Raw genomic sequence first — 69,108 nt, forward strand, 5'->3', positions numbered from 1 at the left:
GCAACGTCACGGTGGCTCGAGAGGGTGCCCACGGGTCCAAATCTTCTGACATGTTTAAAGTGTGCGAGGTGTTTAAAGTGCTACAGCTGACTCAGGCAGCCCGAGAGGGGAAAAAAAATCTTTCAACGTGGGAACAGTATGAAACACTGCTACCCCCTTACAACCACCCACCAGCTAATTTACATTATTTTAAAAGAGGCTGAGTCACGAGTGCCAGTGTGTGAAGCGCACATGCTTACGGAGACATATGCCACTGCCGGAGTGTCATCCGATTCAAAAAGCCATCCTGCCCTGTTCATTGGTATGCGAGGGTTAAAACGTTAGTGATTCCCCTTTTTGATTACATGATAGCTGATTTAAACAGTCCATTGTAAAACCTTAAGTGCGGTGGTAATGTCCCTGCCTCTGGATAAGGAGACAAAGCTCCCTTCCCTGCGCCCCCCAGCCCCATTTCTGAGGAAGGGCGCCGACCCGAAACGTCAGCTTTCCTGCTCCTCTGATGCTGCCCGGCCTGCTGTGTTCCTCCAGCTCCACACTGTGTTATCTCTGACTCCGGCATTAGCAGTTCTCAACAATCTCTGAATAGGTTAAAAGTCTCATCTGCTCCAGAAAGTTGTCAAAAATAGTAAAATATAAAACCCTAAGCAGTGAGATATCATGTGTTTTTTCCCACTATTCACCACCTACAAGTTATAAAGAGCTGTGTAAATGAACGTATATGAATGTGTACTGATAATGAAGTATTATTTGTAATTGTGTTCCTGACAGCTCACCTTGATAAGCAGCTGATCCATACGTTCCTGCCTCACCACCTCCCCCCCCCCCCCCCCCCCAAGAATATTCTGTACCGGCTCTGTAATTTAGAGAAATACTGCATTGGCACCAGGAACAAGTGCATTTCTATTGTTTGCCATGAACTACATTCCTTCCAAATGTCACCTCTCCCAGCATGTAGCCCAATGCCTCCCACCTCTTCATAAAAGCCAAAAGAATATGGGTGCCTTAAATCATGAACAAAAAGAGAAGTTGCTGGAAAAGCTCAGCAGGTATGGGAGCCTGAGTGAAGAAAAAAAACATATAACGTTTCGGGTACGGTGACCCTTCCTCAGAACTGTTCCGAGAAACATAGCTCTGATTTTTCTTTTCTTCACAGATGCTACCAGATCTGCTGAACTTTTTCCAGCAACTTCTGTTATTGTTCCTCCGACCTCTTTGTGCATTTCTTGGGACCACCAAGCAAGGCATTGATGCAATATCTAGAAATGGCCCTGCTGCAAGAGAATACAAATACAAATATGAATCAGTTTGGCTGGAGAGGAGGAAATGTAGGGAAAAGAATTCATGACTGGGAGTGGTCTACAACTCCCTAGCAATAACGACACTGCAGTATGAAGTATACAAGAAATAATACTGGGTGCTTGTGATCAAAAGACAGCAATAACCACATGATCCACTCATAAACTGGAAAAATCTGACTGGTATGGATGAGATGTTCATGGAATGTTGGAGAGATTGTGCTGCTGTTACCAGAACCGGTTACATTAGACTTGATAACAAGGTGTAAAGCTGGATGAACACAGCAGGCCAAGCAGCATCAGAGGAGCAGGAAGGCTGACATTTCAGGCCTAGACACTTCTTCAGAAACGTCAGCCTTCCTGCTCTTCTGATGCTGCTTGGCCTGGTGTGTTCATCCATCTCTACACCTTGTCATCTCAGATTCTCCAGCATCTGCAGTTCCTACTATCTCTGAACCAACATTAGACTTGATGTTGTATAATGTAACAGGATTCATCAATGACTTCAAGGTAAATGCACCTCTGGGTAGCAGCAATCAGCATATGTTTGAATTTTAGTCCAGTTTCATTCAAAGTTAAACAAAAGGGAAAATATTTGGGCGTGAAAGCTAACTAAAGTGAACTAGGCAAAGAAACAGCTCAATAGAGAAGCAGAGCAGGGGGATATTTCAAACCACTGAGAATCAGCATATTCCTAACATAAAGAAAAATTCCAAGGGGAGGACCCACCACTCATGGTTATCTCAAAAAGGTAGAGAAAGTATCAAATTCAAAGAAAAAGCATAAGTTTGTGCAAAGATGAGTGGTAGGTTAGATACTGGTCAAAATATAAACAACAGCAGAGAATGATTATAAAGGTTAATGAAGATTAAGAAATTAAGAGCATGGGATGATGCTGGCTAGAAGTCTAAAACCAGATAGCAAAAGTTTATAAGTATTCTGAAAGGAAAGAAGTTTAAAAATGAGTATCTATTTCTTCGGGAAACAGAATAGGGACTTAATTATGACTACTAAAAAAATACAGATGAAAGGCTGTAAATCAGGTGGAAGAAAGTGTAATTTTATCAAATTCCTGTCACCAGGGAAGCTGGTGAACTGATAGAGATGTGGGCTGACAAGCTCCCTGATCTGGATCAATTTCATCCTAATCTTTTTTTAAAAAAATGGATATTGAGGTAGATAATGTATTTGTGTACATTTTACAAAATTCATTAGATTCTGGAAATTTTGTTTTAAGATTCCCTACAGTGTGGAAATAGGCCCTTTGGCCCAACAAGTCCACACTGCCCCTTGGGCCATCCCACCCAGACCCACCCCCTATAACCCACATACCCCTGAACACTACAGGCAATTTAGCATGGCCAATCCACCTAGCCTGCACATCTTTGAACTGTGGGAGGAAACCGGAGCACCAGAGCAATCCTAACCCAGCTTTTGAGGCTGCGGTGCTAACCACTGAGCCACCGTGCCACCCTCTTTTTTTCTTTCTTACAATGGCTTTGGCCCATTTGATAGTCCCACTTCCTTCCTGAAAAACCCCTGGGTATTTCAATAGGACTTTATTAGATATTAGATTCCCTACAGTGTGAAAACAGGCCCTTTGGCCCAACAACAAATGTTCTATCAGATCTGAAAATAGTATATTAACTATACTAGGGGATAGAGGCAGAAAGCAGGAAACTATAGGCTAGTTAGTTTGACGTCTGTCATAGAGGAGTTAGACTTGATCATCTAAGGGACACTTAGAAAACATAATCAGCAAGAGTCTGCGTGGTTTTGTGAAAGGGAAATCATATTGAACCAATTTATTGGAGCACTTTGAAGTAGTAGCATACACGGGAAAAGGGGAAGCCTAAGTTACAGAAACACAAGCAGGGAAAGCGAGTTTTGAGAAGAGTTGTAGCCCAGGTTGAGGTTCTGGATGTGAGATTGCTCGCTGAGCTGGAAGGTTCGTTTTCAGACATTTCGTCACCATTCTAGGTAACATCATCAGTGACCGTCCGACGAAGCGCTGGTGTTATGTCCCACTTTCTATTTATCTGTTTAGGTTTCCTTGGGTTGGTGATGTCATTTCCTGCATTGGTGATGTCATTTCTTGTTCTTTTCCTCAGAGGATGGTAGATTGGCTCCAAATCAATGTGTTTGTGGATGGAGTTCCGGTTGGAATGCCATGCTTCTAGGAATTCTCGTGCGTGTCTCTGTTTGGCTTGTCCTAGGATGGATGTGTTGTCCCAATCAAAGTGGTGTCCTTCCTCATCTGTATGTAAGGATACGAGTGATAGTGGGTCATGTCGTTTTGTGGCTAGTTGATGTTCATGTATCCTGGTGGCTAGCTTTCTGCCAGTTTGTCCAATGTAGTGTTTGTCACAGTTCTTGCAAGGTATTTTGTAGATGACGTTCGTTTTTCGTACAACAAGCAAAATGAACTATCACTACCCACTATCACTAGTATCCTTACATACAGATGAGGAAGGACACCACTTTGATTGGGACAACACATCCATCCTAGGACAAGCCAGACAGAGACATGCACGAGAATTCCTGGAAGCATGGCATTCCAACCGGAACTCCATCAACAAACACATTGATTTGGAGCCCATCTACCACCCTCTGAGGAAAAGAACAGGAAATGACATCACCAACCCAAGGAAACCTAACCAGATAAATAGAAAGCGGGACGTAACACCAGCGCTTCGTCGGAGGCTCACTGATGATGTTACCTAGAATGGTGACGGATTGTCTGGGAACGAATCTTCCAGCTCAGTGAGCCAGCTTACATCCGGATCAAAATAAAGACCCACTCTTTTGTGGACCGAGAAGAGGAGAGCACGACTGTGTTGGAGGTGGAAGGAAGACGCCAGGTTGGCTGTGCACCCTTGCGACCAGTGGATCTTAATGCTACCTTCGGCCTAACGCTGGTTCAGGGGAGCAGCCAACCTGCAACGATGGCTGCAGCGAGTGCTCATGCCCCAGGTCAGGGGTCCGGAACACCATCCGCGTTTCCGTGAAGAAGGTGGATGAAGGTGCACCTGTGGACCGCACCTTCTTCGTGAAGAGGGTCCTGTTGGACTGTTGTGGGTTCGCTGCTGCGGACATTTACTGTCTGCAGGATTTCCCTGGAGGAGGTTTTTACGATGTGACCTTCAGGAGCGCCAAGCTTTGCGAGCGCTTCCTGGAGGTTTTCAAGGAGAAAGGAGGTGAGGGCCCCCTCTCTGTATTGACCGCTGTCCCGCTGTTCATGATGCCAGCACAGAGGAGCCGTATGGTGACTGTACACATGTACAACTTGCATGTGCCAGCAGTTGATGTCCTGACCTTCCTTGGAAGGTACGTGAAGGTGGAAGGGGACCTAACCAACATCATGGACCCCTCTGGGATCTGGACCAGTAAGAGGCAGGTCAAGGTGACGCTGAGGACGGGCGCAGACGGGAACGTTGTACACCCACTGTCCAGCTTCGCGATCGGCAGGAGCAAGGGCTACCTGACCTATGCAGGGCACCCTAAAGTCTGCCATGCCTGTGGTAGGTCAGGTCACGTGGTGGCCGACTGCAAAGCCACCATCTGCAGGAAGGAGGGACACCTTGCAAAGGATTGCCCAAAAGAAAAAAGCTGCAACCTTTGTGGGGAAGCGGGCCACCTCTATAGGGCATGCCCGCGGCGGGGGACCACCTACACCCAGGTCGCTGGCAGGGGCAAGCCCCCTGGAGGAGAGGAAGGTACCAGGGCCCTGCAAGTACCCCCCTAATGTGCAGGAGGGCCAGGTCGTGCAGGAGGGCCAGCCCCGCAGTACGGACCTGAGGCCAGCAAAGCGCCCCTGCAGGGTCCGCTCCCCCCCGACAACCTGGAGTCGATGGAGGAGGTGACAGGTGACCCAGGGGAGTGGACGACGGTCTGGAAAGCGAGGAGGAAGGCGTGCCGGCGGGCCCAGTCACCGCAACCAGCAGGCGGGAAGAGACAGCTACAGGGGGGCTTTAAGAGCTCCTCTGATGAGGGAGATTCGGAGGAGGCCCGTCCAAAGCAGAAGCTAAAGATCTCAAGGGAGAAGGAAAGCAGCACCCCGCTTCCAGGTGACGGGAGGCATCCTGAGGCTCCATCTGACACCTAGCTACGCGCCGCTGGGGCCGGGCCCCCCAGAACTTTCAGGCGGGAAGGAGTAAACAACGTGTCCCCAGCCTGACCCAGAGCTGGACTCTCCTGCCTCCGTACCCCCGACGGGGGAATGCTACCCGGAAGGCAGCACAGATGGTTTACTCAGCCCGGAAAGTGTCCAGCAGTTAGCCTGGGCAATGGGCATGAAGGGACAGATGGAGGGGCTGGACCTTGGACTTGGGGAGGGTACTGCGGTCACTGACCACAATGGGGGTACGAATTGCGAGCATTAATGTGCGCAGGTCAAGTCCACCACAAGATGTTTATCCACTTTGGCCTACCTGACCACCGTCAAGGCGGACGTCCTGTTTCTGCAGGAGTGCGGGATACCGCACCTTGGCAGGTACGGGAAATGGTCTGGCGCCTGGACCTGTGGGCCTTCGATCTGGTCGGGGGGTAACGACTGTCGCTCCTCGGGCCTGGCTATTCTGCTGCGGGGGCGCAACTTCACCATCTCTCAAGTTCAGGAGGTGGTGGGGGGTGTGCCTCCTAGTGGCTGATGTCACCTACGGGAATGCTCCCCTGAGGCTGATCAACGTGTATGCCCCAGCGGTACGGAGTGAGCGGTTGGCCGTCCTGCAGCGGCTTCCACCCCTGCTGGCTACGTCCAGGCCGGTCATCCTAGGCGGAGACTTCAACTGCATCATTGATGCAGATGGAAGATCCGGCGTGGGGACAGCGGGTGGAGGGGGGAGTCAACTAGACCTCACGTCCAGATTCCTGATGGGCATGGTGAAGGACGCCAAGCTGCTCGACGTCTTCAGCACCCCTGCAGACGGAGCGCAGCGGAGATACACCTAGTCATGGCCAGACAGGTCTATCCGCTCAAGGATAGACTTCCTGTTTGTGTCATGGGCGTTCTTGGTCAGGTCCACCGGCGTCGTGTCAGTGTTCTTCTCTGACCACTGCCTCCTGTTGGCCGACTGTCACTTACAGGATGACCAGCAGGCCGGCAAGGGGACGTGGAAGCTCAACATGACTCTGTTGACCCCAGAGAACGTCGAGGAGCTTAAGAGGGAGTACGCTGGTTGGAGAACTGTGAAACCCCTCTTTGAGTCTCCGGGCGACTGGTGGGAGACGGTGAAGGAGAACATCAAGAGGTTCTTTGTCCTCAAGGGTGTTCGGAAGGCGAGAGAGAGGCGGGGAAAGCTGTCGCAACTCCAGAAAAGGCTGCAGAGCCTGCTCCTTCTGCAGTTGATGGGGGTCGATGTCACGGAGGACCTCTGCGAGGTGAGGGGCCAGCAAGCCTCGCTCTTCACCGCGGAGGCCTCCAGGATAATCTTCCGGTCCAGGGTCCGCTCCGTGGAGCAGGACAAGACGTGCTCGCGTTTCTTCTTTCAGAAGGCGCACAAAGAGAGCTCTGTGCTTAGCCGGCTGAAGGAGGACGATGGCTCGGTGACATTGTCTCGGCCCGACATTTTGAGGATCAGCAGATCCTTCTATGCCGGACTGTACGATGCAAAGCCCACGGACAGCACGGCCTCCAAGTCGTTCCTGTCGTCTATCACGGAGGTCTTAGACGACGGTACGAGGGAGTGACTGGACCGGCCGTTATCCCTGGACGGGCTGACCAGAGCCCTCAATTCCTTTGAGAGGAATAAGACTCCCGGGAGTGACGGCTTACCGGTTGAGCTGTATTCCGCTCTGTGGGACCTGGTCGGCCAGGATCTGCTGGAGGTGTACGATAGTGCGCTTCGGGCAGGGGAAATGTGCAAGTCCATGAGGAAGGGCATCATCACCCTCATTTACAAGAGGAAGGGGGAGAGGGAAGAAATTAAGAATTGGCGTCCCATTTCACTATTGAACGTGGACTACAAAATCCTGGCCAAGGTCATAGCCAACCGGGTCAGGTCCGTCCTGGAGTCAGTGATTCACCCTGACCAAACCTGTGCTGTGCCGGGCAGGAAGATCGCTGAGAGCCTCGCGCTCATCAGGGATACAAACGCCTACGTACAGGACAGGCGGGCGGACACCTGCCTCGTCAGCCTGGACCAGGAGAAGGCCTTCGACAGGGTCTCTCATGCTTACACGAGGGACGTCCTCTCCAAATTGGGGTTCGGGGAGGGCATCCGCAATTGGATCCGGCTGCTCTACATCAACATTGTTAGCGCAGTCTCGATCAATGGGTGGGATTCGGACAGTTTTCCCGTCAGATCTGGAGTCAGGCAGGGCTGCCGCTCTCTCCTGCCTTGTTCGTGTGCTGTGTGGAGCCCTTCGCCGCCTCCATCAGGAAGGACGTGAGCCTGAAGGGCGTGACTATCCCAGGCAGCGGAGGCCTTCAGGTCAAGACCTCCCTGTACGTGGACGATGTCGCCATCTTCTGGTCGGTCGGTGACTAGGCTGTTGCACATCTGTGGCCAGTTTGAACTGGCCTCGGGTGCCAAAGTCAATAGGGGTAAGAGCGAGGTCATGTTCTTCGGGAACTGGGAGGACCGCTCCTTCATCCCCTTCACCGTCAGGACAGACTACCTGAAGGTGCTGGGTGTTTGGTTCGGTGGAGCTGGGGCGTGCACTAAGACTTGGGAGGAGTGTATCACCAAATTGAAGCAGAAGCTGGGCAGGTGGACGCTCCGGTCCCTCTCTATCGCGGGTAAGAACCTGGTTGTCAGGTGCGAGGGGCTTTCGGTACTGTTGTATGTGGCGCAGGCCTGGCCTATTCCCTGGACCTGCGCCACTGTGGTCACCCGGGCCATCTTCCACTTCATTTGGGGGGTCGAGGATGGACTGGGTCCGCGGGGACACCATGTACAAAGACCTGGAAAATGGGGGAAAGGACGTACTGAACGCCACCCTCGCCCTGATGGCTACCTTTGTGTGCAGCTGCATCAAGCTGTGTAGATCCTCAGTACGCAAACACCAAGTGTCACTACTTACTGAGGTTCTACCTGTCCCCGGTGTTGCAAAGGATGGGCCTGGCCTCGTTGTCACGGAACACTCCGAGTAGTTGGACCGTCCCATACCACCTGTCCTTTGTGGAGAAATTTTTGAAAGGAAACACCTTTGACCTCAAGGCCATCAGGCAGTGGTCAGCACGTAGTATCCTCGAGACCCTTCGGGAATAGGAGAGGGTGGATCCCGTTGTGTGGTTCCCCACGCAGACTGCCAAAGTCGTTTGGCAGAATGCCTCATCGCCAGAACTTTCAAACAAGCACAAGGACATTGCTAGTGAGATCCTTTATGCACGCCCGGAATCTCTGCGCCACCACACAGTGCCCTCGAGGCGGCTGCGGGGTGGATGAGACTGTCTATCACCTCTGTCTGGAGCATGCGTATGCACAGGAGGTCTGGAGGGGGATGCAGTGGTATTTGTCGAGGTTCGTCCCGAGCAGCTCCGTGACACGGGACTCTGTGCTCTACGGGCTGTTTCCCGGGACACACACCGAGACCAACATCAACTGCACCTGGAGGACCATCAATGCGGTGAAAGATGCTCTTTGGTCTGCCCGCAACTTGCTGGTCTGCCAGCTGAAAGAACTGACTCTGACAGAGTGTTGCAGACTGGCACACTCCAAGGTCCAGGACTACGTGCTGAGACGCGCTAAAGCTTGGGGCAGCCGCCATCAAGACACGGTGGGGAAAGACCACCATATGAAACCCCTCGTCCAGAATAGAAACAAGGGCCCTATCTGGTAACTGGGCCCAGCTGGCGCCTTCCCCAGCTAGTCAGGGGGCCAACGGGGACTGTGTGGGGATATGACTGCCAGGGTATTTTCTTTGTTTTTTTTTTCTTTGTTTTATTTTTTCCTTTAGTTGGTGTAGGTACCCCCTGGGAAACCTGGAGCGGCTTGCATGACCTGGGTAGGTATATAAATGTTTTACTTTTTTGTACATTCTATGAATAAAGTATATTTTTTCATGTTAAAAAAAAGTGACGAAACATCTGAAAACGAACCTTCCAGCTCAGCGAGCAAACTTACATCCAGAACAAACATGGAAAGACACAGAAGTGTGTGCTGTTGATTCCCCAGCAAAAGCAGTCTGTTCTCTACACCAAATTGACTGTGTAAATTCAAGAAAACCAGTTATCTTTCCTGCAGCAGTTGCAGAGAGCTGTGACCTTTGAAGAATTTTGGAGTATTGCATACAATTCTGGTCTCCTGCCTATGGGAAGGATGTTGTGAAACTAGAAAGGGTTCAGAAAAGATGTTGTCAGCTTTAGAGGGTGTGAACTATAGGGAGAGGCTCAATAGACTGGGGCTATTTTCTCTGGTGCATTGTATGCTGAGGGGTGACCTTGAGTTTTATGAAATCATAGAACTTAGAACATTACAGCACAGTACAGGCCCTTCGGCCCTCGATGTTGTGCCGACCTGTCATACCGATCTCAAACCCATCTAACCTACAATATTCCATGTACGTCCATATGCTTATCCAATGACGATTTAAACGTACCTAAAGTCGGTGAATCTACTACCGTTGCAGGCAAAGCGTTCCACTCCCTTACTACTCTCTGAGTAAAGAAACTACCTCTGACATCTGTCCTATATCTTTCACCCCTCAATTTAAAGCTATGCCCCCTCGTGCTCGCTGTCACCATCCTAGGAAAAAGGGTCTCCCTATCCACCCTATCTAACCCTCTGATTATTTTATATGTTTCAATTAAGTCACCTCTCAACCTTCTTCTCTCTAATGAAAACAGCCTCAAGTCCCTCAGCCTTTCCTCGTAAGACCTTCCCTCCATACCAGGCAACATCCTAGTAAATCTCCTCTGCACCCTCTCCAAAGCTTCCACATCCTTCTTATAATGCGGTGACCAGAACTGTACACAATACTCCAAGTGCGGCCGCACCAGAGTTTTGTACAGCTTCACCATAACCTCTTGGTTCCGGAACTCAATCCCTCTATTAATAAAAGCTAAAACACTGTATGCCACCTTAACAGCCCTGTCAACCTGGGTGGCAACTTTCAAGGATCTGTGTGCATGGACACAGAGATCTCTCTGCTCATCTACACTACTAAGAATCTTACCATTAGCCATGTACTTTGCCTTCTGGTTACTCCTACCAAAGTGCATCACCTCACACTTGTCTGCATTAAACTCCATTTGCCACCTCTCAGCCCAGCTCTGCAGCTTATCTATGTCTCTCTGCAACCTACAGCATCCTTCGTCACTATCCACAACTCCACCGACCTTAGTGTCGTCTGCAAATTTACTAACCCATCCTTCTACGCCCTCATCCAGGTCATTTATAAAAATGACAAACAGCAGTGGACCCAACACCGACCCTTGCGGTACACCACTAGTAACTGGTCTCCAGGATGAACATTTCCTATCAACTACCACCCTCTGTCTTCTTTCAGCAAGCCAATTTCCGATCCAAACTGCTATATCTCCCACAATTCCATTCCTCCGTATTTTGTACAAAATCATGAGGGGCATGGATTGGGTAAATAGGCAAGGTGAGAGGGGGAAGATATAAAAGGGAACTGTAAGGCAACTTCTTCACACAGACGGTGGTAGATGTACAGAATTAGCTGCCGGTGGAAGTGGGTACGATTACAACATGTAAAAGTCATCTGGATGGGTACATGAATAGTAAGTGTTTAAGAGGGAAAGGGGCCAAAGGCTGGCAAATGGGACTGGATTTATATAGGATATCTGGTTGACATGGATGAGTTGGATAAAGGGTACTGGAAATCTCTCTAATTGATAATTCTAGACATTTTCTGAGTGAATCAGTCACACAGTGCTTCTTACACGCTGATGGAAAATTCCAGAGTAAGACAACTGAAGACCAAGAGGCTGGCTAGCAGAGGTTGGATCATCTCAAAACCGGAATCTTGAAGCAAAAACCACTAAATTCATTTTCCAGCTATTCTCCACCTCTGGCAATATTTATTTTCCCTATTTGTATCTGTGTCTATGAGTAAAGGGGCAATTTATAGATAGAGTTTTAGTTATAAATAAGAGATAACACAGTGTGGAGCTGGAGGAACACAGCAGGCCAGGCAGCATCAGAGGAGCAGGTAAGCTGACGTGTGGGGTCGAACCCCTTCAGAAATAGTAGCAGCAATATGTGCCATTGGTTTATATCTATTCACTTGTAGCTATAGTTTAATTTCATATAATACTGACTTGTTCAGTACAGAAACATGGTCTATACTTTGACAATCTTGGTGTGAAAGTCAGGTAAATTGGGGTACTGTGCACATCTTTATAGAGCACATATTTAATATTTGGTGTGATTTTGAAAAGATGGGCTCAACTTACATTACATCATCTCACTGGGTTGTAATGTAACAGTGAAAGAACTAGAAAATCTCAATATGTGAATCAAAGAGAAACAGGATGGGAAGTCCTGGAGGCATATATTGAATAAGAAATTAGATTATAGGGTAGATTACTGAATGATAATTTATTCAAAATGCTAAAGCAGTGAAGTGCGTAAGGAATGCTTGCAAAGATGGGAAAGATAGAAAAGATTTATAAACTCAGTAAGCAAGTAGACAGGACTTCTGCTTGCAGCATCAGTGGAAGATGAAGCAGACAGGAACATTCTTGGATTGCCATATAAAAATAAGGCTGCAAGGACAGTACACAGCCAAAGACAAATCCTATTTTGCACCAATTCGATTGCCTTAATGATTGTGAATACAAGAGGCAACAACCTATCCAAAAAAAGTTTTTGTGGCACACTGGTAGTGTTCCCCAGCTCTGTGCTACGAGAGTTGGGTTCGAGACACTAGGTTATGATGGACCTGGAAGTATGTATTAATACATCAGAACAGACTAGAAAACAAAAAGGAACACCATGAACTATTGAGGATGAGATAAAAAGTAGATGTACCAAGAGGCAAATAATTAATCAGGTAGCCTCTACAAAATTCTTGATTATAAATCAATTTTGGTGTTTCTTTTGCTGTTACTGCACTTCTGTCAATTTCTATGAAACTGACTTTTTATTTTCTATTCAGAACCCTGTAAGTTACTCCTTCTAAAGTACTCTTTTTTGAGTAGGGAAATCTTACTGCAGTTGTACAAGGTGCTGGTGCGACCACTTCTGGAGTAGTGGAGAGCAGTTCTGGTCTCTATTTATGATGTTACTTCATTGAACCAGTTCAGAAAAAGTTCATTAGGACGATCCCTAGTAAGGAAGGATTATCTTATGAGCAAAGGCTAAACAGATTGGCGCTCTACCCACTGATATTTTGAAGAATGAAAGGTGATTCATTGAAAGATACAGAATTCTTAAGGAACTTGACAGGCTAAATGCTAAGAGGACATTTCCCCTTCTTCAGAGTATCGAGGACAAGAAAACATAAGTCTCAGAATAAAGGGAGTTCAATTTAAGACTGAAGTGAGGAATTTCTTCTTCCAGAGGATTCTGAGTCTTTGAACCTGCTTGCCACAGAGAGCTGTGGGGTCAGAGTCCTTGTGTGTACATCAGGCTGAATTAGCTTCTTGTTCAGTCAGGGATTCAAGAATTAAAAGGGAAAGGGCAAGAAAGCAGCCATGAATAATGCTGTATTAGTCATGATTCTATGGGCCAAATGGCCTACTCCGGTTCTTATTTCTTATGACATTAAGAAATTGTCAAATCAAGTTTTTTTTTACTGGTACAAGAAATTTTATCTAATTCTCCATATCTAACTCTTCATACAACCATCAGCAAAATGTCAAGCCACAGCAATTTCAATTTCAATTTCCAAGACACGTGATTCAGAATTATTGATAATGGAAACGTACTTACCAAAGTTACTAAATTTATAAGGAAGCAAGAAACATTCCTGATATACAGCTTGCGTGTCATGTAGGTAAATGCTTACTTTCACAAGTCCCTTTCCCACATTACAATTCAGCAAGTTTCCATTAATGTAACCTTCTGAAAGCAATGTCCCAAAAGAATGCCTGCATGAACATGAATAATATCAACCTGATTTATTCGCTACTAAGAACAGCAGACCATACGGCCCTTAAGATCACGCTATACCATTCAATGCAGTTAGACCGGATCTGTCTCAGGTCCACTCTCCCCATGTGATAACCAAGAGCTCTTCTTTCTACTATCTTGGTGCCAGAGTTTAATTAAAGTCTTCACCTTAATCTGGTGCTCTTCGAGTGGCAGGATTCATTGCTGTTGTGGTGCAACAGGCTTGAGACGGCTTGCAACTCAGTGCAGGAGGGGTCCTTCATGGAACTTCTTGTGGGCCGCACTTCTTTTGTTGCTGCACAAACACATTAGACCTGCCTCTTTTGCGTTATGTGCAGGCATAAGGGGTGCTTGGAAAATAGATTAAGCAATGCTTCTGTTCGGCTACTAATCTGTCAGGAAGCAGAATTAAGATTTCAATGATATCCTTGAAGCTTTTAGCAATTCTCTCCTGCAACTGTTTACCAAACTTGCTGAAAGCAGAAGTCAACCCTTGTCAATCTGTTAAATTACACCTTTACAGACTGCAGTCCAAATATTCATTTGCTGAAGGTGGTTGGTATGAAAAGAACAAAAAAGGTAGGTGTAAGTGACATACATGATTTGTGTATTTTTAGATCATGCATTTGACTATTTGACTTATTTCACTCTGCTGCCTTGGTACGATTAGAATTTTCAAACAGAGCAGCCATACAAAAGAGAAATGGGTCATACTACTATTGTTCCACTTGACTAGAGCTTATCTCTGAAAGCCAGTGTCTGTGTTAGCTTGGTTATATCAGTTTTTACTTTCTGAGCTACGCAGATAAGACTGACAGGAAATATTGGCATTAAGTAACTGACCAAAGACCAATGCAGAAACCAGTGTGATTTACAACAGTCCAAAAATTTCAGCTCCCCCCTTGAGTATATGGACTCCCTGTAGCAGGCAAAGATAGTGATTACAACTTTAAGCAACTTTGCAGTTAAGATCTTGTTTTAAAACAACAAAGCAAAAACAAACACAATCACATAATTTGAAACAAATCAAGCTGAAATGAAACACTGAAAAATTACTTAAAAGCCATGAAAAAAAGTTTCTTCAGTAAGTGACAATTGACTAAACCCAAGGCACAACACGTGCACAGATCAAATGCAGAGTATCATAAAGGAAGAGTTGGGATATCAGAGAGGTTGCAACGTCTTTGGCTAAATGACTTTTTAAATTAATTGTAACCTTTCTCCTGAGTCATCATGGTGATCAAGTTTCATTTAAAAGGAGACTCAAGGACAGATTACATTATCAACCCTATAATCTTTGAACCATTCTCTAAACACACATCCCACGTACACACATACATTGTCAGAGATCTTAGTCACTGTTAGTCACAATGCATTTTACATATTTTTTGAAAGGACAAAGATTGACATCATAACTAAAGTACATTTAATAATTTGTAGTATGTTAGCTTTCTATTATTCAATTTTGTTCAATTCACTGACTTCCACATTGTCCTTCTCCAAGGATTAGTTTATGATAATACAGTGATGTGTTGCTTGGAACAGAGACAATCCTTAGGTGCACATGCATTATTTCAGTTTCAAACCAGATGTTTGAAATCTACTAAAAGATTAAAGCAACATTTCCCAACCCAAAAAAACCCCACTTTTATTTAATGAAAACATATCCTACTGCAAAGAAAGTCAAAGTGTGACTATTTTTATTCTATATTGTAACAAATACAGTTTGTAGAAATTTATTACAGAGATCAAAAGGATGTGTAAGTTTTAAAGCATAGTACCGAAAAGATTATAACACCAAGATAAGGCAATTTCCATAGGCATTAAATCATTCTTGGTAGAAATTTTGATATTGTTCTTTTCACATATTATGTATCCAAATAAAAGTATATTTGATACATGCACAAATGTCAATTAAGGTTATGTGCTTATAGGTAGGAATTTCAGTCAGTCTATGATCTTTGCAAGATTTGAAAGTTGCCATCAATTTTTATTTTTGGTATGAAAGCAACATACCCCTTTAAAAAATATGTACTTATTACAACTGATTAAAATAAATATACAAGGAATTCTGACATGGCCATGACTGGAGTCTTTGAGTTATCAGAAAAAAAATTGTTCCCGCTCCCTGCATGCATCAGACTCAAACTACATCCAAGCCCTTGCTCAATGCAAGTCTTGAGCTGCCTTCGACAGCAATTGTGGTGATTTTGCCCTCACGTTCTTTTCCACGATGAAATGCTCGACCTCTATTCAGCACATCCCCTCATTCCACTCTCACCATCTGGCAGTACGTAAAACTGATAATTGTACCATGATAAACTATGGTTGTGCACATTAAGATTTTAGGAGAAAACCATGTGTACATTCGAGATGACTCAATTTCACATTGCTTCTAGAAGTTGTTTTTTTAAATTGAACAGTTCATCATCACAAACAATTAGTTTCTAGAATAATATGACCAAATGAGAACCAATACAAGTGCAATTCAAGAAATATATTAACCTTGCAGAGCAAAGATATTCTGTTTAGTGGATAAGGAACCAAGCTGCAACAGAATACATTTATAACATGATTAAAAACAGAACAATGTAAGTTTAATTAGCAGCTCGAAAATCATTTTCGTCTTTAAATACAAAGTCCAAGACTTCCATTTCAAATTCACAATCACATAGCAAGAGTTTTACAAGTACTCAGTGGAATTCCACCGTAGTTCCAAACTTATTTTAAATAGATTTGATAACTATAGTGAAAACCTGATAAACTTACTAAGTCCCATTTTTGACACTGATATTTCAATTCCATCCATTTACAAGCTTAGCAATGATGCCCAGCCAGAGCACTGCATAGAGAATTCCAATGCACAGCGTCATAAGGAGTTCATTTGAATTCTTCCGTGGAGATTACAGATATAATAAACAATTCGTAATACTGCTCTTTTCTCCATAAATTAAAATTCTTCAGCAGGCTTCTTTTTAAATACAATTCAATTTTTAATGTTTCATGTCAGGGAATTTAATAAAAGAACAGAATGGATTTATAATAATTATCCCACCACAATGCCAAATGTGCTACTTCTCCAGGAATTATTACAAATTCTGGACACTTCATTCCTTTATGAATTACATTTTCTTGAATCCTGCGTAGGTTCTTATCAAAACATTCAAAGAAAATTTAATGGTTTACAGATAAAAATGTAATTTACCAAATTTATACACTACTGTATTACTAGGTCAGTGCAAGTTTATCTGGAAACCATTTCAAATTTTACAACTAAGCACAGATTGAAAATTTGTAAATTAGCTGGATTGTGAATGATTTTCAAGGGAATATCAATATCATTGGATTTAGAATTCTACAGCAATGCACTTTTGACTTTTTAAAAAGTGAAAAATACATTTAAAAAAAGTCAAGGCTGAAATTTCATTTTTACGAAGTAAACAATGCCAGGAAAGAGTAAAGATCCTCCTGAAGTGCATGTTTGAATTTCTCAACCCTCAGAAAGAGTGGTGAATCATGATCAACTCTACAAAACATACGGAAGGGAAATCACATGTGTCAGTGTCATCCAAAGTCCAAACTTCAGTTACGATGCTGCCACCATCTCTTGTTTTGGTGTGTTTTTAACTGGCTCTTTTCCTGTTGAAGAAAAAAAGTTAATGCCCCAATTGAATTTTCTTGAAAGAATATAACTTCTAAAATCCATAGGGGTACAAACTAAACTGTACCTCACTGTTAAAATCCAAAATCAACATCAACTGCTCCTAGTTCAGAACTACGGAACGGCTCTTTCCATTATGTCACAATTTGCCATGTTCCAAACCCACAGACATCTTTTTACTGCATAAGTGTACCATTTCCTGCCCTCAACATACCCATTCTACTCATTAAATCCCTGCATTCAAAATACTGCTTGGTGCAGCACAACCTGCAGCTTGTTGCACCACCATCTATCTGTACAGTGGAATCTAACTAGACAAAGTTTTTAAACATTCAATGACCCATACTTATTATTTGGCAAGAGATGTCTAAAATTACAAGCACTTGTGAACAAAAAGGGAACAAATTCAAACCTTAAAACACAACCTTGAACACAATATAAAGTCACAGGTTTCATCTCAAAAACTGTCTTTTCTGAATAATTTGCATTTAAACAAGAGACAAAGCAAAACATGAATGTTATTTCAAACCATTTGGGGCATTTATTGACAGACATGGTTGGAAATATCCCATTAACTAACATTTTTCAGGTAGTTACTTAAAGTGCTGATAAAAATATTCTTTGCTTCTTAAATCCAATCAAAAACAGGCAAACAGCAATAGGACTCGCAAACTGTAGACAGGAGACAGGTGGGCTTTAACTCCCAACTCTACAATAGAAGACATACGTATACATCATCCTTGCTCCTCAAATCTGAATCACTCACTGAAGTCACTTAGTGGAATCAAAGAATCCCTACAGTGTGGAAGCAGGCCATTCATCCATCAAGTCCACCCTGACCCTTTGTGCTATGCTTGTAACCCTGCATTTCCCACAACTAATCCACCTAGCTTACACATCCCTGGACACTATGTGCAATTTAGCATGGCCAATCCGCCTAACGTGCACATTGCTGGACTGTGGGACAACACTGCGGTGTACCCAGAGGAAATGCACACGACGTGGGGAGAATATGCAACTCCACATAGATAGATACCCAAAGGTGGATTTGAACCTGAGTCCCTGGTGCTGTGAGGCAGCAATGCTAAGCACTGAGCCACCATGCTTCCCCTTGATTCAAACAGTGGGATAATTTGCACTAGCATCCAGAAGCTGAGCTATCCGACAAAAAGTCACTCAGCTCCCCCAACAGCGACAGGCACTGTCTATATGGACTTTATCACATGATCACAGCCAACTGCATACAAAATTGGCTTGGTGATAGGAGCCAGCGTATGGTGGTGGAGGGTTGCTTTTCGGACTGGAGGCCTGCCTCCAGGAGTGTTCTGCTGGGATCGATGCTGGGTCCACTTCTGTTTGTCATTTATGGAAAAGATTTGAATGAGAATTTAGGATGAACAGTTGATAAGTTTGCGGATAACACCAAAATTGATGTTATAGACAACAGTGAAGAAGGTTATCTAAGATCACAAAGGGATCTTGATCAATTGGGCCAGTGAGGAGTGGCTGATAGAGTTTAGTTTGGATAAATGCAAGGTTTTGCATTTTGGTAAAACAAACAAAGGCAGGACTTATACACTTAATGGTAGAGCCCTGGGGACTGTTGTTGGACAGAGAGACCTAGGGGTTCAGATTCATAGTTCCTTGAAAGTGATGTCACAGATAGGATGGTGAAGGTGGTGTCTGGCAAGCTTGCTCTCATTGGTCTGAGCACAGGAGTTGGGATGTCACGTTGTGGCAGTTAATTGTAGGGACCTGGGTAGTGCTGTCAAACAGAAATGTAGGGGTTCAGGTACAGTTCTTTGAAAGGTGCATCACAGGTTGGCAAATAGAAGGGTGGGGCTGAGGAGAGGGAAGGGTAGGAGAGATGGTGATAGGTGGATACAGGTAGGGGGTTATTGTCATTGGTCTGTGGGAAGGGTGGAGCAGATAGGCGAGTAGGAAGATGGACAGGTTAGGTCAGGTCAGGTGGGGGGAGAGCTGGACACGGGATAAGGCTGGGTGTGGAGGGATTTTGAAGCTGGTGAAGTCAATGTTAAGGCCATTGGGCTGTAAGCTTCGACTGGACCCAACATGTTAACTCTGACTTCTCTTCACAGATGCTGCCAGATCTGCTGAGCTTTTCCAGCAACTCCTGTTTTTGATAGAAGTTGGAACGTCATGTTGAGGTTGTACAGGACATTCGTGAGGCCACTTCTGGAGTATGTGTACAATTCTGGTTACCCTGTTATAGAAAAGATATTCCTGGAAGATTTGAATTATAAGAATAAGCTGGGACTTTTTCACTGGAGTGCAGGGCATTGAGGCGTGACCTTATAGATGTTTTTAAAACAAAGTGTGTAGATGGGGTGAATAGCAAAGTTCTTTGCCCGAGGGTGGAGGAATTTAAAACCAGGGGGCACATTTTTAAGGTTAGAGGAGAAAGATTTAAAAGGGGCCTGATGGGCAACCTTTTCACACAGAGGATGGTTCATATATGGAATGAACTGCCCAAAGAAGTGGGAGATGCAGGTACAGTTGCAACATATAAAAGATATTTGGATAACTACACACAGGCAAGTGGAGTTAAATTAGTTTGGGAAACTTGTTCGACATGGACACATTGGACCGAAGGGTCTGTTTCCATGCCATATGGCTCTACGATCCTCTGGAACTCCCTCCCTCACAGCATTGTGGGTGAGCATACATTCAAATGGACTGCAATAATTCATGAAGGCAGCACACCACCACCTTCTCAAGGGCAACATCCAATGAATGAATTTTAAAAAAACTACAGAGAGTGACACCTCAGCTAATATTGGGCCATGATTTGGTACAGCAAGGTATTTAACTTGATAATCATATTTAGGTGTTTTTTTTTAAATCTTTCACGGGAATGTAGGCTTCAGTGCTCAGCCAGCATTTATTATTCACTCCTAGATGCCCTTGAGAAGGTGGTGGTGAGCTACCTTCGTGAACCTCTAAACTAGTTTGATTTAAGTAGATCCACAATGCTGTCTGAAAAACTGTGACTCAGTGACAATGAAGGAGCAGTGATATATTTTCAAGTTAGAATGCTGAGTGGCTTGGAAGGGAACTTGCAGATGATGCTCTTCTACTTATCTGTTGCCTTTATTCTTCTGAAATGTTGGCGGTCATAACTTTGTAAAGTGTTGTCTAAGCACCCCTGGAGAATCTGGGAAGTGTATCTTCTCAATGGTACACACTGCTGGTGCTGTACTTCAGGAGTAGAAGGACTGGATATTTGCTGCTTCCGGCAGCCCTCCTGCACCTTTACTGAACTAGGGTTGATCCCCTGGCTTGACAGTAATGGCAGAGTTGGGATATGCTGGCTCTTGAGGTTGCAAATTGTGTTGTAGCATGAATCTGCTACTGCTGCTGATGGCCCACAGCATCTCATGGATACACAGTCTTGAGTTGCTACGTCTATTCAATGTCTATCCCATTTAGCATGGTGAGAGTACCACATTGCATCAAGCAGGCTGAGCCTAAATTCTAATCAGGACATTGTCTCCACAAGAACTGTGCTCTCCCAGTACGCTAGTTGGATCAATGGTTTAGTCCAGTGACAATAATATTACTCCATCATGTCCCCATAGTTTAAAATTATTGGCATGGCAATCCACTGAAAGAGAATTTATTATGTCACAATTAGGAAACTCTAGGACCTGAAAGAACACGGCAAATAAATGTGCAACTGTTTTACGATTCTTCAATTCAGTTGATTAATGGGTCAAGAAGAGAGAAGCAAATATAAATTAAAAGAATGAATCCAATGTCTAATAAGAGGGATATTGAAAGAGAACAAAAGATCGAATTATTCAAAGAAAGAAGAAACTAGATTTTTCAACAATTTAAATCTTAAAAAATGGGATTTCACACTTGTAAATGTTCATTTTCTGTGCCACAGAGTGTGATTAGCTATAATTAAGAATTATCCCAGTTGTAAAGGGCATTTGACTGAAATGGACTGGATTTGATTCGGAGGTTACGTTTTTATCTGCTGGGCAAATACAATAAACTCATGACTCAATGCATTTGAATGATGAGGCAAACCGTGAAGTGCCAATTTTGCCAAACTGAACAATAGAGTAGGGCAACCTCAGGACCATGAACAGTTGTGTTTAATCACACGCATTTGCCCCTCACCGGAGGGCGATGTACCATTTATGCATCAATGATTGAGCACCACGAGCCATACTCTTCTGACAAATTATAAATCACTGGAATTTTGATACAGTGTAAATACCAATAAATAATTCAAAGAGGAATAAAAGGTATTTCCCCCCACCCCATATTAACAAACACTATACATGAACCATTACAAAGGTACAGTTCCACTTTGCCGCTATCAAAATACATCCCAAAATCTAGTCAGAATAAAAATATGCAAAATCCTGAGGGTGTTCTCTGGAGCTCACACTACAGGCAGACAGCTGCAACCACTGACCATGCACATCAGGAATTCGCAGGTACACCATGTATCATTTGCTGTTCATTAACTTATTAAATAGGAAAAGTGAAAATTACATTACTCAAGAAAACTATATAGGCTAAAATATATTATCCAAAATCAAGTAGACAACCTCTTTAAATTGAAAGACTTTCTGCCAAATTGTAAATGATAAATCCCATGCATACCTTTTTCTCTTGCAGATATATTTGGCAGTGGCTCTGCAGGAACTTCTGGGAGTTCAATTTCTTCCTGAAATATTAAAGCAATTCATTTCTATTAGTAACTGATTCCTAAGAAGGCACCTCCTGTAAAACATTTAATAAGAACATGTACCAAGACTAAAAAATATAAATTCAGAATTGAAGGGAGAATAAGTATATAACTGTGGGCACAGGGAAGAAACAGCACTTGCAACTCACTCCATTTTCCACGATCCTAGATTTCTTGCAGAATGTTAAGCATCATTGGTCATCCAATTGGTCATTGGGCATCCAATCTACCATGGTCCTCTCTGGTCAAACAACCATAAGCTCAATTTTTAGACCCCATTGGTCCAAGAATTTTATGCTGCCAACCAACATGCCTCCTCGCCATTTTCTCAGAGGCAGAAGAAAGCGATATGGTTTCCAGAAAACATGGGGAAAATATCAATTATCGCTATTTAAAGCCTCATTTAAACTCTGGCATTTAAAGGCCTTCCTGCCTGAGTTGAGATGAGTTTAGTTTAGCCTCAGGCCTCTCTGTACAGGATTTCTCTCCTCACAATGCTGGTCCACTTGAAGAGGATATTTTTCATTTTCCATTCAAAACTGAAGAGAAAGGGCCTCCTTAGTTGATCGCTCACGAAAAAAAAGCAGCGTGCTACTTCTTCAGTGCTGCAGGGCCTCCTATTGGCTCTCCATCTTCAAGAGTCTAGAATGCCAAGCCTAGCCTTTAGCTATTAAATGGACAGTTTAGGGGAAAAAAATCTCAGCTGGGCAACAGTCCCCACAAACAGCACACTTCTGTCCCCACTATCCAAACACAACAAATCTCAATAGCATCCCATTATAGTACTCAAATACCAGAAAATACACCCTTTTTTATGCCACGTAAGGTTTGAGTTAGTGTGGCTTCAACTACCAGTTGTGAGAATCTGATAGCCTCTTCCTTGACTACTTATGCACCCAAGCTTAGACTTTCTCAGCTTCACATAACACTTTCAAGATTTTAATCAAACATGTCTGGTCTGGAACTTTTAAACTTACCTCCCCACACTGGGGTACCTATTTTTACCAATTCTAAACTATATTCTTCCTTTCTCAGGAGCAACTGTATTGCATATCTAGCCTCAGCTAATAGTCCTGTACAACTGCTTGAACTGGAACTAAAGAAAACAAGTTTTCAATGTTATGGTGTTTCCCTCCCACCCGCCCCAGAGCAAAAAAAAGTTCCTGAATCTTTTGTAAGCTAATACACTACACTGTTTACTTCGTTCACACAAACTCTCCCAAAGTAAACCAATTTTCATTAGATTCCAAAGCCCCCAACACATTTTTTTAAAAAATAAAGACATCACAGCTTCAACAATACTTATGAGAATAATTAAACACCTTGAGACACAGTCCAAACTCAAAATATATCTCAGAACTTACATCACAATGTGCAGCAGATCTTGTGGAAAGTTACAGCAAGGTATAGTGAATAACAAGTTCCAGATGTCTGTATTCAGCTACATGTATGTGGTCCCTGGACATTGCTCCCCAATAACGATCAAAAATCCAGAGAACTTTAATTTGACCACTGGCCATACTCTTCTGACAAATTATAAATCACTGGAATTTTGACACAGCGTAAATACCAATAAATAATTCAAAGAGGAATAAAAGGTATTTCCCCCCCACGCCATATTAACAAACACTGTATATGAACCATTACAAAGGTACAGTTCCACTTTGCCGCTATCAAAATACATCCCTAAATCTAATCAGAATAAAAATATGCAAAATCCTGAGGGTGTTCTCTGTAGCTCATACTACATCAAACCCACACCAATCCTCTGAACAGCATCTCACCCAGAACCCCGATCCCTGCATTTTCCCATAGCTAATCCACCTAGCCTACACATCCCTGGATACTATGGGCGATTTAGTATTGCCAATTCACATAACCTGCACATCTTTGGACTGTGGGGAGAAACCAGAATATCCAGAGGAAACCCATGTGGACATGGGAATAGTGTACAAACTCCACATAGACAGGTGCCCGAGGGGGGAAATCGAACCCAATTCCCTAGTGCTGAGAGGCAGCAGTGGTAACCACTGTGCTGCTGTGTCACCAATTATTTTTAGCTCAAAGTCCAAGCAAACGCCTTTGCTAAAATTTATATTAAATCTGAAATTGACCATTAAAAAGCAGATTTTACCAAGAATAGTGAAAATTAACGAGTTTTTTTTAAAACTCAAATGATTGGAGAAACATATTAGTCAGTGTTTAGAAACCATTCAATAGTTTTAGATGACAGAGTGTGAATGATTGCGACACCATCAGGAATGGATCTTTCAAGACAGAGGTTAAATTCGCGTTTGGACTTTAATGACCACAGTAACAAGGTGGGACAGCGGGTTGTGTGTTCAAAGACTGGTAAGCATGAGGTAATGTTAAATGTTCGGTAACTAGACAAATGCGTATCCTCACCTGAGTTATAGCATCTAGTTCAGCCAGAATGGCATCCTCATCTTCTTGAGATATTCCCCCAGCCAAAATATCATCAATTTGCTGAAATAACAAAAAGCCACAGTGTTAAGACCAGATTTGCCAAACTTTCATTCTTTTGTCCTACATTCAGACTGTAGAATTTTAACTGTGCATCGTACTACTCACCCTCTGATATTCAACAGCTTCTTGGGTCTCATCCATTATTCTTTCTACTTCTTCAATAGACATAATCTTAAATTTAAAAAAAAACATTTCTCAATACTACCATACTATTTTAATAAGGTGACCATTATAACTCATACATATTAAAAGGAAAATACCTATGCTTGAACTGAGTGGAGGCATTTTATATCAATAAACCAATCAATCTGGAATAAAATAGCTTGTTTCGTTAGTAATGGCCATAAAACTATCCAAGTGTCATAAAAACCCATCTGTTTCCTTAATTTCCTTCAATGGAGATCTGATATCCTTTTCCAGTCTGGCTTATATAGGACTCCAAATTCACAGCAGTGAATTGCTATACTAAGCAGAGTAGTGCACCAATTAGCTGTAACAAATTGCCACAGATAAAACTGTTCATGTATCTGTGGATCTCCCTCCAAAGCATGAGCAGCATCAGTTCAAGAAAGCAGCTCCCCACCATTTTTCCAAAGGCAATCAAGGACAGCCAATGAATGCTGGCCTTGCCCAGTGATGTTTGCATTCCAACAACAATCCAAAAATAGTTCAAGAGATTTCAACAATGCAGACGTCATCACTACTTTTCAGAGATATACCTCGTGCATTTTCTGAAGACAGCTGTTTCCGATTTTAAGTCCTTCCAAAACTTTCATTTCTATTTGAGTAAATTCAATGTCCTGAACCTTTAAAATCAAACATAAATAAGAAGCATTATTGTCATACTTCATAAAGGCAGGCAAGTTTTATTTGTTACATTAAGCAAGACTTCCATTGAGTGAAGGACAGAAGAGGCAGTATTTAGTCAGCAAGGAGTATCAGTTTTATCATTGCAAAAGAGACAATTATGAAACATTCTCGGTGACTTATCCATAATGAAACACATTAAATGAATTTATTCACTAATACATCAAAAAGCAACCTCTTCTACTTGTGCGTGTTCATCATGATGAAGAATGCCATCACTAGGTGACAACTTGTCATTTCCAACATTTAGTGATTTATATCATCTCCAAAATTGGAGTGATGACCAACAATGCAAAATGGTCCCTGCATTTGTGCAGACAGTGTCAGTGAAGGTCACCTGCACAGAAAGCAGGAAGTGTTTGTACACATGCCATTTGCAGCAGCATGTTCTGGGTGCAGCAACACTATCACTATAGGTACCACTGTCAAAGGGATCCAGATGAGCGAAGAAGCAGCTGAGAGCACAGCGCAAGCAGGACAAAGGCTGGTTACTGGGAGGGCCATACCAGGAGACAGCCTCCTTTCTGCCTGGGAATAAAGGTGTAGTGGCCATAGCAGGAGTGGGAGTCAGAATAAAGCTGCTCAGAGAGAGAGAAGGAAAGAAATACTGTAGAGAAAGAAGCTCAACTTCAAAATAAACTCTATTCTGTCGTACTGCAGGCTCTATTTTACATCCAGGCAGCTGCTTCCCATTCCTTAAGAATGGATCAGCTTCCTTTCTACTCTTTGTGAAACCTAGAGGTGGTATTCATAGGATATGTTGCCCCCAACATACATCATTATTTTTCACAAATAGCCAGTGATTGACAAATTTAGATAATTGCTGCATTTTGCGCCAGTGCTGACTTGGATTTAGATTGAGTCTATTCATAAACATCTTACAGAAAGCAAATGTAGATTTTCAAACCTGTCATTCCAGGGTAGATTTTAAACCACTGCTTTTCTAAAAGAGGGGTCCAAAATTATATTTATTTTAACATGGTCTGTCTGTTCAGATAAACTCAGGCCATACTTTAAGGCATTTCTTCACACAAATACTGTTTATTTACATCGCATAAGTGAAGGTATTGCAGCAGACATGCCTGCCATAAGCTTATCTAGTTTTAAACTTTTAGCAACAGCCTCTCTCTCTCATGATTACTGAGTTCACTCGCAGAGTACCTTAGAAGCTCATCTGCGCATCCTTAACCCTTAGCTCTACACAACTTAGTTTTAACTACTCAGTTTTGTTTTTGTTATATCCAGTCTTGATGTCTACACAATTAGTCAGAGCTAAGAGAACTCATCTGAGTAAGGAGATGTTTGGAAGAAAACTAGTTTAAACTAAAGAGAAGTTCAGGGATGATAAGTTCTGTGTAATTAGAATTTTTTTTGACTTTAGGCATGCACTAAGGGCAAGAAAGAAGTATGAAAGCCATGAAGAAATGAACATAGCAAGAGACTAGGAGGATGGAGAGAGAGCTGGAAAAATGAGAAGGCAAGGGAGAGAATTTCCATACAGAAAAGGAGAATATGCCAATGAGATAATCTTATATTCCTAGTCAACTCAAATAGGCTGTTCACAAATCTGATCCATTTGTTAGCCAGAACAGGTTTTTTCCTTACCATTTTCTCAAGATTGCCAATCTGAACTTCAGTTTTATCAAGAAGTTGCTCCTGATACCGTTTCTTCTTGAGCAGAAGTTTGGCTTTACTGAAGAACAAAAGGAAGTGTTAAGTGAATGCATTCAGATCTTAAAAACCTGCTCTGAGTTGGTGCCAGTTCCCCTTCTATGAATGATCACGGGTGCACATGAGCAAACGTTCTATCACAGTCCTTTCCTCCCAGTATGCTGATTTAGAAATCCTTACTTCATATCAACATCTATCTTATTAAACTAACACTAAAGAGAATCCATCAGAGGATGGAACCAAAGTCTTTCTCCGATTTATATAAATGACTTGGACGAAAAAATGGAGAGCCACATATGTAAATTTTCACATGACAGTGAAACAGGTGACACAATATATGGTGCAAATGGGAGCAGGAGTTGTAAAGGGACATGGATAGATTGAGATTAGGATAGAGCTCAATGTGAAAAAGTATGTGATCATCACAGTGACTTAAAAAACAACTATCAGCAGTATTTTCTAAACAGCAAAAAGTCAGAAACTAAGGAAGAACTGAGAGATTAGGGCTTTCAAGTACAGAAGTCATTTAAATTTTTTTTTTGTACGGGTCCAGCAGTTTTAAAGGCCAGTGACATGCCGGCTTTATCTAATTAGGTGTGGTCAGACACCATCTGTGGCAATGCATTAGTTCCAGGTAAAGGACCTTACAGAGAATACTGCTATTATCCTCATACAGACGGATAAAATTTCACATAAAGGACATAAGAAATGAGCAGAAGGCTCCTTCACTATTCAGAAAGGTCATGGGTGATTTGATATGGCTTGAATTTCACTTTCCTGCCTGCACACCATGACACTTGACTCCCCCAACAATAAAACATCTGTCTAACTCAGTGTTAAGTATCTTCAAAGACCTGGCTTCCACTACAATTCCAAACACAAATGAAACTTATCCTTATTCCCACCTTAAAATGGAAGATCTTTAGTCTGAAACCATTCCCCAGCATTTGAAATACATTAGAGAAATAGCTAATGTGCCCCTAAAAATTCAATCACAGGGAGACCAGAGAACAAGTATTGCCACATGAGAAAGAGACAAAATGTATGAGGATATGTTCCTCCAATCAGAGATACCCCCTCTTTCTCACAGTCCCTTCTCCAGCTTTTCAAATCACAGGTTCTCTCCATCTAACTCTTGCTGCTCCTACAGGGACAGAATCTGTGATTGGAGGGGGCATTAAGGGTGGGAGGGAGTAAGCCTGTGACTGGACAAGCTACAGGAGTACTCTGGCCTGTACTTGCCCCATCTTGCAACAAATCTCAGAAGGCCAGAGCAACAGGCTATTCAGAGAGAGGTAAGTGTCCAACAGAGCCAGGCATAAGTGACAGCTGACAGGGGCAGGGTTAGGTTTAGTTTTGGGAGGTGGTTAGTTCAGTTGCTGGTGTAGTGGTTTCCGATGCTGTGTACTGCAAACAATGTGGGCTCATTTCCTGCACCAGCTGTGGTCACCTTGAAGGTCCCGCGTTCTCACCTGGTTAGTGGTGACCCTTGGGTTAAACTCACCATCTGCTGTCTGTCTCCCTAACTGGTAAGGGCACATTTGAAGTACTGCATACAATACTGAACATCTTTCACATAGCAGTGTGACATTAACTGGAAAAGGAACTAAAAAGATTTACAAGCATGTTACCAAGGCTGGAAGATTTGACTGTTTTCTAAAATGAAAAAGACAGGCTAGATAGGCTGGCACTTTTTACCCTGGAGCATAAGAGGCTGAGGAGTGACCTTATAAAGGTTTCTACAATTATGAGGAACATATATAAAGGCGAATTGCAAGGGTCTTTTCCTAGGTCTAGTCCAAAACTAGAGGGCATTGGTTTAAGGTGAGAGGTGCAAGATTTAGAAGGGACCTGAGAAGCAACTTTTTCACAAAGGGTGATTCGCATGTATAACAAGCTGTCCAGCAAAGTGGTAGAGGCAGGTAAAATTACAATGTGTAAAAGACATTTGGACAAGTACATGAATAGGAAAGTTTTAGAGGGTTATAGGCCAAATGCAGGCAAATGGGGCAGGTTTAGCTTAGGAAGCTTTGTCAGCATGGATGAGTTGGACCAAAGGGCCCTTTTCCATGCTGTATGCCACTAAAACTCTATGAGACAGCAGCTCTTTGGTCCTCTGGGACGATGACAACTTTACCTAGTGAAGAAAACAAGCCAAGAAATAAAATGGTGGAAGTGTAAAAATCTGAAGTCAAAAGCTATCCTCAAAACCACCACATCTCTCTGAACAGAGCTGAACCAGGTACAAAATTAGCCCCGTTCCACAGCCAGGTTCATTCTCAACACACATCATTTAAAATTAATACAACAGCAAAATACTGAAGTTGTGAATTTCATTTGAACTTTACATTAGTAAAATTTCTGCTTTCCAGATCATAACGAGGAGGTCTGGTTAATATTTCGCTTGGCTTTTTTGTGCACGTATGCTCTTTGCACCACCTACTGGTGGTATTTATGCAATTCAAATCACAAACTAAAAGCTCTCCTAACATTTCAATTACTTAACCGTTAGAAAAATTGTATGAACAAACTCTCAATAATGTCAAGCAGTTCAAGAAGAATATTTCTGATTATTAGTGGCGTTTCTGAAAAAGATCAACTTAGAGTCCTGTAACAGAATGAATATTATATATGGGAAGAGGCGGAAGAAAGAGTAGATAATGACAATATATTTACAGGAGAGGCTAATTACAATGTATTTATAGATATGCTGTTCCTCCTACCTCTAGATATTTCACCCATGAGGAAAAACATTTGTCTCAGCAACAATTTTGTCGACCCCCTTCAAAATATTACATGTTTTAATATTGCACATCTTCCCTTATCATACTTAATGTGTCAAACATCTGCCCACTCAAGTTATCCAAAGCCCTTTACAGAAACTTTATAGCTCCTCACAACTTGCTTTCCTATCCATCATTCCATCAGCAAATGTGGTTACAGTAGATGGTTCCTTCATCCAAATCATCAGCAGAGGTCATAAATAGTCGAAGGACCAGCAAAGATCCATGCAACTGTCCACTAGTTACCATTTGTTATCCTGAAAATGATCTGTTTGTTTTGACTCTTTATTTCATGTTTTTTTGCCAGTCCTCTATCAATGCTGATCTATCATTTCCAACAACATAAGCTCTTATTTTGAATAGCAACATCATGTAGAATGTTATCAAACGCCTTTTGGAAATCCAAATACACTAGCTCTGCTGATTCCTCTTTAAATCCAGCTGCTTACTTCAGCCTCAAAAGAACTAAATTTGTCGAAACACAATTTTCCTTTCACAAACCATGTTGATACTGCCTGATAATGTTAATAATTGTATAAACATACTGCTTCTCATCTTAAATAAAATTTCTAGCATTTTAAAAAGAAAACAACCCTCACAGTGACAATGGAAATGAAGCTGCTGGACAAGACTTGACTCCACCTGCCACCATCCCCCTGACCCCTGCCCCCCCCCCCAAAACATGCGCACACACCCACACACTCTCTGTTGTTTCCTCTTTACATCAATTCTCAGCATGTTCCAAACAGAAAAACAGGCTGACCAACCCTACTACAATTAGTTTTCTTTTTGTTCGTCCCCAGGGCAACTTCAGGTCACATGGGCACTTCTTGGAACCCAATATTGCCACAGTTAGGAAACTGAACGACCCTCAGAGTAAACCAAAATTCATCTGGGTCTTAAAAGGGACATCGCACTTTCATTACATTGGCCTTGAAGGGTGAAACAACATATTTTCAGATTCACATCAGGGCTACAAGGACTAAATTTTGAGGACATTGTATTGATTAGGATTAAAACAAAATGCAGATGCTGAAAATCTGAAATAAGCTCAAAACTGGGAAAGTCACTTAGCCAGACTCCTTAAAACTATATCAGTGATAATGGGAACTGCTGGGCCTGCTGTGTTTATCCAGCCTCACATTTTATTATCTTGGATTCTCCTTAAAACTAGGCTGTTTTAAGCAAGTATATCAAATGGTTACAGAACAAAGTCAGAGGACAAGTTAGATACAGATGAGCCATGATTACTTTTAATGGAAAAATAAGTTTGATAGGCTGAACTGTTTACTCCTGTTCCTACATTGTAATGGAAAAGAAATTTGAGTTTTGGAAAATGAAGAGTCAAAAAGTCAGATATGCCCTATAATCACACCACTTTTTCCTCACACTTAATACATTGAACAACTGGAAGAGTGATATAGGCTGCTCCAGAATACCAACCTTAACTGATGAATTTAAACAAGTCAGAAAATTTCATAAGTTTACATAATATTTGTGATACCCACTCTTTTTTACCACCACGAAGCAGCTGTCGTGCTATTTCCCGCTCCTTTTCAAGTTGAATAGCAATCTTCTTCTGATATTGTTTCAACTGGTCACGTTGCTGCTTTAGTTGCTGGAAAAAACAAAATGCAAAGATTTAAAGTATAATTTTAAAAAATAATTAAATAAACATTTCATCAACTAATTTAAAGGAGGATCTGCACACCACATGATTAAATATTTAGTACAGCACTGTACCTATTTTGTCTGATTTCAGGGACTTTCGATGGGTGTCGGTAGTGGGTGGGCGTGTGGCAGACAGGTGAAAGCTTGTGTTGGATTGTTAATTCAGAGAAACAGATTATGTTCTGGGGACCCATGTTCAAATCCCCACCATAGCAGATGGTGGATATTGATTTAATAAAAATCTGCAATGAAGAGTCTAATGATGGCCATGAAGCCATCGTCAATTGTAACAAAAACTCATCTGGTTCACTAATGTCCTTTTGGGAAGGAAACTGCTAAACTTACCTGGTCTGGTCTACATGTGACTCCAGACTCTCAGCAATGTGGTTGACTCTTTACTGCTGTCTGGGACTTTTTTTATTTATTTGTGGGACGTGGGCATTGCTGACTGGCCAGCATTTATTGCCTATCCCCACTTTCCCTCAAGGTGGTGGTGAGCTTCCTTCTTGAACCACTGCAGTCCACCTGCTATATATTGACCCACAAATCCATTAAGGGGAGAATTCCATGTTTTTGATCCAGCGACAGTGAAGGAATGGCAATATATTTCCAATCAAGATGGTGAATGGCTTGAAGGTGGTGGTGGTGTTCTGATGTATCTGCCACCCTTATCCTTCTAGGTAGAAGCCAAGAACTGGGGATGCTGTAAATCAGAAAGAACAACAGAAGTTGCTGGAAAAGCTCGGCAAGTCTGGCAGCATTCGTGAAGGGAAATCAGAGTTAACATTTCAGGTGCAGTGACTCTTACTGACATTCTGAGTGTCGGTGGAGGGTGGAATGGATGGTTGTGGATGCAGTGATGAAGAGGTGCTTGTGTTTTCAAATAAACCTGTTCAACTAAAACCTGTTGCCGTGTGATTTCTGACCTTGTGGATGCAGTGCAAATCAAGTGGGCTGCCTTGTCCTGGACGGTGTCAAGCTTCTTCAGTGTTGTCAGAGCTGCAGTCATCCATCCGGGGGGAGAATTCCATCACAATTAACAGCCTGGCAAATGTGAGTATTGTTGGAGCTGCACCCATCCAGACAAGTGCAGCATATTCCAATCACACTCCTGAATCAGGTGAGTTACTCAATGTTGTATTCCTAGCCTCTGACCTGCTCTTGTAGTCACTGTTTATATGGTGAGTCCAGTTGAGTTTCTGGTCAATGGTAACCCTACAGGATGTTAACAATGGGGGATTCGGTTGTCAGGACCTTCGTGGTATCTGGTGTCTCCAATCATTTCTTGATATCAGTGGACCGAATCGAATTGGCTGAAGACTGAGGACGACTGCAGGAGGCCAAGATGAATCATCTACTCAGCATTTCCAACTGAAGATTGCTGCGAATGCTTCAGCCTTCTCTTTTGCACTGAGGTGTTGGGCCCTTCCATCATTGAGGATATTTGAGGTGCCTCTTCCTTTTAGTGTTATTTAATTATTCACCACCATTCACAACTGGATGTGGCAGGACTGCAGAGCTTAAATCTGATCCGTTGGTTGTGGGATCACGTAGCTCTGTTTATCACATACTGCTTATGCGGTTTGACATACAAGCTGTCTTGTTTGGTAACTTCACCAGGTTGACATCTCATTTTCAGGTATGCCAGGTGCTGCTCCTGGCATGCCCTTCTGCTCTCTCCATTGAACTAAGGTTGATTCCCTGGCTGGACAGTAGTGGTTGAGTGGGAGATGTGATGGGCCAGGAGGTTGCAGATTGTGGAGGAGTACAATTCTGCAGCTGCTGATTGTGCACAACGCCTCATGAATGCCCAGTCTTAAGTTACTAGATCTGTTTGAAGTCTGTCCCACTTAATACAGTGATAGTGCCACACAACATGATGAAAGGTATTCTCAATGTGAAGGTGGGACTTCATCTCCAGTGAATGTGGGATGGTCACTCTTATCGATACTGTCATGGACAGATGCATCTGCAACAAGAAGACTGGTAAAGATGAGATGAAGTATGTTTTTCCATCTTGTTAGTTCCCTCACAACCTACTGCAGACCTAGTCTAAAACAGCTATGTCCTTTAAGACCTGACTAGTTCGATTGTAGTTTTGCTGCCAAGCTACTCTTGGTGGTGGACATTGGCCTTCCTCACCCAGAGTACATTTTGTGCCCTTGCCATCATTATTATCCATGGGATGGGCAACAAATGCTAACCTTGCCACTGATGCCTTCATCTGTGAGTGAATTTAAAAGGTGATGGAAGCCACCTCAGCTGTAGCAAAAAATGTAATCTTATTATTCTTTCCTCCCACCCACTCCCAGTTCCTCCAATATGTCAGTTTGCCAGAACCATTAACTAGCAGATCAGTCAATTGCAGAAGTTACGTAAGACAAACTCAGTCTAACATCATGAGGGTAGCTCAGAGATGGTGTCTCTTGCAATACATTTTCAAGAACCGGCATACAAAATCATTATGAAATTCCAAAATCCAAAAATTCACAAATTGTCACAATCCACACAAAATGACACAGATAAGGGTTTATCAGGTTGAAATCATTATGACCATAATTGAGGACTGATTAGCAGCTACAAAACAATGAGGAGCCCCGTTCAGCGCTGGGACCTCAGTACTTACAAATCTATACAAATTACTTAGATGAAGGGAGGGAGTGGAATGTGCCTAAGTTTGTCAATGACACAAAGTTAGACATGAAAGCAAGTCATGAGGAGAATGCAAAGACTGATAAAAGAATATAGATGAGTTAAGTGGTAGGTAAAAAGGTGGCAAATTAATTATAATGCATGCATGTGTGAAACTATTTACTTTACTAAAAAGCACTCCCTCCATATGCCAAGTGCCAGGCATGATTATGTCTTGATGTTTCTGGCATGACTCTTGAACACTCAAACCTTTGACCTGGAGGAAGGCATCATTGCTGAGCCACTCTGACACAAAACAACATGACACTCGTCACACAAATACTACACAAAACGTGAATGGGGTACCTGTGTAACTTCCAAATGCACGGTCTCCTTCACTCATGGATGGAATACCAGTTTGCTTGCCAATTTGTTTGGAAGATTTCTGATACTTTATTTACAATAACGCTCCGAATTGAAAATAAAATTGATATTCATAATATAACAGAGGCGACATCCTGATTATCAGAATTTTCAATTCAGTTTTGACAGACGATTAGGCTATGGCTCATTTGCACTTATAATAAGTCAATTCGTTGAATAACAGGAACTTGCCAAGAAAACAGCAAAAATTTCATCTAAATATCATACCACAGAATTACAGGATACCACACTGGGTCATTTGATTGCTATGTAAAATCGTGAAATGAAGCAACAGGATCCCCTAGTGGTGAAATAACTTTTAACCTCAATGTATTTAGAAAATCATGTCTAACAGAAGGTAAACTAAACAAATTGTACATAACAATAGAAAGCAATGCTTTTTGCCCAAACAACACCAAACATGGAAAGCAGAGTCCTTATCTCTTTGCTGTTCATGAGAGTTCACCACGTGAAAATTGGTTGCCAAATATCCTATATTACAACGGCAACAAATCAAAAGGTACTTAATTGGTTGTAAAGCATTTTTAAGTCTCCTGAGAATAACAAAGGAAACAATAAGAATACGTTGTTGCTCTTTTTAATAGGACAAGGCACAAGCAACAAGTGGAAAAGAGATCAAGTTAATCCAAAATGCTGAATATTTGTTTTTGTCTGGCATACTACCTTAAATTCAAACAGGAGCATTTGGTGCATCCTGCAAAGTTCAGGAAGACCTAATTGCAAAAATAAGTGGCAAGAGACTCCTGGAAACATCAATTACTTTGTTTCACACCATTTGGAATGTAAATCCAGTGTAATGCCAAACCTAGCTTAGAGTGCACTTCTTCAACTTATTTAAAGACTTCATTTAGGTTTTGAACGATTGGAAGAGGGTACTGTGTAAGTACACGTCCAGGCATACATAAATCCTTCCTAAATAATCACACGTAATTTTACTTTTGTGCAGTTCTATGGGCCCAGCAGTTCTCCAGCATCATCATTTGAGAGCCCCAGATCCCGCCCCAGGTATATTTCCTCCTGCCACCTTTGTTCACACCTTAGAACTACCTGAATCAGAATTACATAATTGTGGAATTCAGGACTGCCTAAATTGGTGGACCTTCAATTAGGTTGCATTTTTATTCTCTGGAGAAAAGAGAATAAAGATTTATCTCAAATGTCAGAGTGCTATTAAGTGTAAGAAAGTCTCTTGGTCAGCACAATATAACCTATTAGAATATCTAATAGGTCTAAGGTCAATTAAAAATGTCAGACCTGGGATTGATAGGATTTGTTAGGCAAAAGAATTAATAGTTACAGAAGCAAGTTGGGTTGGTAGAGTTAAGATATGCCCAAGCCATGATCTAACTGAATGATGGAACAGATTTGATGGGCATGAAGTTGACACAAGTAACAGAAGCAGGGTTGAACACATGTGGAAGTTAAACTATAGTCATCAGCTTTAAGATAAATATTGGTAGTGTAAATACGCAGTACCAGGTAGAGTATCTGGGGTTACATAATTGCTTACTTTCAAAATAAGAATGGCAAGGTCAGATTTGCATGGTGCAGACAATGGCAACAAAGTAATTGTCAACCTATTCAATCCAAATAATTTTAGTCAAGACTTCACTCATTTAGGTACAAAAAAGTTTCCACCATAAGCAACAGAAGCATTCAGTAGAGAGATCAAAGAGGCCAAAGTGTTATTAAAATAAATGGAGTGTCATTTATCACGGCTATCTGTACCATAAAATAAAATTACGACTACCAAATCGTTTCTGGATGTTCCTTGTAATTTATACAACGTTGTTCATGGCTTTATTAATTTACTTTCTGCTGTCTTAGACTGTCTAGACTGCGCATCATCTCTCATGGTATAGATTCCTTATTTGCTTTTGGCATGTAAGCAAAATATAGGAAAGGTAGAACTGCATGATTGAGAACGGGAGTTATCCAAAGTTCCCTCAGTCCTCAACAAAGTTCCAGAAGCTGCCATAGATGGAAAGTCAAGTATACAAGTCCCGTTGCTGGCATTCAATACTATCATGGCCAGTTTTAGGTCCACCACAATAGGAACATACAGCACAGGAACGGCCCTTCAGTCCACCATATCTGCGTGGACTATAATGCCATTCTAAACTAATTCCATCTATCCATAGGTGGTCCGTATCCCTCTATTCCCTGTCTCTTCATGTATCTAAATGCCTTTTAAAACATTCCGGGCACCTACCCTTCTTTACATAAAAATTTGCCTTGCATACCTTCTTTAAACTACCTCCCCCTCACCTTATACCTACGCCCCCAGTATTTGCCATTTCCATCCTTGCAAAAAAGACTCTGACCACCCAACATATCCATTTCTGTCAATTTACATGCTTCTGTTGGGTCGCCCCCTCAGTCTCCAATGCATTTGCAAAAACAATCTAAATTTGTCTAACCTCTCTGTATAGCTAACACACCCCAATCCAGGCAACATCCTGGTAACACATGAATTATGTGTGTGCACGTGCCAGTGCGTGGGTGTGTGTTTGTCTAGATATTTCCTGGGAACAGCTATAGCTTTACTGGGGTGCTTCCATGGATATATAGCAATTCGTGAACATTATGTAGAGCAAGATGCTACTTCCTTAGGCTATCTAAGCACCTGTCTTGTGTCGCAACTCATCTATTCCCCTGTCCCCAAAGTTGCGGTGAGTAAAGATGATCTGAGTACAAGAAATGACTCATTCAAACGGCAGTGTGGAGGAACAGCGGGATCTTGGTGTTCAAGTGCATAGCTCCCTCAAAGTTGCCACCCAGGTGGATAAGGTTGTTAAGAAAGCACATGGTGTTTTGGCTTTCATTAACAGGGGGATCGAGTTTAAAAGCTGTGAGGTTATGCTGCAGCTCTACAAAACCCTGGTGAGACCACACTTGGAATATTGTGTCCAGTTCTGGTCGCCCTATTATAGGAAAGATGTGGAGGCTTTGGAGAGAGTGCAAAGGAGGTTTACCAGGATGCTGCCTGGACTGGAGGGCTTGTCTTACAAGGAGAGGTTGACTGAGCTCGGACTTTTCTCTCTGGAGAGAAGGAGGAAGAGAGGTGACCTGATCGAGGTGTACAAGGTAATGAGAGGCATGGATAGAGTCGATAGCCAGAGACTTTTCCCCAGGGCAGGATTGACTGCCACGAGGGGTCATAGTTTTAAGGTGTTAGGAGGAAGGTATAGAGGAGACGTCAGAGGGAGGTTCTTCACCCAGAGAGTTGTGAGCACATGGAATAGTTTACCAGTGGTGGTCGTGGAAGCCGAGTCATTAGTGACATTTAAGCGACTGCTGGGCATGCACATGGACAGCAGTGAATTGAGGTGAATGTAAGTTAGGTTATTTTATTTTTGGATTAGGAATATTCCACGGCACAACATCGTGGGCCGAAGGGCCTGTACTGTGCTGTACTTTTCTATGTTCTATGTTCTATGTAAACCTCTTTAGCACACTCTCCAAAGACTCCAAATATTTCCATGACTGTGGTGAACAGAACTGCACAATATTCCAAATGCAGCCTAACTAAAAAAAGTTTTATACAGCTGCAACATGACTTGCCAACTTATCTACTCAATGCACTGACCGATGAAGATAAGCAAGCCGTATGCCTTCTTTACCACCTTATCCACTTGTGTTGCCACTTTCAGGGAGCTATGTATTGCATCCCAAGATCATTCTGTAAATCAAAACTCCTATGGTTCCTTCCATTTACAGTAGTATTTCCTCTTGCATTTGACCTTCCAAAATGCATCACCTCACACTCTCTTGGACTAAGATCTATTTGCTATTTCTCCATTCAACTTTCCAACTTATCTATATCCTGGCTGTATCCTTTGACAATGTTCCTCACTATCTACAACTCAACCAATCTTCATAAAAACCAAAAGAACTGTGGATACTGTAAATCAAGAATAAAAACAAAGTTGCTGGAAAAGCTCAGCAGGTCTGGCAGCATCTGTTAACATTTCAGGTCCGGTGACCCTCAAAACTAATGGTGGCTGGGAAAACACCAGTTTCTGCAGAAAATTGGGAGGTGGGTGGGTAGGGAGTAAATGTTAGGGTAGAGCCTTAAGAGACAGAAAGACAGTTGGACAGACAAAGATGTTGATAATGATCAGGCTGGGGGGTGAACAGTTGTTAATAGAGACTATTAGTGACTAAAAACAGGTAGTATAATGGCAGGCTATGTGAATAACAAGCCTGGTGTGTGGGGCAGGAGCTGGGACATGGGAGAGTTTAGGCCCTAAAATTATTGAAGTGGAAAATTAGGTGTTATTCTTCCAGCTCGCATTGAGATTCGGTGGAACACTGCAGCAAGGCAAAGACAGAGAAGTTGCCAGGGAATAGGATGGCGTGTTAAAATGGCAGGCAACAGGTAGTTCAGGGTCTTTTTTGCCAGCAGAACGTAGATGTTCTGCGAAGCAGTCACCCAGTCTATTCTTCATTTCCCCAGTGTAGAGAAGTCCACATTGTGAGCAGCAAATGCAGTAGACTCTAGGATGTGCAAGTAAAGTGTTGTATCGCCTGGAAGGCACGTTTGGGCCCTTGGATACGAGGGAGGGAGGAGTAAATGGGCAAGTGTCAGACGTTCGACAGTTACAGGGGTAAGTGCTGCAGAGGTGTTGGTTGGGGGGTTGAAGGAAGCGTAGACCGGGGTATCCAGAGGGGAACAGTCTCTGCAGAAGGCAGACAAGGGAGAGGAAGGGAATATGTGTCTGGTGGTGGCATCTCGCTGGAGGTGGTAGAAATGGTGTCTGATGATCATGTTGTCTGCAAACTTACTAGTCATGCCACCTACATTTTTATCCAGGTGCTAGCAGTGATCCTTTTGGAACACCACTGGTTGCAGACATCAAGTCAGAAAAACACCCGTCAACAACTTTGTCTTCTATGACTATACCAATTTTGTATTCAAACTACCAACTCACCGTGGATCCCATGTGAGTTAATCATCTGAACAGTCTACCTTGAGGGACCTTGTCAAATGCTTCCGTAAAGTCCACGTTGGCAACATCCACTGCCACACCCTGAACCATTTTCATCACTTCCTCCAAAAACGCAATTAAGTTTGTCAGGCAAGACCTCCGAAGCACAAAGCCCCTACCTTTTTTGTGACATCAGCAAAACTAGTAACCATATCTTTAGCCCCTTCAAAGTCATAAATATAAATTGTATAGAGTTGAGGCCCAGCGTTGATCCCTAGGCACACAGTTCATTACATGTCTTCAACTAAATGATGACATTTTATGCCTACTATTTCCTGTTAGCTCGCCAATCTTATATACATACAATTGTTACCTCCTACAGCACCAGCTTTTATTTTATACAACATCCTTTGATGTATCATCTTATCAAATGCCTTCTGAAAATCTAAATGCAGAATAAATCCACTGGAGTAGCTCTTGTGGTGCAGTGGCAATGTCACTATCTCTGACCAAAGAGGCGTGGGTTCAAGCTCTACCTGACTCACGGCAGTACTGCAACACATGTGAGCAGGTTAACTAAGATATCAAAAACATTCCTCAGTTCCTCTAGATCCACAGCACATGTTACTTCTTCAAAGAACTCCAATAAACTGGTTAAACATGGTTTCCCTTTGGCAAGACTACACTGACTCTGCCCAATTACCTGAACATATCTGCATGCCAAGCTTTAATGTCTTTTATAATGGTTAACATCTGTCAGAGGGTAAATGTTAAGATAAATGGCTTGTAATTACATGCTTTGCCTCCCTCCCATTTTAAAGAAAGGAGTTACAAGACAGTTGGATAGTGGGGGAGGGCCTAGTGGCATTATTGCTGGACTGTTAATCCAAAGACCAGAAAACATTCTGGGGACTCGGTTCAAATCCACCATGGCAGATGGTGGAATTTAAATGCAATAAATATCTGGAATTAAGAATCTAATGATGACCATGAATCCATTGTTGATTGTCAGGAAAAACCCGAAGGTTCACTAATGTCCTTTAGGGAAGGAAACTGCCATCCTTACCTGGTCTGGTCTACATGTGACTCCAGGTCCACAGCAATGTGGTTGACTCTTAACTGCCCTCTGGGCAATTAGGAATGGGCAATAAATGCTGCCTAGCCAGTGATGTCCTCATTCCGTTAATGAATAAAGAAAAATAAACATTTACTATTTTAAAATCTAACAGTAGCTTCCCTGAATCTAAAGATTTTTGGAATATTAGAAGCAGTGCATCAATCAACTTATTCATCAGTGAATCAGAATAACAATTAAAAAAACTAATTTTGGGGGATTACACCAGATCTTTTCTTACATTCAATATCACAATACATCACAGTCCAACATGTATCAGTTTCTGTTCTATGTTTGGAGAAATAGTAATGAAATACAGAAACTACAACATAATTCTTAAACCTTCAATGAATCATATACCAATCAGATTCTTAGTTTGAAAACAGACTGAAAATGAATTTTTACCAGACAGATCTGTGTCCTGAACAAATGTGGATTATTTATGTTAAAAAAATGTTAATAGTGACTATATGTGTCACCAGTCTAAGCATTTAAAATGCACACAACTTACTGTTTTTCCCTCAAGATTTCTACCATAAATTCACTTCTTTCCCAGTGGAAGGAAACTACCATGTGAAAGCTGGCTCAGCTACTCTGTGAGCTAGCTTCAGGCTGCAGAACTAAAATTCAGTCTCAGCATAATTTGTAATTGGAGATCGAAGTCTAATGAATGGTCTTTTAGAGTAGACAAATGACCAAGTGATGTTCATCACAAAAATAGTTTCAAACACAAACAAATAAATCCTGCACTATGTGGGGCACGCTTCTTTGTCCTGTCAAAGTGACATAACACATAAGGCACTAGGTGACTATAACTCAATTACATGAGATCCCAGCAGTCTTCATCAATATTGAAGAGACAACTTACGTTTGTAATTGAACATAATGTCATTCAAAGCACATGCCTTGAACAATCTATCGTGCTGTCAGTAGAAACTTGTACTAAATTGCAGTCAAACATAAAAGTGGAAATAGTGGCGTTTCTGTTCAAAAACGCGTGCGCGCACATGCATGACATTGAGTATTAAACCATCACACACTGTTTCACTACACTGTGTCAGAAGTCTTAAATTTGAATATTCCTAGAAACAATCAACTTTTGCCACAAATGCACAGTAGGCCTTTCAAATCGACAAATATGGTAGAACACACCAAACACTTCAGAGAATTCAAATACGGACAATTCATTTGTCTGACAGCATATTATGGTACCTGTTCAGTCAGCATGGAATAAATGGACAGCGGTTTCATCAACTCAGCTGAAGAAAAATTGAATAGATATTCTGCTGAAAGCCAGAATTCCAAAGGCTTGAATTCTAGAATACAGTACAATGAAGGAGAAGGCCATTTACCTCACTGAATCCGCAGATCATCTTTCAAAGTATAATCCAGTTATTTCTGGTATCATGTCTCGATATCAAAAGAATCCCCAGTGCGGAAACAGGCCATTTGGCCCAACAAGTCCACATCGATTCTCCAAAGGGCATCCCACCCAGACTCACCCCCAACCTTAGCCCTGTAACCTTGTATTTCTCATGGCTAAACCACCTAATGTATAGAGTCCTGGACACCATGGACAACTGGCATGGCAATCTTCTCTCTCATGGTCCCTTTGAGGGCTACTTCTCAAATTGCATCCTGCTCTCTACCAAAGCTCGCATTTCAAATTTCAGTCACAATGTGGAAATACATTTTTCCGATGCAAGAACATAAGAAAGAAAAGCAAGAGTAGCCTATTTGATCCCTCCACCATACCCCACCCTCAATAAGGTCATTACTGGTCTGATTTTATCTGATTTCACTTTCCTACCTCCACTCCCATTTTGCATCTAGTTCACCGCCAATAACTTTAGATCGCTTTCCCTCTGATTATTGATCCTTCTATCAGTCGAAGTTTCTTATTGTTTGCTCTACCTAAATCCTACGTGAATTCAATCACTTCTGCAAAATCTGCTCCAAGGAGGATAACACTATCCTCTCTAATCTATCCACTCAAGTATTAATCACTCATTTCAGTAACTATTCGAGTAAATCTCTTCAGCAACCTTTCAAAAACTTTCACATCCTCTCCAACGTTGAATATCTAGAACTGAACATATTAATCCAGTTAGGGACAAACTTGTGTTTTACGTTGGTTTAGCAAAACATACAAGATTCAGACTACCAATCTACAGGGTTGGAAAACTTTAAGGCCCTATTTCACAAGCATCACTGAAGGGAAACCTGATTAGAAAACCTGTTTAACATACTTGACATGTCTCAGTTCACATAGCTTAAAATTTGCAATTATAAGACACTACAGCATCAAAACAAGTTATTTGGTCTATCTGCTTTATCCACCAGATCTGATCTACTGCCAGATTTCCCCTTTTTCAAGAAATTAAAAATCTTATTTAAAATAATAATCAAATAGACTTTTCTTCAACAGTAGTTTGTAGCAGAAAATTTCAAGTTTAACCAATCTGTGTGTGATAGTAGTAAAAAAATCACTTAATTACTCAGATTTGCGCATCTCACCCACCACTAAAAACAATAGCTCACATACCACTGGGAGGACAACGTGAAATAGATAATCCCAATATCCCCACCATTTTCCACTTAAATGCTTCTTCTCATTGTGAAAAGACAAAGGCAAAAGTCACAATGTTCAAGCAAAACTATATACAAACTTCAGGAACATTATCTAATCTTCCTGGAATAAAAACAAAGTGCAGGAAACAGGTCAGGCAACACTGGAAGAGAAACAGAGCAACAACATTTCAGGTTCATAACCTTAAAATTGAAGCTCAGACTGTGACAAAGAAATTGGGAAGAAGAAAAAGTAGGATGAGAGTTAGTATAATTTAGATAGCTGCGGGACTTTATTCGCTTGTAGCAGATGTCAATAAAATGAGAAGAGCTCTAATTGTATAGCAGGTGGAAGTTATTACTCCTCAACTCTGAAACCGTGCATTCTGAGCAATGACCATAGCTTCACACCCTTCTCTACTTTTCAGCCCAGTTATTTCTAGCATGTGACCTGGAATACCTGGTTCCACCTCGCCAGCAATTCTCTCAATCTGCACTGCCTTTAAGTCATTGCACTCCGTGTCTGACATTCAGTAGATATTTATCTATACAACCTGTTCAGAGATGTTATTACACACCTCTGGAGCAGGTAGAACTTGAACCCAAGACATCCTGGCCCAGGGGTAGGTACACCACTGCTGTGTCACAAAAACCTCACCCAACATTCAGTATTATATGGTTATTAACTTTCTCCACTTGAATATTGCAATGATCAAAGCCACTGTCCCTAATTCCACACTACAAACTCCGTTCCATAGTCACTGACACTATTCATTTCTCTGTAATTGTAATCTTATTCAAATCAGCTTATTATTCACAACCTTGACATAATATGCCATGTCTTATTCACCCATCATTTCTCTGTGCATTGACCTGCATTAAGTCACAGTAAAGCAACATGTTAACTTTAAAATTTTCTTGCTAGTTTTAAAATCCCTCATCGGAGGCTGAGGGGTAACCTTATAGAGGTTTATAAAATCGTGAGGGGCATGGATAGGGTGAATAGGTAAGGTCTTTTCCCTGGGGGGGGTAGGAGAGTCCAAAACTAGAGGGTGCAGGTGTAAGGTGAGAGAGGAAAGATATAAAAGGGACCTGAGGGGCAATGTTTTCACACAAAGTAGTGCGTACATGGAATTAGCTGCTAGAGGTGTGATGGAGGCTGGTGCAATTACAATATTTAAAAGGCATCTGGGTGGGTATGTGAATAGGAAGGGTTTAAGAGGTATATGGGCCAACTGCTGGCAAATGGGACTAGATTTATATAGGATATCTGAATGGCATAGACGAATTGGACCGAAGGCTGTTTCCATGCTGTATGACTCAATGACATCACCTCTACCTCTAACCTCCTCCAGCTTCTCAGCTCGAGATATCAGGACTAATCCTCTAACTCTAGCCACTTGCACATCCTAATTTAATGTGTCTACCACTGATGACTATGTATTTGGCTGCTAATGCCTAATCTTTGGATTTTCTTTCTCATCTTAAGGAATTGAGACACTTCTTAAACCTAGCTCTCTGACTGATTTTCAAAAGATAACTATATGTCAGGATAGACAACACTCCTGCACAGTGTCCTGGGAATAATATACTGTGTGCTGTACTGAAGGCACAACATAAAAACTTGTTGTTGTCACTAATGGGAGGCAAGAATGAAAGGTACAGGAAGAATGGTTTAATGAGATGGCCAGAAGTAAAGAAACAAATCCAGAAGAGTATCCTTACTCTCTAGGATGACCCTGGAGTAGTGGTTAAATCTGGTAACAGCATTCACAATGGTGCAGGAGATAACAAAGTGTGGAGCTGGATGAACACAGCAACTTTTCAGGCCTAGACCCTTATAGTCAGCTTTCCTGCTCCTAAGATGCTGCTTGGCCTGCTGTGTTCATCCAGCTCCTCACTTGTTATCTCGGATTCTCCAGCATCTGCAGTTCCTATTATCTCTGACACAATGGTGTCTGATATAGACAGCCACGATTTCTGATGCATAGCTAAACCCACTGTGTGGGAAATATGCTCGGCTGCACCCTTTGAACTGGGGGGGAAAATCAGGACGGAAGAGATTAAGGATAGTATAAAGACAAGGGCTGCACATGTTGGAGATGAAGGCGCGGGCACACAGATTAATAGCTGCAGAAGTGAAAGGAAAGGCCAAAGGTCTCAGCACCTGGTAGCCTGAAAGTTCAATTTGCAAAAGATTTGGGGGAAATCGGTCAGGGATAGGTTCAGAAGGAGTTTAATATTCGAAACAATAATGTATTTTCTCTTCACACAGTGGCAGATGTTTTGGGTAAAATTAGCTCCAGGATGGCTATGCAGGGTGAGCACCGCCAAACTGACACAGAATCAATAACTGAGACTGAGGCCAAGTAGAATTATTAAGAGATGTAGATGTTGGAGAGTTAGGTTGTGCCTACATGGGTAATGTTGCAACAGAGACAAATGGCTGGGAAAGCTCAACAGGTCTGGCAGGATCTGTAGAGAGAAATCACAGTTAATGTTCTGAGGAAGGCTCACCGGACCCGAAACGTTAACTCTGAGATTTCCCTCACAGATCACCCGCTGAGCTTTTCGTTTCTGATTCCCATTTAGGTTTAACAGTTCCCTGCCAAGTGGGGTTGGAGTGTAAGGGCTGGAGGAAGGGGCTCTGTTCTTTCCCCGCCTCGCCCTCTCCCTCTCACTCACCAGGACGGCGCGGTCCTGCTCGGTCACTCGGGACCGCTTCTTCCGGCCGAAGAGGTTCCCCATTTGCGCTGCTTCGGGCCCGAGCCCAGCCACATACCCGCCCCGGAGGGAGGGAGCCGCAGCGATTCACTCTTCACACCCCTCCCCGGTTCCTCAAGTTGCAGGAAAAGACCGGCGCCTCCAGCCTAGGCCGCACCGTCACCACGGTAACCACACCCGCGACGGCAGGCCACCAAGATCAAAATTAACCGCGTTTTCGTCGACTCGAAATCACAGTCTCCTGCTCCAAGGGGCATCCGGCCCATCGTGTCAGTACCAGCGCTTGAAATAAACAGCCTTACCAAATGACAGTCTTCGGCTTTCTCCATATACCACTACATATTCTTATCGTCTAAATAATCATCCAAAACCAAAAACAATTGAATTTTTTATTAACTCCTAATCAACCCAGGAATAATGTTAAAAATTATTATTTATTACCGACCCTCAGAGCATCCCATCCAGATCCATCCCCCTAAAAACACATCCCTGAACACTACGGGCAATTTAGCATGGTCAATCCACCTAGCCTGCATATCTTTGGACTGTAGGAAGAAACCAGAGCACCCAGCGGAAACCCACACAGATAATCGCCCAAAGTGGGGGATCAAACCCAGATCCCTTGTGCTGTGAGGCAGTACTGCTAACCACTGTGCCACCCTATCCGCATATGTACTCGCTGATGTATTATGTACTAAGTACTCACCCAAGACACAAAGCTGGAAGCAGAGCATGGCATGAGGCTGGTAAAGTAAGACCATTTGATTTACTATGCACCCAATTTTAAAACCTTTGGGAAGTTAAAGTTTGTATGAGAATATGAGGGACATAAAGCACAACGAAATGCACAATTTAGACTAAAATAAAATAGAATCCTATGCAAAATTCATCTAAAGAATCTCAAACAATTCAACACCTCATCGTCCATTCCCGCCACAACCCTTCTCCTTCCTGGATAATCTCAGAAGGTGTAAATCGTGCCCCTTGCCTGCTTCCTTCCACCCATAACACCCTTTATTTTGACTGTCATATGTGTGTAGAGGTTTTGTAAGAGGTTAGAGCATGTAATAAATAGTAATTCTTGTTAAATAGAGAAACGTGGTTGGTATTTTCTGTCTAAGAGACAGATAAACTACGGAAGCTTGCATATAAAACCTTTAATTTTTCTGATGATTGTGGAAATAATCGATCTTGATTTCCAACATGCTCCCCCTTTGAGGTATAACACGTGGCTCCTCATTGGATCTAATGCTGACCCTGATTTCTTTTGTAAACCAAGTTTGGGCCTGTTGTGTCCTTTTGCACAAAAGAATGCATGACTGCTGCAATGCTTTTTATTAGTTCCTTAAATATTAATCGTTGCCTATTCACTTTCATGTCCTTCGGTTGTTACGTAGTCTATCTCAGCAAACTTTGGAAAAAGCAACAAGTTAAGGGAGTACTCACAGAATGGCAGGACACTGGGAAGCTAAGAGGTGCAGAGGGATTTGGGGAGCTTGTCTACAGATCCCTGAAAGTGTCAGAATGGGTTAATAGGGTCATTACGAAGGTATATGGTACACATGCTATAATCAGTCATGACATAGATCATTATAATAGAGAGGTTACATGGGAGCTGAACAATACCTTCATCAGGCTACAGCTGGACTACAGAACACAGTTCTGGTTGCCTCACTTGATTATACCAAAGTGGGTGCAGAGGAGATTCACCAGGAAAACCTTAGCTATAAACAGAGGCTGGATTGGCTTAAATTGTTTACTTTAGAGTAAGGAAGGTTGAGGGGGCACCTGATTGAAGTGTATAATATTATAGGGGCACAGACAGGGTGGACAGGAAGCAGTCATTCTCCTAAGTTGAATGGTCAAAAACAAGGAAGTCATAATTTTAGGAGGTTTCAAAGGGGATTTGAGGAAAAACCTTTTCATCCAGTGGTTAGTGGGAATCCAGAATGTACTGCTTGGGATGGTAATTGAGGCAGAGAACTTCACAACTTTTAAAAAGAACATGGATGAGCACTTAATGTTGTGACATTCAAGGCTATGAGCCAAGCGCTGGACAGTGGGATTAGTGTAGTTAGGTCAGCACAGATGTGATGGGCCAAAAGGCTGCTTCTGTGCTGCCTAACTCTATGACTCTCTCTATAACTCACCTCTCATACCTTCATAGTTTCCTTTGTTTAGATTGAGGATTCTAGTTTAGAATTGGACTACTTCACTTTCTATCCTTTTGAAGAATTCTGTCATGTTGTCATCACTTTCTCCTGAAAGGTGTCTCACAACAAGATTATTAATTCACACCTTAATACACAAAAATAAATTTGTATGGCCTATTCCCTGTTTGGTTCCTCAATGTACAGGCCTAAAAAACAATCTTGGCCATACTCCAGGAATTCATCTGCCATGGTATCATTTTTAGTGTTATTTTTAATACTTGGAAGTGGTATCTCACGGAACTGAATGGCTGATTCCACCACCTCATCACCTGCAGCAAATAATCTGCAGGAGAGGAACACGGCAGGACTTGAACCCCGAAAACTCCACAAATAACACCAAAGTAAATCACTGAGGTAGCTAGAACTGCAGATGCTAGAGTCAGAGATAACACAGTGTGGAGCTGGAGGAACACAGCAGGCCAGGCAGCATCAGAAGAGCAGGAAAGCTGATGTTTCAGGTTGGGACCATTCTTCAGAAAAATTTCTGAAATTTGTTATCTCCAAAACAAAGTAAGATGTTTGCCCAGTTTGTATGGAGAATCACCCATGATTGCTATAACATCATTGTTACATGCATCTCTAATTCTCTGTTTCATGCCATCCCTGACCTTACCGCTTTTCTTTGCAAGCCAAAGGACAACTCCCACTAATGTTCCCACTTCTGTCTTTTTTTGCTTCTTACCCAGTCACCACATAGACTATGCTACTTATAGGTTTCCTGTGCCAATACCCTTTCTCGCTATTTCACTGAATTCATCTTTCATTAACAATGATACCCTGCCTCCTTTCATTTTTTGCCTCTCCTTCCCGATTGGATACCCTTGAATATTCAGGTTCCAGCCTTGATTTCCCTGCAGCCATGATTCCAGAATCACTATAACATCATACCAACCTATTTGCGCTGTTAATTCATCTACCTTATTGTGAATACTCCATGCATTCAGAATTATACCTTTAGGCTTGGCTTTTAGGCATTTTTACACATTTTCTTTGTATTCCAGTCCTATTTGCTGCTAGTACATGTTTTCTCTGCCTCCCACGTTTCCCTTCTACTTTTATATCTCTCACTTCTATCTTCTTTTCCCTCACTCAGTCTCCCCATCATTTTCCTGTTCACCCGCCAGTGTAGTTGAAAACTTCCCCATTTTCCTAGTGGATATCTCTGTAAGAATAGCAGTCCCGGTCTTGCTGGGATGCAACCCATCTTTCCAATGCCTCAAGAATATTGGCGTCATGTCTGCAGCTGCAAAAATGACTATCTGTTTCCCCTATGACCGAATCCTCTATCGCAATTGCCCTTCCACTCTTTTTTCCTTTCACTGCTCACATTGCTGAACCACTCCTGGTGCCACAGACGTAGTGTTTTTACACTGTCTGGTGGTCATTCATTCCCTTTCTGCCTGAGTACCATTTAGCAAGGTGACCACTTCGCTGTACATGCTAATCTCAATAATTTCAGCCGTGTGGATACTCCACAGCGATACTAGCCACTGTTCCAGATCTGAAACATGGATTTTCAGTAGTTGTAGTTGGATAAACCTCCCACACACATGGGCCTCCTGAACAGTGTTAGTGTCTCTGGCTTCGCACATTGCGCAGGAACATAGAACATAGAACATTACAGCACAGTACAGGCCCTTCGGCCTTCGATGTTGTGCTGACCTGTCATACCGATCTCAAGCCCATCTAACCTACACTATTCCATGTACGTCCATATGCTTGTCCAATGATGACTTAAATGTACCTAAAGTTGGCGAATTTACTACCGTTGCAGGCAAAGCGTTCCATTCCCTTACTATTCTCTGAGTAAAGAAACTACCTCTGACATCTGTCCTATATCTTTCACCCCTCAATTTAAAGCTATGCCCCCTCGTGCTCGCCGTCACCATCCTAGGAAAAAGGCTCTCCCTATCCACCCTATCTAACCCTCTGATTATTTTATATGTTTCAATTAAGTCACCTCTCAATCTTCTTCTCTCTAACGAAAACAGCCTCAAGTCTCTCAGCCTTTCCTCGTAAGACCTTCCCTCCATACCAGGCAACATCCTAGTAAATCTCCTCTGCACCCTTTCCAAAGCTTCCACATCCTTCTTATAATGCGGTGAACCGTACACAATACTCCAAGTGTGGCCGCACCAGAGTTTTGTACAGCTGCAGCATAACCTCTTGGTTCCGGAACTCGATCCCTCTATTAATAAAAGCTAAAACACTGTATGCCTTATTGCCAGCCCTGTCAACCTGGGTGGCAACATTCAAGGATCTGTGTACATGGACACCGAGATCTCTCTGCTCATCTACACTACTGAGAATCTTACCATTAGCCCAGTACTTTGCCTTCCGGTTACTCCTACCAAAGTGCATCACCTCACACTTGTCTGCATTAAACTCTATATGCCACCTCTCAGCCCAGCTCTGCAGCTTATCTATGTCTCTCTGTAACCTACAGCATCCTTCGTCACTATCCACAACTCCACCGACCTTAGTGTCGTCTGCAAATGTACTAACCCATCCTTCTACGCCCTCATCCAGGTCATTTATAAAAATGACAAACAGCAGTGGACCCAACACCGACCCTTGCGGTACACCAATAGTAACTGGCCTCCAGGATGAACATTTCCCATCAACTACCACCCTCTGTCTTCTTCCAGCAAGCCAATTTCTGATCCAAACTTCTATGTCTCTCACAATTCCATTCCTCCGTATTTTGTGGAGAACCTTATCGAATGCCTTGCTGAAATCCATATACACCACATCAACCGGTTTACTCTCATCTACCTGGTTGGTCACCTTCTCAAAGAACTCAATAAGGTTTGTGAGGCATGACCTACCCTTCACAAAACCGAGCTGACTATCCCTAATCAAATTATTCTTTTCTAGATGATTATAAGTCCTATCTCTTATAACCTTTTCCAACACTTTACCAACAACTGAGGTAAGGCTCACTGGTCTATAATTACCAGGGTTGTCTCTCCTCCCCTTCTTGAACAGGGGAACCACATTTGCTATTCTCCAGTCATCTGGCACTATTCCTGTAGACAATGACGACTTAAAGATCAATTCCAAAGGCTCGGCAATCTCTTCCCTGGCTTCTTAGAGGATCCTAGGATAAATCCCATCCGGCCCAGGGGACTTATCTATCTTCACACTCTTGTAGGATTTCTAATACTTCTTCCTTGTGAACCTCAATCCCACCTAGTCTCATTGCCCGTATCTCAGTATTCTCCTCGACAACATTGTCGTTTTCTAGAGTGAATACTGTTGAAAAATATTCATTTAGTGCTTCCCGTATCTCCTCTGACTCCACACACTACTTCCCACTACTATCCTTGATTGGCCCTAATCTTACTTTCGTCATTCTTTTATTTCTTAAATACCTATAGAAAGCCTTAGGGTTTACCTTGATCCTATCATCCAACAACTTCTCATGTCTCCTCCTGGCTCTTCTGAGCTCACTCTTTAGGTCTTTCCTGGCTACCTTGTAGCCCTCAAAAGCCCTAACTGAGCCTTCACATCTCATCCTCACATAAGCCTTCTTCTTCCTCTTGACCAGAGATTCCACTTCCTCCGTAAACCACGGCTCCTGTGCTCTACAGCTTCCTCCCTGCCTGACAGGTACATACTTATCTAGGACACATAGGAGCATTTCCTTGAGTAAGCTCCACATTTCTAATGTGCCCATCCCTTGCAGTTTCCTTCCCCATCCTATGCTCCCTAAATCTTGCCTAATCTCATCATAATTGCCTTTCCCCCAGCTATAACTCTTGCCCAGTGGTATACACCTATCCCTTTCCATCACTAAAGTAAACATAACAGAATTGTGATCGCTATCACCAAAGTGCTCACCTACTTCCAAATCTAACACCTGACCAGGCTCATTACCCAGTACCAAATCTAATGTGGCTTCACCCCTTGTTGGCCTATCTACATACTCTGTCAGGAAGCCCTCCTGCACACACTGGATAAAAACTGACCCATCTATAGTACTCGAACTGTAGTGTTCCCAGTCAATATTTGGAAAGTTGAAGTCCCCCATGACAACTACCCTGTCTCTCTTACTCCTATCGAGAATCATCTTTGCTATCCTTTCCTCTACATATCTGGAACTATTTGGAGACCTATAGAAAGCTCCCAACAGGGTGACCTCCTTTCCTGTTTCTAACCTCAGCCCATACTACCTCAGTTGACGAGTCCCCAAACATCCTTTCTGCAATTGTAATAGTGTCCTTGACCAACAATACCACACCTCCGCCCCTTTTACCATCTTCTCAGTTCTTACTGAAACATCTAAATCCCGGAACCTGCAACAACCATTCCTGTCCCTGCTCTATCCATGTCTCCGAAATGGCCACAACATCGAAGTCCCAGGTACTAACCCATGCTGCAAGTTCACCCACCTTATTCCGGACGCTCCTGGCATTGAAGTAGACACACTTCAAACCAAATTCTTCCTTGCTGGTGCCATCTTGCATCCCTGAAACTTTATTTCAGACCTCCCTACTCTCAACCTTTTCTATACTCGAATTACAATTTTGGTTCCCATCCCCCTGCTGAATTAGTTTAAACCCATACGAATAGCCTTAGCAAATTTCCCCCCCAGGATATCGGTACCCCTCTGGTTCAGGTGAAGACCATCTTGCTTGTAGAGGTCCCACCTACCCCAGAAAGAGCCACAATTAACCAAGAATCCAAAACCCTCCCTCCTGCACCATCCCTGTAGCCATGTGTTCAACTCCCCTCTCTCCCTATTCCTCGCCTCACTAGCACGTGGCACGGGCAACAAACCAGAGACAACAACTCTGTTCGTCCTAGCTCTCAGCTTCCATCCTAGCTCCCTGAATTTCTGCCTTAAATCCCCGTCTCTCTTCCTACCTATGTCGTTGGTGCCAATGTGGACCACCACTTGGGGCTGCTCCCCCTCCCCCTTAAGTATCCCAAAAACAGGATCAGAGACATCACGCACCCTGGCACCTGGGAGGCAACACACCAACCGTGAGCCTCTCTCTTGTCCCCACAGAACCTCCTATCTGTCCCCCTAACTATGGAGTCCCCAATGACTACTGCTCTGCTCCTCCTCTCCCTTCCCTTCTGAGCAGCAGGGACAGACTCTGTGCCAGAGACCCCTGGTAAGTCGTTTCCCCCCCCCCCCCAACAGTATCCAAAACGGTATACTTATTGTTGAGGGGAATGGCCACAGGGGATCCCTGCACTGCCTGCCAGTTCCCTTTCCGTCCCCTGACAGTAACCCATAGGAGGAGCATTCCATTGGGTCAAACTGCCCTCCCTTGATTCACCCTTAAATTACACTCTTTTGTTGGAGCTCTCACTGCTTTTTCATTGTTTTTATTTTATTCTTTGCCAAATTGAGGTTTGGAACTGTGAACTGAGTCTGCGAGCTGAAGTTAACTTTTGGACTGCAAGTAACAACTCATTTAAAAAGGAAAACTAACATACAGGCTTTTGTTTATTCATGAGGCTGGGCCTGGAAGTTATTTGCAGGCTGGTTCCTGGTCAAGATTCTGCAGATGTTTCATCACGAGGAAAAGCATTATGTTTAAACAGATAATAGAAGTTGGCTATTAATGAGGACAGTACCTGGAAATTGGTTCCAGCAAGTCTGGAAAATATCTGATATAACAAGGTGTAGAGCTGGATGAACACAGCAGGGCAAGCAGCATCAGCGGAGCAGGAAAGCCGATGTTTCGGGTCTGGACCCTTCTTCAGAATCTTTTTCTGTTCGTTTTTCTGACGAAGGGTCTAGACCCAAAACATCAGCTTTCCTGCTCCTCTGATGCTGCTTGACCTGCTCTGTTCATCCAGCTCTACACCTTGTTGTCTCAGATTCTGCAGCATCGGCAGTTCCTACTATCTCCGGAAAATATCTTGCGCTCAAGCAAATGGCAGTTGTTGAATGGTAACTGGGACTGCATGGAGGAGACAGTCAATCTGTCAGGGAGTGGTCAGAGTTTGAATTGGGTTTTGTACTTGTTGTTCTTGGGGAAGGAATCTGGCTATGATACTACAGCAAGAGGATTCGAAAGCTCCTGCCTCATCTCCCTTTATCAGCTCTTGGAAGTTCAGAGAATAGAAAACTAAGTTCTGAGCATGTTTGCCTTAGTCTGGGTGAAGTTCGACCTTGATTGACATCTACAGAAAGTCAACCAAAAAGACTATCATCTGTGTCTATTGAACAGCGCATTGTGAAAACCACTTAAGTAATCTGGCCAATTTTGTTTATTTTTTATCACTCAACTGCGTTTCTTTGTCTGCCTTTTGTGTGAATTGGGCTAAACGCAAAGATTTTTAGGTTTAAAGTATAGACCAATTAGGTTACTTTAATGTTTCATTTAGTTCTACTGAAGTTATTGTATAATTAATAAATTGCTAAGACTATTGTTTAAGTTGAAAACCAGTGTTGAGGATTGAATATTCACAAAGTCTGTGATTGGTTATTCAAAAAGTCTGCCATTAAGGTTAATCTGAGAGTCTTTGAAGGTTCTATATTTACTGTGTTGTGAATTCAGAGGTGGAAAAGCTGTTTTCATTCAGCTATCTGTCTCTGTGTCGTTTCCACATAATTCTTCACATTTAAAGATGTTTAAATATATGCTAGTGGCCTTAACCTATTCCTTATGATTTTAATTCTCTCAACCTAAAGACCATTTTTTACTTTAAAGACAGGACTGTAGAAATACTCACCCAACCTTATTTACCAAAGAAGCACTTATCCCATGCCGGCTTCAAGCCCCAGTTGATGGTGTTATGTATTCCCTGCAATGCCACTCTTGAATATCTTGAAAACTCTCCACCCCTCCATCCTGCCCAGTTTTTCAACTCCAGGTGCCAGGCATTGATTTGTATGAACAGTATAGAACCCATAAACTTTCCACCTCTCTTCAGTTCCAAAGGAAAATCATTAGCGTTGAAACATTAGCTCTGTTTTTCTCTGCATAGATTCTATCAGACCTGCTGACTTTCTCCAGCAATTTCTGTTTTTCAGTCAATGGTTTGTAAGGCATTGGTGAATCCACAAGGATCTAACTAAGAAAATGGTCCTCAGCAACTTACCAAATTATCGGAAAGAGACATCAGACCAAGATGTCGATGTTCATAGAATCCCTAGAAAATGACGTTCGTGCCCAATTATTTTTAAAAGTCTATGGATATATATTTTCAGTGTTCCATTTCCAAAAGTCCTATTTCTAAGTTTTAAGTGCTCTGTTCAGAAATAGTTATCTCAGACTTTCTGTGCAACCGTACAGTTAATTTTTATTTTAGAAAATCTCTGGGATTGAAGTAAGTTAGGCCATAAACTGAGTCGTAAGAATAGAGCTAGCAAATATTACTTTAAATAAATTTAAATTTAGATTTAGAATTTAGAAATAAATCGTGAAATTTTTACCATGAAACTTATTTCTGTTTCCTCTCATTGGGCTTGCAACAGGATATTTGCTACATAGTTGAAAAGCGAACAACTGCAGGATTATAGGGAAGAATGGGAAAGTGGGATGAATTGTACAACTCTTTCTAAGAGCCAGCACAATCACAGTAGGCCATTGTACTCATTCTACGCAACGTGATTCTATGTGTGGATTCATGTGCCACTCTTAGGAGCTGAACAAAAGGCAGGTGGGGAAACCCCTTTAAGAGAACTCAGAATCCCAATGGCAGTTGACCTTTCACAATTATGTTCTCCAAACCTTAAAGACAGGTTGAGCTTCCCAACAGCAATTAGCTTCTCCCTGGAAAACAAATATTTCTCTTCTGATATCTGACTGTTTGCCTAGTGAACTAGACTTCTTCCCAGGCTGCAGAGATCAATAGTCACTGCTTTGACCTTCTTGGAAGTTTTTGATAAATACGATATTGATTGGGATTGTTGGCCTGCAAATGAAGCTGCATTGAGAGACGGTACCAAGAGAATGGAGGATTGCAGGCCAGAGAACAGGGAGCTGGTGGGACGGAAGTCAGTGGAAGACAACTAGGGTAAGCAAGGCATGCATGCTTCTGCCCTATTGTAAGGTGCTGGAGATGATTGCTAGGCAGCATGCAACACAGAGTTGAATCCAAATGTCAGGGTTGATGACAATAAAAGTTGATTCCCAAGGTCTAAATGGGGTATGGAGAGTATAGTCACAGTGAGAGTGAGGAGTTTGATATGGTCGGGTCATCGACAGGTACTGAATGGTCTCATACTGGGGAAAAGTGTCATGGAAAGTCAGGGTGCAGAAGACCTAGAGAACAGAATGGAGTCAGAAAGGGCATGGACATATTGATAGTCACAAGCTCATGAAAGGCAGGAAGGCCCACACTTTTATTATGATAGAGTTGATGTCATAGAAGACAGAGGAAGGCCAAAGTGGTGTTGGTGAAAGATGATGAGGTAAACTTGGTGGGTGATGGAAGCCCAAATGTGCTGGAACACGTTGGGCTAGTTCATTTTCATTTCACTACGAGGTACATGGAAATGTGGACACTCACAGATGTGCAGCACTCAGAAGAGAAGGAGGAACTTATCAGACAGGAGGAGTAAATGCTGCAATGTTTGGGCTGAGGAAAGCAGCATCCTACTAATAATGAGTTAAGCGGATGGAGAACCATGCTCCGCTGAGGTTTCGTCTCGAAGGTCAAACGCCCAAGAAAGCAGTATGAGATCCCACCAAGGACAAGAACTGCAGTAAATTCTGTATTGATTGATATTTCCTTATGACCCAGGCATGGTCAGGATGAATTATCAAAGGAGGGCATGGAGAAAAAGCAACATTCTCCTGGATCAGATCCTTCAGTTTCCCAGGTAGCTGCTTATGGCAGACAAAGAGGAAGGTTTCTAATTGCACAGCAGTGCTTTCTTGACTGTGTATCTGGGCTTATGAAAGCAAACTCAGTGTGTTGGAGGAAGGATGCCTGCATGCAGATTTCATTACTTCCAGTCAATGGATGCTGTCTCTACACACAGATACATATAAATGAGAGGATCTCCGGGACCCTGTGGGATGCTGAATGCCATTGTGGATTTAATGGGGTGGGAGAAGGCCATCAGAACACTGTGGCCAGGCCTAGACCTTGGCCTCAGCTTGGCTTAAAGGACTACATTTGAAGGGGAAACTTAAAAGAGTGTTTTAACTAGATGTTGTAATCTGTCGACAAGTCTCCTCAGGCCTGCATGATGATGGCTCAAAACAGTCCTGCCTTTTTACTGGCCCTTGTCCAACTGAGATGGAACCAGCACAGGGTGACCCAGGACCAGAGGAACAGAAGCAGTAACAGAGCCTCTAGAAATGCAGCAACCTGGCCACCACTAAGGAGATAGCAAGCTTCTACCCAAAACCCAATATATCGGAGCCTTTGCAGTGACCTTCAGAGGGGTAGTAGTAGGGACTATATAATATTTCAGTAACTTTTTCACATGACAGGCTTAAGATAGAATCCCAGAATAAAAAGCAACACAGATAAATATAGAGATTAATAGCAAATTAGAACACACACAAGACACTAATGCTCAATGAGATTCTTGTCCCTTGTCAAGTAATGGCCTTGGTCCTTCCACTGAATAAGATTGACACATAAAGGTTGCAGTGCTCGATATAATAATGCCTTTTACGGCAGGAAATCTGCCATCTTTACCTGGTCTGCCCTAAACATCAGACACACAGCAATGTGACTGACTCATAATTACTCTCTGAAATAGCCTGATAGTCATTTTCCTCAAGAGGAACAAAGGAAAGGCAACAAGTCACTCTCAAATCCATTTGAAGAATGAAAAAGGAAGTGCTTAAAATGGAGTAGGTATACTATAATGCACCATGTCTCTATTCAGGAAGGATATTAGGAAACACAGAGAGTGACAGAAATTTGGAACTCTGGCTCTGGATAGGACATGGACTCTGGGGCAATTGGAGCTTTCAAGTTTGAGATCTATAGATTTTTGTCAGGCAAGGGTAATGGAGCAAAGGAAGGGAAATGGAGTTTATATACAGATCAGCCAGCATTGATCTGAATGGTGGAGAACACTCAAAGACCGGAATAGGGTCATCTGGCTTACCTGCCCCTTAAGATGTAATAAACCTTTCGCACCTCAATTTTTAAAATATTCTTAATGATGAAACCACTAGATGGCACTAAAAGATTTATGTTTAGCATGATTTTTCACTTACATCTTAATGATATGAAACCACAAAGCTTTCTTCAATCAAAATTAAACTTTTATCAAGAGTGGTAAAACATATCAGTGGACAAGCCAAAAACCTAGACACGGCCCTTGAGACTAATTTGGTCAATCAGAATTTATTATAATGACCAAGCATTAACACAAGAGAAAGCAACAGAAAGCATAGAGTTAGAATAAGTGGGTTTTGTTTTCTGATTGAAAACATGTAACTAGTGGGCTGCCACAGCATTCAGTCCTCAGGCACCAACTATTTACTGACTATATGATTGACTTGGATGTGGGGATAGAATGTACTGTAGTCAAATTCACAGTCAACACCAAGATAGACAAATAAGTAAGCTGCAATGAAGAAATAAGAAATTTAGAAATGGATATGGACAGGTTAGGCGATTGGGCCATAAATTGGCAGATGAAGTTTAATGTGGGTAAGTACGAAGTTGTCCTTTTTGTTCAGAGGAATAGAGAGGCAACTTATCATCCAAATGTAGAGAAACTTCAGAATGCTTCAGTGCAAAAAGGATCTGGGTGTTCTTGTGCACAAAAATGAAAGAAAACCAAGCATACAGGTACAGCAGGTAATAAGGAAGGCAAATGTAGTTTTGGCATTTATTGTTAAGAGAATGGTATGTAAAATTAGGGATGTGTTGCAGCAACTGTAGAGGGCGTTAGTGAGAATGCGCCTGGAGTACTGCACATGATTTAGGCCCCCTTACTCGAGGAGGGATAAAGTTACATTTGAGAGAGTTCAGAGGACGTTCACTAGACTAATTTCTGAGATGACGAGTTTATCAAGAGCAATTGAGCAGTTTAGACCTTTACTGTCTGGAGTTTAGAGGTCTGAGTGGAGATCTAATTGAGGTATATAAGATAGGAAGGGTATTGACAAAGTCGACCTGGAGAGGATGTTTCCTTAAGTGGGTGAATCTAGAACAAAAGTTCTTTATTTTAGGATAAGGGGTAGCGAATTTAAAGCAGAGATGAGAAGAAATTACTTATTGTAGGAATCTGTGGATTTCACTACCTCAGTGGATGCTAGAACATTGGGTAAATTTAAGGAGGGGGATAGACAGGTTTTTAATTAGTAATGAGTTGAGCAGGAAAGTGGAGACCAGATAAGATAAGTGGAAATAGACAAGATCAACCATGATTATATCAAATGGTAGAGCAAGCTCAAGGGATCTGAATGGCTTACTCCTATTCCCAGGTTTCATGTTCTTATGCGAAGTAATCTCCAACAAAGAAAGAAAGAGCTGTGTTTATGTAGGTGGTTGCAAAGTGCTTGGCGATCAGCATTGTCCTGAAGTCATGAAAGTCTTGATATATGTTCTATGTTTCCAGATCTACAGGACTGCAGAAGAGATTTATGAGATTAGTTTCAGGGATGAAGCACTTCAGTTATGAGGAAAGAATGGAGAAATTGGGACTGTTTTCCTTAGAAAGGAGAAGACTAAGAGGACACGATGTTTTTTACTCCAGTAAAATATAAAATAATCACTAGTTGTGTGCTAACATATATTGTCAAATTACTTCATTTCATAACAAAATCACTCTCAAAGATTGATGGGCATTAAGAGAAATTTGTGCGTTCTAATTAAAAAAGCACTGTTGTCCTAATAAAATATATTTATCCCCCAGTTAGTTACAGTATTCTGCAAAACAAGTTGAAGTTAATCATGTTCTCTCTGAGATTAAACGATACAAAATAGATTGCAGCACATAAAGATGGATTTTCTTGCCGTGATTTGATTTTTGCTAAGTTTGTGAGAGGTTCATATGAGAGCATTCGTTTGGCAGCTGCTTTCTAAACAATCCATTTCCCTAGAGAACCTTTGGATAAAAATGACAATGTTATAGAAGCAAAGCTTGCAAAAGCCGACACTGATCCCAGAAAATGAACAACTCAATGTTGACCTTGATTGCCAATAGAATCACACGGCTTTGAAGGCAGCCATCGGTCACTGTGTCTGTGCCAGCATTTTTGATGGAGCTAAGCAAATAATCCCATTCCACCTCTGGCTCATTTTTCCCAAAGGTCAGCAATTTTTTCCCCTTTTAAATATATTCATTTATAAGTACAATAACATGTAAAGACAGGTTTGTACATTAAGCTGTAGATACACCTGCAGTTCCTTTCCCATAAATTGCAAGAGGATAATAACTTAAACACTAAAGAAAGAAATTCAAACATGAAACACAAATTCAGTGAAATAAGTTCTGAAGTCCTTTGAAGAGGTGACATTTTACATTAAATATTACACCATCTGTCTAATGTTAAGCATTCTTACACTTGTTTACTGATAGATTTCAATCTTTACATCAGAAAAGCAAAAGCATATTTGAATTTCACCATCACTTCCCTGAATGTCACAACAGTTATTCCAACACTTCCAACACGCAATCCAGTTCACAGGGTGCTGATAACCCATCCAATTCTGACGTTTCATGAACATTCGTTCCCATCCTCTCATTTTCCCAGTTCCTTCCTTGTTCATAAAGAGTTAGGGACAAACTGTTAAATGAATGTACACTTACAGTGCCACATTCACCGATGCCCTGAAATCGGCAGCTCAGCAAAAATGAGCAGCTACACAAAGACCTTCAAGAAACACGCCATGAAGCTCTGGCATTTTAGGTTCAAACATGATTATTTCAAACTTCTGGGATCAAGAAGGCAAAACAAACGCATTTCCCAATTCAGAGAAAGTAGGAACTGCAGATGCTGGAGAATCTGAGATAACAAGGTGTAGAGCTGGATGATCACAGCAGGCCAGGCAGCATCAGAGGAGCAGGAAAGCTGACGTTTCGGGCCTTGGCCCTTCTTCAGAACCTTTTTCTGTTCCTTTTTCTAAATAAGGGTCTAGACCCAAAATCTAGACCCAAAATGTCAGCCTTCCTGCTCCACTGATGCTGCTTGGCCTGCTGTGTTCACCCAGCTCTACACCTTGTTACCCCACATTTCCAAATTCAGCCTGGTAGCTTTTGTTGCCTGTAGTCTGTTTCAGTGTGGTCTTCTTATTCTTCTTAATTCAACTTCCCACACCCACTGTCTAATTTACTACTCCAATGATCTCATTATGAAGAATATTTTAAAGAATATTCACATGGAAATTTTCCCAGGGAAAGATCAGACTCCTAAGACTAGAAAAGAGGTTCCCATCAGAGGGGTGACTGTCAACACGGATGAGATTTGGACCTCAGGCTGAGGATACAAGAGAGCAGGTCGCTGTGCAGCAAGTGTAGATAATTTAGAGACTTTTAAGCGACTCTTCGATAGGCACATGAAGGGTAGTAAAATGTAGGGTATGCAAGATAGATTAATTGTAGTGGGATAATAGGTCAGTGCAACATCATGTGCCGAAGGGCCTGTATTGTGCTGTACTGCTCTATGTCCTGTGTAAGTGCAGATCCAGCCCTTTTCGCCCTTTTACCCTACATGAGGGATTCTCCAAAGAGATATTGGAATTATGACAGGGCAGAGCACTTCAAAGGGAATGACCCTTAACAACCTCAGGCATCACTGCCTTCAGAGAGATTGTCCCCATCAGTGTAACAGGCTTTTCTTCTCAGCAGAGAGATCTGTGGGAGTGTGTGTGTGCCTGTGTGTGTGTGTGTGTGTGTGTGTGTGTGTGTGTGTGTGTGTATGTGTATACATGTGTAAGCCTGTGTATATGTGAATGCGTATGTATGCGTACATGTGTGTGCGCGTGTATGTGTGTGTATGTGTGTGCACGCGTGTGTATGCCTGTGTGTGTACACATGTGTAAGCCTGTGTGTGTGTGGATGCACGTGTATGCGTACTTGTATGCATGTGAGTATGTGTGTGTGTGTGTGTATTGGAGAGTAGGCAAATTTTCTTCGGGAGTGCCGCTTAGGCTTATGTAGAGTGATATGGAGTTGTTCTTTAGTTGGTGCGAATTTAATGAGGCGGAAGTGTCAAGCTTAATTGAAACAAGAGCAGAGGTGGCAATCTTTACCATTTTTTTCTGCTAGCATTGTGCTGAGAGATGTGAGCTGATTAATGCCTGTTCTGTCATTCTAATTTCATGGGAGTCATTCCCTATCATGGCTGTATTGAGCACTCTCTATCTGTCCTCAATCACACTTCTCCATAACCTGGCAGTACTGCTAGTTCATCATCTGGCCAATTGGGAATAAGGAATATAAGAATGAAGCAGCTTTGGGGTCAAACATGATAAGCACACAGTGAATAGAAAGCATGTCTGGTGACTGCTATAAGCAACACAATGCAAGATAGGCAGATGGAGGGCTCAATGATATTTGACTTTGCTCTGGATACTTGAAGTGTATCAGCCTGGAAATGGCTTTGATCACTGGGTGGATAGCTGAGCATCACACCAGGACAAGCATTTGAAATGGCATCAAAGGGGACAGAGAGAGAAACACCGAGAAGTTAAGTAGTTAAATATTGAAGATTCACAAGACTGACAGGAATGAAGTTCCAATCACATGAGGGTAATCAGACTATCAGTAAGATGCAGGATATCTGGGACCCTCAACTGTACAAAGTCATCAAGTGGTTGGACCCAGGTGGCCACACCTATGTGTCTGAACCGATAGCTGGAGGGCAGCCTCAAAAAATGTTTTGGAAAGAGAAGTTACTTGAGGCTACAAGTTTGGTGGATGATGTGCAGGCAATCAGATCACTCAGCAGTGTTGCGGAACTTCAAGGGTCAGTGTGGCTGCTCAAGTGAAATGGAGTTGGATTGTGATTAGGAATCCTGGAGTTCACCTGTGTTTATTGAAGCCAGGGGTACATCCATTGTGGGCAGAACTACTTCATCCCTGGGAAATGGTGCGAGAGTGTTCTGCCAGGAGACAAAAATTGAAGTAATACTAGTTGCCAATCATAAGATTCCTGGAGACCTGACCATCCTAGACCCCAATGTGGAATACAGAGCCTGGATCCTTTGAAAGGTGCCTGAGTAGGTAATAGACTGAGAAGGTCTTCTTGAACAAATACTGAAGATAAGTCCAACTTCTGCCATTTGCTAGGATCAGGTTTACAAGGGCTGTCACTAATGTGGACCCAAACATTCTAGCCATCATGGTACAATTGAATGTGCTCATCACGCAACTATTTAACAATTGGTCACTGTGTGCTGGTGTTGTTGCCAGAAAGTTTCAAGCAGGGAAACATGCAATAGGGTCTCTAGCAACAGGTGGTGGTTATGAGGGAGGGCACTGAATAGGGCTACTGGAGCAGTCAAATGGATCCTGGAGGAAAGGGTGTTGTTGGAAGAAGTGAGCCTCATGGAAAGAAGGCAAAGGATTTCCTCAGGAAGGGTCATTGGACCCGAAACGTTAACTCTGGTCTTCCTTCTCAGATGCTGCCAGACCTGCTGAGCTTTTCCAGCAACTTTGTTTTTGTTCCTGATTTACAGCATCTGCAGTTCTTTTGTTTTTCATTTTATAAGGATCTCCTCAACTGGATGTAAACCATGGGCTTAATTTCATGTATATACTGTGTCTTCTTTGTTTAACCTTAATTCCCTTTCACGTTTGGAATGACCCAATGCCAGTGAAACAAAGAACCCTGCCTCATGAGCTTTGGGCTGTCTGTCTGTTCAAATGTCATGTTATAACATTATATTACAAGTACCAGTTTGGATTTAAACTTTTGAAAACAAAAAGACTTAAGTTGTAAATTCAGTGAACTAAGTTAAACTTTGAAAAGATAAACATTTGGAAGTACTTTGGCAGATTCGCTTCTGTGCCATGTAAATAGTTCACATCTTTGTTAGGATTTGTCTGATTCTGTCCAATGCTTCTCACTTATCTATATCTCAATCTCTGCCATACCTGCAATCATTGCTGGTTTACACTTCAGTGTTGTGTCAATAAACCATTGATATAAAGCTGTGCCTCAAGAACTCAAATAGCTTGCAGCTTCATAGGAAAGGATGAATCTCGCAAAATTTGACAAGTATACTGAACAAACATTTATTTTCTAAGGTCAGCTAATATCTAGGGTTTTAATGACTCTTTTAACACGTCAGTCTCTGAATCTCTCAAAGCACCAGCCATTTCTATATATAAGAGAGTAGCTGGACAGCCTTCCGACAGCTCATGACTGAGATAATGGGAACTGCAGATGCTGGAGATTCCAAGATAATAAAATGTGAGGCTGGATGAACACAGCAGGCCAAGCAGCATCTCAGGAGCACAAAAGCTGACGTTTCGGGCCTAGACCCTTCATCTGGATCACTATTCAGTTCTCTGTTAGACGACATCTGTCTATTTGTCCCAAAACTGCATTGTTGCAATGAAAAACTTGACATTTTGACCCTTCACTCTACAATAACATTGTGCAATGTAAAAATTTCCACACAGCAGCAATCGTCTTAATTTATCATCAACTGGAACAAAAATGTCCTGTTCCTTCAGTAGTGAAATGAAGCTCTTGCTGATCTGAATGCCAATGTACAGAAATGGGATGACCACAATAAAGACTTTCATGGGAAAGGGAGACTTGACAGGCCTGGGTAAAAGAATGCCTGATTTTGCCATAACCACTGTTCCAGAAGAATTAAGCTGACACCCCAGCTTTAATTTGGGGATTGAGAAAAAACACCCATGTTATCTCAGCCTGCAGGGAGCCACCCAAAGTAGTTATACCCAACTAACCCACGTGAAAGTAAATGTGAAAGTAAGTGTTTTATTGTTACAAAGATGTCAGTCAGGTAAGCCCAGGGCCCTCATGCTATGACAGGCTGATCCAAAAATACTGTGTCCTAATTAACAATAATTTATTTAATATTTATTTAGATATTTATTGCTCAGCAATATGACTAAGATGGATGGTCTATCATTTAGCTTTGTGCTATTTTTGGGACTGTGCTGTTTGGAATTAGTTGCCATATTTATGCACAGTATAACTGTAATTACACTTGAAAATGTTCATTAGTTGTGATATGTTTTGAGATGCCTTTATACATGCAAGTTGTTCTTCTCAATACTTATTATCAGAAGATAACTTTTACTTTCCAGTATCTAACCATGAGATAGCAAGACCCAGTTGTCCGTATGTTACATGAACTGAATGTTATGAAATGTCAGAGCCAACCACTTTGCTTGTCATTTTAATTCTTCACCTTGCTGCCAATTCCCTTCCGACCTGCTATGTCCTGGTGCAGTGTTCCAAAAAAGCTCAAAGCAAAGTCAACAAACAATACCTTACTTTTCAACTTGGCCGTACAGCACTCTGGACTCAACAATGAGTTCAATTACTTTAGTTCACAGCGTTTGTCTCCACCTAGGTCTATGTATTTTCTTCTCTTCTCTCTCATTGTGTGTTGGCTTTTCGATCCTTTCACTGTTTAATTAATGTAGCTGTTCGCACCTCTTTGGATCTTTTTTGACAGTAGTCTTATTTCACTTTCTTCCACCTATTTTGTTCAATTACAAATTAAAAGCATATAATATATACTTTGGAAAGGTAATAGCAAAAGTCTAAATGTTAATAGCGAAGTACAACAGTTGACAACTGAAGTGAATTCTGTTGTGCATCAATGAAATGGGTAGATCAAAGCATCACCCACATCAGTTTCAAGCCATTGATGTAGAAAGGATGTTTCCTCATGTGGGGCAATCTAGAATGAGAGGTCATGGCTTTTGAATAAGGAGTAGCAGGAGAAATTACTTCTCTCAAAGTTTGTGAATCTCTGGAATTGAGTATTGAGTAAATTTAAGGAGGAATAGGACGCATTTCTAATAAGTGATGGGTTGAAGAGTTATCAAGAGCAGACAAGAAAGGAGTTGAGGCCATAGAGAGATCAGCCATGATCATATCAAATGATGAAGCAGTCTCAAGGGGCTGAATTGTCTACTCCTGCTCCTTGTTCATTTGTTCACTGTCAGTCAGATGGATCCTTATTGCAATCATGTCTACATGAAAGGATGTTTTCTCAGAAATGACCACTTTACCTGCAGATTCCTTCCCAAAAACAGGAACCCATTCCTTTACTATATCCATTACCACCTTTTTCTGGCTGTTGCATTACGAAGTCTTTTGCTATGTGATCTTTCCTGCACTCTGCCATGTCTGGTGAAACATCATCATGACCTGGAACATTAACCCTTGTTTTTCTCCCTACAGTTGCCACCTAACCTGGTAAATATTTCTCACATCTCTTGTTTTAATTTCGGATTTCCAGCAAGCACAATCTGGTGAGGTAAAACAGATAAAAAATTAAGAAGCAGGCTCATTTAATTGATAACAACTGCCCAATCATAAAATTCAATTCCCAACTTTAACACATCCCATAATAGTTCCTTTCATGAAACCACAAACTGTGACGTGTTATTCCAGTCAGCGGACGACTTTGATGATGTTTTTGGTCAACCTTTCACTGAATTTGACTGGTTCTGTCTCAAACATGAAGGCAGCATCTGTCATGTTACCTGTGAAATATTCTACACAGATCCTTTGATGGTTTATTACCAATTAAATATGTTTACCCAGGTGCTGTTACTATATGTGACAAAGAAAGGACTGTGATTCAAATTTCATTTTATTAAAACACTTGTAAGTTAAAGAAAACAACTCTTACACAAATTAAGTTAACTTTTCCCAAACTGGGTTGACTGCCTGAAAAACACATATACTAGCCATTATGGTGAACTTGATTGGGTTGCTGGATTCAATTCACTGAGCTCTGAGGACTGATGTAGTAAAGGTCATTTTAGTGCAAAGATGGGTCTCGCACAGATCTTTGCAGGCCTAATCTATGCTGGGGGAATGGCCACCAGCTGTCTCTTCTTATCCCTTTTTTTCTGAGCCTTTCTGGAATGTTCTCTGACTTCAGCCAATGGGGTCACTTGTCATGGATCCCAGTGCCCAATAGAGTTAGACCAAGTCATCCTAGGTCATCACCTTTCCAAAACATGATTACTACAAGGTGCCAAGGGGTCTGACTGAAACTGGGAATACACAAACATAGTGTCACTCCCTATTTTTCTGGCTGAGCTTTTCTTAATGAGTTTCAATATGCAAGGCAGATCTCAGCTGGCCCTTTTTTTTTGTTTTTGACCTGTGGTAACACTGGCCTCTTTGCAATCCATCAGGCCTTGCTGGCAGAAACTGTTTAGCCAATATTATGTTATGCCTCGGTGTTTGATGACCACTTGGCCACAGTCTCATCCCCTTCTCCCCTCACTAGCCAAAGATGCCATGATCCAACTGTTTTGCAATTAATTTGTGCCCTAGTTTGATAAGAAGTTGTCAATTTGACTTTCCACTTCCTCCCTCTCCAATGTTTGGGCAGTAGGCTCTGTATTAGTTGTTATGAACATAAACAATACATGATCACAAAAATTAATGGCAGGAGTTGACCATTCAGCCCCTTGAGCCTGCTCCACCATTTGATGACAGCATGGGTGATCTAATTCTGGCTTTAACTCCACATTCCTCTTAACCCCAATAAATAATGACTACAATGTTAGTAAAGTATTTAATGCACAATCTAATATTGGTCACTGTCCTCCTTAGTAAATAATTTGTGGTGACTAAATCCTATTGCATTTAAAAAATTTAGCAGGATCCCAATGACAATGAGCGTGGCGACCATTGGGACATTAAATACATTTCCCTATTCTCAAACAAACTGGATAGATATTTGACTTAACACAGAATTGTGGGTAATATTTCCTACGACTGTTGTTCAACTTCTGAAAAGTAAGACATAGTTTAAGTCTACCTAGAAATGACATGAAGATGTTGGCATGGAAAATACTGATAGATCTCATAATATGAGAGTGAGAAGATTTATCCAGCAATTCACTTCTGGAAAATGTACTTGGTTGTAGAACCCTAACCACATTTTTAGTCACTTTTAGAGTTTCAGTACTGTACACTCTGATTTGTAAAAGGGAAAATGCTATTTATTCAACTTGGAACAATGTATATCAAATAAATGGAGGAATATGACATTTATCCATGCACATAATAGGAATATAGCAGTTAGTGCATCTGGTGTACATCAAAGTATCAAAATGGAAAATGTTGCACATGAAAAATGTCTATTACAATTCTCCTGGAATAGCTCAAATATACCATAAAATTAGTGATAAGCAGAGTATGTATAAAAAGAGCACCATTAAAGCTGGTGGACCCTTAGTTGTTGTTTCTGACTGTCAAAGTGCAGCCTTCTCCATAACAAGGAGATCAGGATTTACCCGCAGCCTGAGTCAAGCTTCCCTTGACAACTAGTAACATTAAATGGGCCCAAGATGGCGGCAGAGAATGGCTCCTGTGCTGGAGCTCGCCTGCTCTGACTGCTTTTCTTTGTCTTTGTTTTTCTGTTTCTTTTCTATTTTCTAAACTTACCTTGCCCTGAGCTTGTACGACATTGCGAGAATAGAGCCAGGACGTATACCTCAAGAGGTCTCAAGCCAGGCCCAGGGCACGGACCTGGGGAGGGTCTACTGCAGACCTCGAGCAGGCCGAGCAAGGGGGGGAATGAGCCCCTGCTTTTCTGGATCAAGCGCAGGACCAGGAATCAGTGGCTGCTACATTTCCAGAGGTGATGTCGATGAGGCAGGCTCAGGGGCAACTGATAGTGCCTGAGGATCAGCAACTTCCTTATTGGTTGGGTCCAGCGCTGGTGGCAGCCAAGCAACAATGGAAGGGCAGCACAGCAACAGCAGGGAGGTGAGCCCAGTAGTGAGAGAAGCGACTCTGACGTTGGTTAGCCCAGCACAGGTAGCGGCGAGGCAGTGATGGAGGTGTGTCAGCCCAGCGGCAAAGATGGCACCTGAGGACCGACTATTTCCATGTTGGTTGGGTCCAGTGTAGATGGTGACAAAGTGGTGATGGAGGGAGGGCAGTGCAGGCATCATTGACCGTGATGAACTGGTTCAGGACTGATGGACTCTCTGCAAGCTATATCTTCCTTTTCTCATTTATTCCCTTATTCTTAAATTATTCAAAATGGCACTGATTCAAGGCAACAAATTAAATCTTTTTACTGCATTTTGTTGTATTCTTATTGCAAAATACACATGCCAATAATATCAAAATCAAAAACTAGTTTACATTGGACTGGAACATTGTGTACAGTATTAAGGGAGGATGTAAAAATGTCAGATGCAGTTCACAGAAGGTTTACTAGACTACAAG

The 69,108-nt window shown here is 42.2% G+C and overlaps 1 protein-coding gene across 1 annotated transcript; it reads right to left on the reverse strand.

Moving 5' to 3' along the window:
• Positions 1–14,998: 14,998 nt before the first annotated feature.
• Positions 14,999–45,772, reverse strand: chmp6b (charged multivesicular body protein 6b). The gene is made up of 8 exons (XM_048555581.2): positions 45,555–45,772; positions 31,019–31,128; positions 26,662–26,749; positions 24,909–24,995; positions 24,295–24,360; positions 24,109–24,189; positions 21,618–21,681; positions 14,999–16,954 (listed from the first exon to the last, which is right to left on the reverse strand). Exons 1-8 carry the CDS (start codon positions 45,615–45,617, stop codon positions 16,902–16,904), a joined length of 612 nt encoding a protein of 203 aa, XP_048411538.1. The 5' UTR covers positions 45,618–45,772; the 3' UTR covers positions 14,999–16,901.
• Positions 45,773–69,108: the final 23,336 nt, after the last annotated feature.

The sequence above is a fragment of the Stegostoma tigrinum genome, chromosome 22, assembly GCF_030684315.1.
Source record: "Stegostoma tigrinum isolate sSteTig4 chromosome 22, sSteTig4.hap1, whole genome shotgun sequence".
NCBI lineage: Eukaryota > Metazoa > Chordata > Chondrichthyes > Orectolobiformes > Stegostomatidae > Stegostoma > Stegostoma tigrinum.

Coding starts and splice junctions, on each gene's coding strand:
- chmp6b (XM_048555581.2), bottom strand. CDS start 45,617: ATGGGGAACCTCTTCGGCCGGAAGAAGCGGTCCCGAGTGACCGAGCAG. Junction 24,996..26,661: donor TTGGCAATCTTGAGAAAATG/GTAAGGAAAAAA, acceptor TTGATTTTAAAG/GTTCAGGACATTGAATTTAC. Junction 24,361..24,908: donor GTCTTCAGAAAATGCACGAG/GTATATCTCTGA, acceptor TTTAAATTTAAG/ATTATGTCTATTGAAGAAGT.